At 32.2% G+C, this 72,089-nt stretch overlaps 1 protein-coding gene and 1 pseudogene across 1 annotated transcript; both read right to left on the reverse strand.

Annotated features, from left to right (window-relative positions):
* Positions 1–3,804: 3,804 nt before the first annotated feature.
* LOC124918698 (ferric reduction oxidase 2-like) lies at positions 3,805–7,748 on the reverse strand. The gene is made up of 8 exons (XM_047459095.1): positions 7,351–7,748; positions 6,366–6,465; positions 6,067–6,273; positions 5,750–5,984; positions 5,328–5,655; positions 4,960–5,203; positions 4,187–4,896; positions 3,805–4,115 (listed from the first exon to the last, which is right to left on the reverse strand). Exons 1-8 carry the CDS (start codon positions 7,541–7,543, stop codon positions 3,976–3,978), a joined length of 2,157 nt encoding a protein of 718 aa, XP_047315051.1. The 5' UTR covers positions 7,544–7,748; the 3' UTR covers positions 3,805–3,975.
* A 63,667-nt stretch (positions 7,749–71,415) lies between these two features.
* Positions 71,416–72,089, reverse strand: part of LOC124919553 — a 1,483-nt pseudogene continuing 809 nt past the window's right edge.

The following is a 72,089-nucleotide window of genomic DNA, read 5'->3' on the forward strand; positions in this document are numbered from 1 at the left end:
AACTTTTTCATGGTATACTTCAAAAGGTGTTTTGTTAAGACGTTTATTAATCATAGACCAATTTTGAGTGTAACATACAGTGTTGATAGCCTCTGCACAAAACTTTTGAGCAGCACCTGAATCGGCTATCATGTATCTTGCAGCTTCCTTGAGGGTTCGGTTTCTCCTCTCAGCCAGTCCATTTTGTTGAGGGTTCTAGCACTAGACAACTTTTGTCTAATACCAGATTCTTCAAGAAATGCAGTTAAAGTGCTATTAGTAAATTCGGTACCTCTATCATTTCTAATTTTATTAACACATACAGATTTCTCATTTTGTACTCTTCTAAGCAATTTTTTCAAATTTGGAGTATCTTGATTTTTAGAAACCAAAAATATAACTCAAGTATATCTAGAGTAGTCATCAATAATTACCATAGTATAATGTATTCCTCCAAGACTTGTCACTCTAATTGGTCTGAAAAGATCCATGTGAAGTAATTTTAAGCATCGGTTAGATTGAGTATGCCCTTTACTTTTAAAAGTTGATTTAATTTGTTTTCCCATTTTTCATGCAGAACATAATTTATCTTTTAAAAATTTAATGCTAGGAATTCCCTGAACTAGTTCCTTAGTGCAAATATAATTAATAGTTTTAAAGTTTAAGTGATTTAGTCTTTTGTGCCACAACCAATTTTGACCATTCTTAGCTATCATGCAAACAGGTTATCACATTTAGTTTTCCAATCTATGAAATGAATTGAAATGAATGTTTTCAACAAGTAATACATTGTTTATGGTTAGATTGTCATGGACAATCTTACCCTTTCCCACAATTTTACCTTTGGAGTTGCCACCGAATAATATCATTGAACCGGATTCCTACACAATTTCAGTCAACAACTTGATGTTTCCTGTCATGTTCCTAGAGCAACCGTTGTCCAAGTATCATTCTGAGTTTTCCAGTCGCTTAATCTGTTTAACCTGCAAAATATAACTATTTACACCTTTTTGGTACCCATATTTAATTGGGTCCACAGTTAATTAGTCCCTTGGGAATCCATACTCGAATTAATCGGATGAATTTCCCTATGAATGTCTTAATGGATCTACTTGTGCCAGGCTTGACATCTCTTTGTCAGCCTTTGACTACCTCATTATGTCGTGGTGGTGATCTTTGATGAATCATATTTCACTGTCTATCATATTCTTGTTTAACCGGCATGATGGCTTTCCTTATCTCAGGATGAAGCCATCTTGATGCATCGGTTGGTCCTACATACGTTATTTCCTTTGCCAGTTTTGAATCGTGACTTGCTTCACTGTCGGTTGATGTACTCTTGACAAAGTTTACAAAAAAAAAACTTGTCTTTATAGAGTTTCAACTCTTGGAGGTTGGAAGACTTAGATTTATCTGGATTGCTATTGTCATAGCCTAGACCGAATTTGTAGTTATATGGTCTTTGATGACTCGTCATCTGAATCACAACATCTCCAGATCTCTTCCATGCAGCCATCACGTATTTAGTTCGTTCATTCTCTTCGGTCAACAATTGAACTGTCTCCTTGAGCTTCTCATTCTCAAAGGATAGTTCAATTGGTCCACTAGTCTGAATTTCGCTCGGTTCATCGATCTAGAAATATAGCCGGGTTGGTATGAGATTTGACAGGTTCTTATACTCAATGACCATGTCATTGAGTGCAGTGACCAGATCTTCTCGGGTGAATTCCTCGAAGGAAAACTCAAATACCTCTTCTTCATTTTCCATAAGACAATTGATTCCTTCATCATCGTTGTCCGAATCGGTATATTCCCACTAACTTCCACCGCCATCGGCTATCAAGGCGTTTTGGATCTCTTTTCCTTGACCATTTGACTTGTGTCCTTCCCTTTGATTTTGATCATTCAGTTTTCTATTGTCTCTTAGTGGCTTCCGACACTCCGACCTGTAATGACCTAAAGCATCACAATTATAACAACGAACATTAGCCTTATTACCGTTAGGGTAGTTGTAGTTGTATGAGTTGGTTAGTTGATTCTTCTTCATGAACTTTATGAACTTCTTAGCTAACATGTCCATAACATCTTGACTGAACTGTTCGGCCGATTTGATAGGTACAGGAGATGCTGGTTCCATAGAGGTCACCAGAGCTCTGGTAGAGGTTGATGCTGAGGCTTCATCTTCATTTCTGGATTTCATTTCGAACTCGTATGCTCTCAGATCTTCAAAGATGTCATGCAAATTCATCTTACCAAGACTGTTTGATTCTCTTAATGTCCCACCTGATGGGGAGTGATCTTAGAGCATTAATAATTGTTTATTTATTGTCATATTTCTTTCCAAGAAGTGAGAGTTCATTTACCACACTTGTGAAGCAGTCACCAAATTCCTTCATAGTTTCACCGGGACGCATCTTAATATTTTCAAACTTTTGAGTGGCCACAAGTATTTTGTTTTCTTTGGTTCTCTCGTTCCCTTCGTGGAGTTGAATGATTGTCTCCCACACTTTTTTAGCGGTGGAACATTCTCTGATTTTAGCGAACGTGTTTCTATCCAATGTTTTGTAAATGGCACATCTGTAGATATTATCCAGGTTGTTCCTCCTTCAGTCATCCGCTGTCCATTCGCTTCTTTCCTTGTTAATCTTTATTGGACCGTCGGAGAGGATGGACATCATTTCATCATCCATTGTGGTTAGATGTAGGTGCATGCAAATCTTCCAATCAACGAATTCTTCGCTTTCAAGCATTGGAGGTTTTTCAGTGTAAGACACACATTAATGGTTCATTAATAAACAAATTAATTAAATTTGTCGAAAAGGGTAAGAATTTAAGGAATAACTAACCACACGCTTTTGGAAAATTGCTTTGTACACTAACCGATAGCTGGTGCGGCCTCTCAATACACGAACCACGTAAAATTAGTCGACTAATAAGAGATACATACACACAAGAGAAGAAGCAAATAGACACATACTAAGATTAGATACACTATTGATGTAAATGAGGATGGTAGTCAAGCCAAATACCAATGCAACTAAGAAAGCGAACTATAGGAACCGCATCTGGTGGCTTTTTCGAACAAAGGAAAATCAATTTCGAAGATCAACAAAATGTAAGTGAATTCCTCTGATCCAATGATGCAAACTGAAAGCACATCTTGTAAAGGCTTCCTTGGCGGTGGATTTAACTGTTTTTCTTGTTTGAGAATGAAAGTTCAATCATTCTAGTAAATAGGTTGATGAATCGACATCAGTGAAAAAGGAGTAGTGAAGGCTGGCGAACTGTTGACACTTAAAGAACGGCGAGCGGCGTCAGACGGTAGCGGAGCAAAGGGAGGAAGAAAAAAAGAAAAACTTATTTAATTATAAAATGAGTATCAGTAATGGCTCTATCATAAGTCGTTACAAATGCTCCATTAATGAGTATTAATAACGGTTACATACTCAGTTGTTACAGATATGACATCAACATAAGTAACGGCTAGCAACAACAAGATATCTCAGTAATAGTTCTTCTTAGATACTTAGTTGTTACAGATATGACATCAACATAAGTAACGGCTAGCAACAAAGTAACGGCTAGCAACAAGATATCTCAGTAATAGTTCTTCTTAGAGTCGTTACTGATATCTATTATCTTTAATTATCTTATAAAGTCGTTACTGATATCTATTATCTGTAACGATCTTATAAAACACCACTCGTTGGTTCACGTCTTTCGAAGAACTATCGCTCTGGCGATAAAAACTTTATATGGTCGTTACATATAATAGATATCAATAACGGTATAAGGTCGATATTGATATTCGTTACTGAAGACACATTTTCAACTAGCGCAAGTACTTCTCTTTTATTTTCTTTATGTCGGGTGAAACATTATTTATGTATGAACCTATCTTAAACATACGAAGAGGAATTCTATTTTCCTCTTTTTAAAAGTTGTAAACATAAACACAAAAGTAATTAACAGGATTGATCATCATTTTCATAGAGATCACCAACTGAAGCTAATGGACTCAAAGTGAAGGTTATCTTCCAGGCCGGCTGAACATATTCGAGCCACCTCTCCACGCATTTGCCTCGGCCCAGACGCTAGAACTCCAATGCTCCTCTCTTTCCTCTCGAACAAAATTCCTATCAAAAGGTAATTCAACACATATAAGCAAGATATAACTCAAGAAAATTAATCAATATATTGAACTTACTCTTAAGATCAGGCCTTTCACCATAGTGAACTGTTGTGGACTCGAGAAGTGATTCATGAGGAAGAGACTCCAATTCCCTTTCCGCAGCTCCAACATTGAAGCAGGGTGAAGCCATCGGCGTTGCTCCTTCAACGTTCAGGATTTGATTTGTATCTCGAGCGAGCTGCTTCTTGTTCCAGTAAAACGCTGCACTCGCAGTGACTGAAATTGATGCGCATATGATAACCATGTTGAGAAGAGCCCGGGAAGTATAAGAGTAAATATGATTAGTGTTGTGATCGATCGGGTATATGTAGTATCGGGTCATAATCCCCATGAAGATGAGGAACATTACGAAGGATGAACATATGATGACCGAAAGCCACAGCCAACTGTTGGGCCCGAGAACGGGAGAGATGGGAGCATCCGAGGGGGCTGGTTTGAGATACACGGTTTGAACAGATGCTTTTGTTAGGGTTCCGGGTGGTGGCGGTTGTTTCTGTCGGGTGACATAGGCCTCGATTCTGAGGTTGAAGTTGGAGGGAAATGTAGGAGAACCAGAACATGGAAGCATGAGCTCTAGCATTGTAAGGTCGGAAGAGTTTTTGAATACAGCGATGAGGAGGATTTCGGGTGTTTTTAGGGTTTCGCTAAGGAAAATGAGCTCTCTTATTATGGAGATGAACGGGGTTATGCCACTCCCTCCGCTCACCATTATCAGAGCATTGTGACTGCGAAAGTCAAGAGTTATTATGATTAAAAATAACGTTAATAATTAGATTCAATGCATATACCTTAGAAAGCGGTTTGAAACGGGTCCATAAGGTCCTTCTATGGCAACATCGAGTCGATCAACCATAGACTTATTAGAGAGCGTCTTAAAAAGCTTTCTTGACCAGTTTCCGTCACATTTAATGATAACGCTTAATTTCTCGGGTTCGAGGCTGCTGCTGGAGGCGACGGTGAAAGGATGCCATTGCATCTTGGAGATGCTAGGCACATTCAAGAACATTATGCTTGTAGGATTATAATTTAGACCTAATTATTTTTTTCAAAAAGAGAAAAAGAATAATCATTAAAACTAGAAAACAATCGATTGTATTTGAATTCTTACATCATCCCATATGCGAAAAATGAATTATAGAAATAGGTTAGAACGTACCTCGGGTCTTGGAGAAGTCGAGTTGCACAACATCACATGGAAGGAGTCTAGCGGAAACCAATCTAACGGAACTTCTTGACTGCAAGAAACGAAGAAAACGGTCTACGAGGAAGAGAAAGAACCCCGGAAGCATTATACAAGGAAAGGCAAGGCCAACGTGTAACACAAAGAAGATGACGAAAAGAGCATAAAGTTGGTGTGTGTAGAAGAAGAGCTCAAACGCCTTTCGTCTTATTCGAGGAATCGCGGTCACCCACATTGCCAACCCACACAACAAAGCTATCTCTCCGGCTAGGTTTGATATATCATGCTTTGCCCATTTCAACATCTGCCAAAAATCAATTCATCTTCGAGTTTACTAACTTGTAATTACTTAATCATACTTATACAAACTTCTCTTTTTAAAAATTTAAATGTATCACCTCGGATGATTGGTTTGTGGCGGCCCAATATACTATATAGCAAATTCCATGTGCGGTGTAGAAGATAAGAGTGAGGTGGCCGAGCCATATGTGGTACTTAACGCTGGATTCCGATGTCAGCCCGATTATGGGGAGAATGGATGATCCTCGAGTAACCGGATAGAAGAGAAACGACAATATTATATTCCCAACAAGCCCTAGCCTTAGACCCGCATTCTCCAACTTTGCTTCCCACCTATGTATGAAATTAAATTTGTCAACAAACTAAATCAATAATTAATAGAAAAATAATAAATAAATAAATCTGCGTCGATTACATCTTATGGCCAGACTTTTGAAGCGACTTTGTAGTGATAGTCGCAAAGGAATTGTGCAAATAGGTGGAGAGAGACCAAGTGAGGAGAGCGATGAACATAACAAAGAAAGCAAACTCTATACGAGACACGATTCCGAGCCCTTTCATAACCATGGGCCGCTTCCATGCAGCTCCTAACCGAATTATCGACTTGGTTTTCTCATTCTCACTGTATTATTCATTCATTTACTTATTCATTTATAATTTTTGTAATTAATGTAACGTAAATATATATTTATATATATATATATATATATATACCTTTGGAGATTGTTATTATTTTTGGTCCCCAAGTGGAGATAGACACCACTCATGATAGCAACCAATAGCACTGGAAAAGTGTAAACTAATATGACAGGACCTGAGCAAGCAATAGGTGCACATTAATATATGTTATAAATGTTAAATTAAATATAGGTAACAACTTAAAACCAATTATGAGAATTAACAGAGATTATGTGATTAGCTTAGGTCCAATATGTATTTATTTTAGACTTGTTTTACATAGATGAGTTTTCACCATTTTCTATTTTTTTCCCACTGTTTTTCAGGTACTGTTGTTAATTTTAATGAAATAATATTATAAATAAATGAAAAAGCTAATTAATTGCGTATTGAATTGTTTTATAAAACTCAATCTATGAATTGTATTATAAAATTTTCCTACATATTTTAAAAATAAAGATTTCTATGCATGATTAGTAAATTGAGAGGTTAATCTTAAATTAATGAAAAACATAATATATATGGTTTCTAATTGTAACATATTGAATGTAATATATACATGCATGAGATTGCTAATTAGTTATTAACAAAATTAGGAAGATCCCATTACGAGACACACGGATAAAATTTACAACGTCCCGCGTTTATTAAATTTGGTTTTGAATTAAAAATATAAAGTGTTATTAGCTTAGTTGGTTAAAGAGTTGGTACATGTTTTTGTTAGGTTGCGAGTTCGAAACATACCTATAATATTTTTAATTTTATTTTCAACCGTTTTAAGTTTATGGACGAATCAACCCAGAATCCGACTTAAGTATCCATTGCTCTCGGATATTTATCCAAATTAACGACAGCTCTCGACCCGACAATCCGGACACTTTAAAAATTAAGTATTATTATATATATATATAGATTAATAAAGATTATGAAAACTTTAAGTGAAATATCACAAAATTTGTAATAAAGTATAGATAAGAGTAATTGAGTGTAATAGGGTAAGTATGAAAGAGAAATGAATTACCTTGATTTCCAAAGTAAGTTGAATTAGCTTTGATTCTCATGAGAGGAAGCCATTTTTTTCGGTAGAGATTAGTAGGAGTCATGAACCAGATGAAGATATATCCTATGAAGATTATCACCACCAACGCCATAATCACAGCTCGAATGGCATCGGTGACTAGTCCTTGGTTGGAGTTGGATGATGATTTCTTCATGATGTAGTGAGAGAGAGAGAAGAGAGAGAAGCGGCGGAGAAGGGATGATGAAGAATGATAGATGGATATTTGAGTGTATAATGTGTATATATAGAGATTAGGAGATGATGACAGGTATATGTATGGGAGATAGATCAGCTATAGAGTTGAATCTTAGACATGACTTAAGTGTAGTGGAATTTGAGTGGGATTTGGGATAAGCATGATTCACGTCTCCCAATGTCCTGGCTTTAGAAAAATTAAAAAAAAAAATAAGGTGTGAAAGTCAAGGTGAGAATGGGTCGAAAGATCATATCATGAAGGAGGTAAAATCAAAGTAACAAGCAAATAAACACTAAATAAAATATTTGTCTCTGGAAAATAAGGCAAGAAAGAAATTATGCATCATAAACATATATAAGAATTATATTTGTTTTAGCCGGGCACGAAGAAGATCAAGCACTTTGGATTAAGTTATAGAATGATGATGTGGAACTATGATATATATATATATAATGATGCTTAATTATTAAAGTGTCCGGATTGCTGGGTCGAGAGTTGTGGTTAATTTGGATATATGTGAAAATAAATGGATACTTGGGTCGGATTGTGAGTTGACCCGCTCATAAAAAATTTACCGTAATATTTTTTTTCACGATTTTTTATATCATTACTCGTGCAAATGGACGGGATACATGCTAGTTTCTGGTAAGAATTTTGAAGGAAAGATGATTGGGATCAAAATATATTACTCAATTTATCATAAATTATAGATGATTTATGGAATAATTAAAATTTAATTTTATAAAAAAATATTATTTTTTTATGTTGTAGAAATATAATTAAATAAAATTAAAAATATGTATATGTGAGTAAATAGATATATGAACTAATTTCGACTTTTTTTTATGGAGCAGTATTTTATCGTTATATATACCGTAGGCTCAGGATCATTTGGCTTCTTTGTGGAATAGGATATTTCTTGTTCTTTATTTCATAATAAATTTTTGTACATGTATTAAATTGGAATGTAGATGAAGTATTTATATGTTTAATATTCAACATAAACTTACAATAATTTTAATAGTATACTAGTACACTAAATTGCCATGGTTATAAATAATAATATTTAATTTCATGTGTACATTCGAATGAATGACGCAATATAATCCCTGAAATTTGTTTTATGTTAATAGGAATTATTGCTATCGTAGATGAGAATTTAAGGAATTTAAATATTATTATCTTAAACTTTATCAAAAGTAAACTCCATTAATATATATATATATATATATATTATGAACTCCACTTGATATAACTCATGGCATGGACCATGGCATTGCATATGATCAATCCATATCAATGTGACAATGTCTGAATTTTTAGTGGTCATTAAAAACAAAAGTGGTATTTTAGGCATTTTCAACTTTTTACTAGTTTTTTAAAACTGTATATATATTACAAGTTACTAATAAGGTTTTTCAAAAAAACAAATTTTGTGAGGTGATTTATTTCTAGAAACTAGCACCACTTCACACCATGACCCAATTTAGATTTTTTTTTTTCATTTTATATTAGATTTGTAAATGATTTTGAGTTATTATTAAAATTTAACAATTTTACAAATGACATGAAGTCAGACCAAAATTTTGGATGTCAATAAGCAACTTGTAATGTTTTCTTTTCTAAATTCTTATTTGATAAATTTAAATTATAACTAGCTTATAAGCATGAAAATAAAGAAGTAAGAATAAATAAATTGTATGAAACAACTTAAATCTCCTATGGAAGAGTTGAATTTCCATTAAACAAAGGTAAATCTCACTCCTTTACAAAAAGTGTGATGATTGAGAGATTAGTTTAAGATCAATATAAAAATTGAAATCTAGATTGCCAAAGATTTAAAAGATCATATAATTTGCATTACATGGAGCACTAGTGTCTCTAATTCTTTTAGAATTGTTTAGAATGCTTGGATTTACTTAGAACAATCATTGGTTGCGCCTCTATTTTGTTCGATTAATATAAAATTTGTATGCATCTTTCTTTTTTTTCTTTTTTTTGTGTGGTATCTTCCATTATGTTTTGGGCATAACGTTTGATTAATTTGGATGGGCATATTCACATTATTGAAGAATGAATTTTAGATATTGGATTCACAACATATTTTTTTTTATAGTGATGATAGTTAGATGAGGCGTCTTTCATTTTGAAAAAATAAAAATGATTATATCTTAAAATTTATATTAGTCTTTTGTTAGCTATCAATTTTCATTGGGTTATATTATTATTGAACGATTTTATTATCTATCTTCTATTTTTAATTTCTTTATCAGTTAATTTGTATCATAACGGAATATTCATCTCCAAATATTATCCACAAAAAGTTTTTCTTGATCCAGTTTCAATTTTCTTGGGTATAGTGGAAAGTTTTAATTTTTAAAAATAACTGGTTTGAAATTTTAATTCAAATGTTCATGTTACAATAGTTTATTTTTTTTATAAAAAATTATAATAAAATAATGTATGCATTCCCACATAAATTAGATTCCAGGTGGATCGAACACGTGGAAGGGCTCAATGCATGGTTCATGCAACCATATCTCCACGTCACGTCAATGTTTTTAATGCTTTGCTGAACATTAATATGTTCTGCATCTCTAATTTATATATGTCTTCAAAGTAAATATATATATATATATATATATATTTTTATTATATATATTTATATATATATATATATTTATATTATATATATTTATTACAATGTAAACAAATATTATTCTTTTTTACAAAGGTTTGTTTCAAAAATAGGGGAAAATATATATATGATAATTAACCATGAAAGTTATATATATGGTGGTGTTCGTGTTAGGCCTTGTCAAAGTCATTTCAAACAAACAAAAAAAATGTATGTGTTTCTTGATGCAGTTGATTTTCTTGTTCATTAACTTATGATAATTCTTATATATCGAAATTTGTATTTACATTATTTGTAATATCATATTTTAATAAAAAAAATATATATTCTTTAAGAAGTTTTGATTGATAGTTTTGATGACTTATGGCCAGGTCGTAAATTGAACTTCATTGTTTTTTATGGATTGCATCATATATGTTATTATTTCGAATATATAAATCAATAAAAATTATTTCATCTTTTAAAAAATTAATAGAATTTAAAACAGCAATACGAATGAGACTTTATTAGAGCTGGCGACATTAAAGAAGAGTACTCCCAATTAAATATATTTTTAAATATCACAATCACTTTGGTCAAACCCTAATTAATAAACATCTACGGAATTTATAACAGTCATTAATTGTCAACCGCTAGAATGTCGCACACTACTAATTTATAATCCATGCATCATCCTATATTAAATAGGATAATAATTATAAACCCCTCATCAAGATTGTTTTGATGTTCTTTTGTATTTATTGTATAGCAACAAGGAAAAAAAATGGATGATTGTTTAATTTGTGTAGAAAATAAATAATAACGGATATGTACTTAGTTGGTTAATAATAATAATAATATATATATATATGATACCATATTTTTAGGATCGAATATAAAATTAAAACATACAAAGAAAGTCTGAAGAGGGACAACTTCTGGGTTTAGGATAATAGAAATGCCTATCAACCAATTATAATACTTAACTTCAATTTAAAGTTCCAAAATGTCCAACATGCCTAAAACAGTGGCTCAATAGGACCAAACAGGAACACAAAATTAAAGTACCATTTTATAAAAGGGATCGACATTTCAAATCCATGCCAGATGTCCATTCAAAACTTCTAAGATAAGCTGTAATTTTTTATTAATTACTTTTTTTTTTTTTTTTTTTTTATGAAGGGTAGTTAGCGGTCATGATCAACACCTAATTTGATTAGCCTATTAGGCTTGACATTTAAAGCAAATAATTAAATATGTAGTAAGATTTGGAACGTACCCGGGAATGAAGGTTAAACACACTGTCCTCCAAACTTTTATTGATGATGCTTCAAATTTATTACAACTGGATGATGGTGCTAGAGAGTACAATAGAGAGAGAGAGTACAATACAGATTTCAGGGGTCGTTTTCGCCTCCCCTTACAACCCAACATAAACAACTATTTATAGTAAAACATTTAAATAAAAGTTAAAAACTTGAACAGTGATTCCCAGGATTCCCGGGATAAGTTTCTTCCCGCAAATTACGGATCTTGTCTTCTTCTGCTGCAAACAGTACCTCCCAGGATTCCCGGGATAAGTTTTTTCCGCATCTTTCGGATCTTGTTTCTCTTTAAATTTTGAAGTGGCTGGATGATGATGATCCAACGTCTTTTTTTGAAATTTTTTCAACCAAGGTGTCTTTGATTGCTTCGAAAATGTCTTCAATGGCGACATCACTTTGAGCGTCTTGAAGATAATCGGATGCCATAGTTGAGTCTGATTTGTTTGATTTATTATCATCTTCAAATTTAGACATAAAGTCTTTCTTCATTTCTTCAATATATGCAGATATCATCTGACTTTTTGATAAGTTCTCTGACCTCATTCGAATTTTTTTGGAGATATAATCAAACGGGGACGGTGCTTCCGCTACTTGTCGTTTTTCTTCATACATACTTATTTGCTGGTGTAGGAGGTCCATTGTCTCCTTCCCGAATCGCTCTTTTGTTTCCTGATCTACTCTCATCATCTTATCCCAAAATTTATAAAATGATGACCTAAACAGACAGGGAATGCCTGTTTTGGTATAACTAAATTCAGGAATCCATCTCCAGATCCATGGAATGGAAAATTCAGTAAAAAAGAAACATGAAGCTATTCCGTCAATATATAAATTAGCTTCTTGTTTTTGCAGAAGCTGGGGAGATACATTGCTCCATTTATCGAATAGGACCTTGATTTCTTCTGGTAAAATCTTTGGGCAGGGACCAAAACGGTAAAACCAGTCTATGAACCAGTGGGGAATATCACCTCTATAGACATTTGCACATACCTTGATGAACCATGAATGTTTATATTTATTATTCTCATAATATAGTGCCTTAGTAAAGGCATCACAATAATCCCAATAATTAAATTTGATTGTTGTCGTTTTATTAAACGATAATTCTCTTTCTTTCATTGGGGATATTCCCCAATCTTCCAACGAAATTGTCTTTTTTATTATTATTTTGCTGAAATTATAAATTTCTTTGTTTGCCCCAGAGAAATGTGATATTTCACATGACCCACTTTGAATAAGTATTTGCTCGTAAAATATCCGAGACTTGTAAGTCCTTGACGGAGTGGATGTATTATCCAAATACCTCTGCATTATTGTCCATGGCTCATTCCTCCATTTGACGTCCTTCTCTTCTAGGAGAAATATAATTTCTTTATATTCATTTCTTATAAATCCAATATTATTGGATTCTGATTCTTCATCTCCCAGTATTCTGGCGTACGTTGGATTGTCTTTTTGACTATCCGAACTTTGGGATAGATCCATTGCTATCAGTTTTTGTTTACCATACTGAGATATGATCTCTGGTGCTTTGCCCCGACCTCTTCCTCTGATAGAGGAGGATCCTCTTCCTCTATTAGAGAAAGAATCATAACACCTTCCGCTCATTCCTGTAAATTTAAAAATTCACGGGTTAAGAAATCAGGGAGATTATTATCTATCCCTTTTTTGTATGATATTTCAAAATCAAATGGGGCTAAATGAGCTTGCCATCTGGCGAAGATTTGTTTTGACACATCATGTTTAAAATCTTTCTGGAACATGAATTTAGCTGCGTTGCAATCTGTTCGTATAATAAATTTTTGATTATATAAATCATCTTGGAATTTTAAAACACATTTGACTATTGCCAGAATTTCTTTTGCGACTGTTGCATAATTCTTTTGAGAGTTGTTCCATTTCCCTGAATGGAATCTGACAAGATAGACCTGTTTTGTTTCTGGATCTAATTGAGTTAGAATTCCTCCAAATCCTATGTCAGATGCATCAGTCTCAATTACCTTTTCCCAATTCGGGTTACTTATCATTAAACAAGGGAGTACCTTTACTTTATTTTTAATTCTCTTAATAGCCTCTGTATGATGGTTTGACCATGGTTTAGGGTTCTTCTTCAGTCTTTCATATAAGATTGATGTATCTTCTGTTAGATTTTTATAGTATGGAGCCACATAATTTAAGCTGCCTAAAAATCTTTGTAATTGTGTTTTATCAGTGATCACATTTGGGAACTTTTCCGCAAATTCTATGTTTCTATTAATGGGAGTAATATTTCCCTTTTCAATGATATGACCTAAAAACCTTATTTTTGTTTTGAAAAGATCCATTTTTGGTTTAGAAATTACTAGTCCATTTTGAGTTATTATTGTTTTGAACATATTTAAATGTTTGAAATGAGTTTCAATTGATTTTGAATAAACTAATATGTCATCAATGTAAACAATTATAAATGTGCTATAAGGATTAAAGATATTATTCATAATTTTTTGAAATTCGGATGGAGCATTTTTTAATCCAAATGGCATTACATTCCATTCATAATGTCCTATAGGGACATTGAATGCTGTTTTATACCTGTCAGATTTTTCAATCTGGATTTGCCAATATCCTGATTTTAAGTCAAACTTTGAAAATATTAAACTATCATACAGTCTATCTAACAGATCCTTTTTATTAGGAATTGGGTGCCTAATCCATTTTAATACTTTGTTTAAGGGTTTATAGTTTATTACTAACCTTGACACGCCTCTTTCGACTTCTGAATGTTTATTTACGTAGAAAGCCGTACATGACCAAGGTGATTGTGATGCACTTATTAATCCCTTCTGTAGTAGTGTATCTATCTCTTTTTTGCATAATTCTAGATATTCTGAATTCATTTGGCAAGGTCTTGCCTTTGTAGGAATATTCTTTTCATTAAAAGCTTCCTCATATGGTAGTGAAACTATATGTTTCTTTCTATCTCAAAATGCATTAGGATGTTCATTACAAATATCTATTGAGAGTTGGTCTTTTAGCAGAGCTATTTTTTCTTGTAATTTAGGATTTTCTAGTTGTTCATCTATTGTTATTAGACTTATTTCTTGCTTTAGAAAATATATTTGATCTTGTTTTGCTTTGATATTATCATATATACTATGTAACATTTTAGTAAGCGGTTCCACAATAAATTCTAAAAAAATATCATGTTTCTGGAAGGTTCCTGTAATACCTTTATTATTAATCATCTTAATAGGGTAGATTGTGTTTAAAAATGGGGTTCCAAGTATGACCTGATTTGATATATCTTTAGCAAGTATAAAGCTCTGAGGAATGCATTTATTATCAGTACATATATAAGTTTTTGGAAGTTTATATTGGATTTGGAGTTTATCTCCCCCTGCATGCCACAGGGTATGACTTGTTTTATGAAAATACCTAGTAAGGATTAGTCCTTCCTGAATAACATTTAAATCTGCTCCGCTATCAACAAGAGCAGTAAATGATCTTGTATAATGATTATCTATTAGGAGAGATATTTTTATGTGCCATTTTTGGGATTTAACCATTTCTATTGTGGATAAAAAATTTTCTGAGAAGATATTTTCTTCAATTTCTACTTTGTTGTCATTATAGTGATTTTTTTCGTTATGGTTATCCTCAAGCTTAGTTATTCTAGACTCTTGTATAATATTCTTCTTTTTTAATATCTTAATTTCTTCCTTTAAATTATTAATTTCTTTGTAAAGATTTGTGAGTGTTGTATTCTCTTCTTTGTTTTGAATCTTGTGTCTGAGTTGATTCATTACTTCACTCATAGTGTAAGATTTATTATGATTATTATAATTGAATCTCTTTTCTTCGGGCTCTTCATCTTTAGAGGATGAAGTTCCTTCTTCAGAATTAAACTGATCTATGATCTGCATTCTTAATTCTGGGTCTTTGATGGCTTTTAGTAATTCAAAAGCATGATTTGATGTTAAAACATTAACTTTCATATCTGAAAATTGAGATATGATTCTATATAATTCTGATTTGTCAATATTTTGATCTAGGTTATTTGTTTCCTTTTTAGGACAACTTAATCCTGATCGGCAAGGCTCACATTCACAGTCTTCCGAGCTTGATTCCGAAATATTTTCATTATATAGGTCATCTATTTCAGAATCACTAGGTATTGAATCTGAACCAGATTCTTCAGATTCTGAGTTTTGTAAAGTTTGTATTATTAATCTTTTTGTGTCTTCTGGGATTTCAAGATTATTAATTTTTTTTTTTTGCCCAACAGAATTTTGAGGTGTGTCCTAATTTTCCACAGTTGTAGCATTTCTTACTATTTTTGAAATTTTTTGACTTGTTTTTAACCTTTTCTTCCCTCCTCTCATTTTTTATGTCCGAGTACTTTCGGAATGGTTTTCTATATTTGTGAAATTTATTATATTTCACCCTTTTCTCTTTTCTATATGTAGGACTATCTATTCCAAATTGTTGGCAAAATTGACCTAATTGTTGTTTTTCATTTTGACTCTGTCTTTTAATTTGTTGGTTTAACCTTATTTCATTACATAAGGCTAGTCCTTCCTGTATACAGGTATCTATTAATACACCATATGTATAATTTTCATATGGTATCATTGAATGACTCTTTTTGAGATTTCTTCTAACCCTTTCAGCAAATAAGCTAGGGAGGCCATCTATAAATTTGGATTTCCAATGTACATTATTACATTCTGGTAGTTCCATTACTCTACTTAGAAAGGTATCTTTGTACCATCTAAAATCCGAGAGTGTCTTGCACCTTAGGTTTTGTAATAATGTTCTAATTGTATCACTATTATCACTGAACCTTCCCGTGAAGTGTTCAATGATGTTAATTGCTAATGTATAAACTGCATGTTCAGTTAGGCTATTGTTTTCTTGTTTTACAGTGTTAAGAATAGAATCTCTATTTTCTTGGGAAAAATAATTATCCCACCAGCCTTTTAATTGTCCAGTGAATCCGGCAACAATCATTGTTGCTATAGTTTTATCACTATTTTTACAAACTGTTGAGTACATTAGCATCCTATGTACTGTATTATAAATTTGTTTGTTTGAATATCCATCAATATTCCATTCATAGATTTTGTTTCCTGAATAACTAATATCAATTGTATCTGTGTATTCTTCATGTAAAACATCCATTGGTGTTGGTCTATTGTAGTAAAATTTACTTTGTATAGGTTTATCAGCCCATTTATCTATTTTATTAATATGATCTCTATTTTCCTTGTCTAAGGTTTTAATGCTTAGCTTGCTAAATTTTTCTTCAAGAATTTTTTCAAACTCTTGCATTGGCCTTAGTTTGAAATCAAATATGATTGGAGGTGGTTGGAAAGTTGGTAAAGCTTCTTTTTCTTTTGGAATTATTTTTGACGTTCCTGGTTTGATTTCATTTAAAGATTTTATTAATTTTTCAATCTTATATATATAATATGAGAAAAGATAGAGAGCAAGAAAAATTTCTCTACATATTTCTATGAATTATTTCTCACTTTCTATCCTTTTGCATAATATATATACAAAAACATAAAAATTCTATTGTTTAAATTATAACTGTGATATAAAACAAAGAGATATGAAATAGCAATATTGTAATCAAATCATTCAATTTGAAATAACATTTTACTTTTTTTTTCTCGGATTTACATCATTTATGAGAACTTGATATTTGTTATTAACCAGGTGGAAAGAGTTGAGATATGGATCCCTCTATACTCTTTTAGTCAACCTCAACACAAATTTATTATATATTATATAATAGTTAATGAGAGGTAATATATACTTTGAAAGTTTAAATGATTTTAGTTTTTTTATAAACGGTTTGGTGTCGTTTTATTAAAAATCTAAAAAAGAGAAAACAGGCATAACTAGTTCATATCAAACTAGACAAACTTAGATTTAATTGATTAAACAAAAAATTCAGCATAAGAAGAAAAACATACAAACAACACATTTATAATTTTAGAAAAACGGTTAAAACTATTTCATTAAAACCTCAAAAGTGAGAGGGTCAAAATTAAATTTAGACAAACTCTAGTTTTGATTAAACGATAACAATCAAACGACCCGAAAGAATTTGATTAGTAGTAATCAAACATACAAACAGAGATTACAACAATGATTAAAAACTGTATCAAATTCTAACTATCTCAATTATGATTTTTATTTCTATACCAACATGTTGTATCAACAGGTTGTTTTCCTCTTTCTTTTGACATTCCTCTTCTCCTTCTTTTTTCTCTTGCAATGAAAGAGAGATGAATTGAAGAAGTTGATAAATAATACATATTCTCATTTTGATTTCTTTTTTATATGAATCCGTTCTAATTTGATAAAAATAATTGTTCTTCAAGATTTCCCGGGGCTTTTCACTTTGTTATTCTCAACTTGAATTCTAGATCATTGTCTTCATTTTCTTCAGCTTCAGCTTTAGAATCCTCAACAATTTTGGATTCCTCTATATCAACATTGAATCTCTTCTTCCTCTTGATTAACTTGAGTATCTTCCTCTCTGTTTACATCAACAACCACTTTAACTTAATTTGATTGCGATTCCTCAACTATCTCTTCAACATGATTAGGTTGAGGTTCCACATCCTTCTTCATACTTCTTTCTTTTTGTACATAATTTTCTTTATTTTCTTTTCCATGTTCTTTAACCACATTTTACTCTTTGATTATAGGTACCTCTGTTTCATTTTCTTGCATATTTACTTTCTTGCTTTTATGAATTTTCAAATATTTTCTTTAGCGAAATCAGATTTTGGGCTTGAATGTTAGAAGGTATTACAGAAAGAGCATATGTATGACCTTCACTCATAACTGATTTCCATGACAGTAAGTTTTTCTTTTCTATCTACTACTGTCATATTTTTCGACAGTGTGTTTCTTTGATGCACATCAATGCTAATTCTAACAAATTATAGGTACTCTCCTCTTTCAGTCATTTTATCCATGTATAATGGTCAACTCAATAAACCTACAAAATGACTAAGGATTTCAGAATTTTACATATGCGGATGTATATTACATAGTTTGAACCATATCTCACAACAAAAAAAAGGTTGAATAGCAACCAATTTTTGTGACAAAAATGGGTTTAATGCATATTTTTACAATTTGTAAGTAATTAAGTAATTTATAAGCAAAATATTGGAAATATTGTAATTTATTAATAAACACAAATGTTATAAATCTAAAATTTTGAATTTTTAGTAAAAATGTTGGTAAGAGAGTGAGTAATTTTTAATATTTATTTCAGTGATGTTTCTTTTTTTTAAGATATAAATAAAATATAGCAAAAAAAACAAGCAATATAACGATCAATGCAAATAAGATCGCTAACTAATATGATTTTTTCTAATTTTCAAGTTTTATTTGATCTTATAATTTCCGATTTTGTTTACAACAATCTTTTTTTTAATATGTTCAAGTCTTCAGACCATTTTCCAACTTCATACAATTGGATCTTATATATGTATGTACATTTCCTAGAATTTTCTCAAGATTTGATCCCTTCTTGAATTTAAGGAAATACAGATCATTGACATTTGCTGAAATCTTCTCCAACCCTTTTCTTTTTCATTGCTTTAACAATGCCTCTTTAGTAATTGAGAATGATACTCTATTTTTTCTATGTAGTTTCCCATAACTACATTTTCTCATTCCTTAATACAATTTTCATGCACTTCAATATATAATTTAAATTGAAATGGAGAATTCTATACATCCACTTTTGTCTGTGTATTGAGTAAGTAGATTTTCTTTTTATAGGCATGATCTTCTGTTTTTTTGCATTTTTTTTCTTCCAGACTTCGTTAGTTTTTCATTTCGAGTTGCTTCTGATAATATATGACTTAGATTTGAGAGTCTTCATAAGCTCTTTTATTTTAGCAACTGATCATTGAATAATTTCTTCATATTCTTATTTTTTTTAGCAGATTCAAGTCTTGAAGATAGTGAATGTTTAGTTGAATTGTAATCTCTGTGCTTTGTCTTTATTAATGACAATTTCTCCCATTTTGGAATGCATAAGAAGTTTTGTAATCTGATTCTTGAGCCCAAACAGATTAGCTATTTCATTATAGCGTATCTTCCAAGCTCCTTCATTATCACCATATTTTTCTGCATTATTTTCTATAATAATTTTCTCAACAACAGTTTGAGCAGATTGCTTACTAGTGTTATTATCCTGCTGTTCTTTACTAACTTATTTAGCAATTCTTTCGATTTTTTTAAACTACTTTCTTAATTCCTTCCAACACAAACTTCCTAACTTTTTTAAATTTATTACTTCTGTTATTCTCATTCCCCATTATAGCAGAAACAGACTAAAAAAACAAAGTAATTGTAGAAACTCTAAGAGATGATCATAGATAAACCGCAATCAAGGGCAAATTCCAGTGACGCTTACAAATGCACAAAATACCCTAGACTAACGGCAATTAATGAATGAGGTGCAAAACAATATCGTGCCTCCCGTGCCGATCGTGTCGTGCCGCCTATGCCTATCGTGCCGCACGTGCCCTGCCGATTGCGCTTCATTTGATCAATGGTGATTCAAGTGCGGATTTGATGATTTGCGGTGCAAGACAATTTTGAGCCACCCGTGTCGTTCGTGACGTGTCACATATGCCTATCGTGCCGCCTTGCCGATCGTATCGTGCCGCCTGTGTCTATCGCGCTTCCTTTGATCTATGGTAATTCTAGTGTCCGATCTCTAGAATTTTTCTCTCTTGAGCCTTTCACTTCAGCACGTTAATAATTGATTTTAGCTATACAAGTTTATAAAATGGGTATGTATTATCTATAAATGAATTAAAAGTTATTTATAAAATATATATTCATACTTAAATATAATTTAACAAATTAAAAAATTATTCATATTTCACATTAAAATTTTGAATGTAAGCTGTGCAGAAATTATGGCACAATGTTAATTAGGAAATAATTAAGGATAACAATGAATACTCAAAAACTTAATATTTGAAAATATTACATGGGTCGGGATAGGTAATTCAAATGGAGTTCGAACTCAGGGATAAAGAGTAAAGTTAAAATACTCCTAGGTTTGAAAATAGGTAAGGAACCAAAATGAATATCTAATTCATACATAAAAATAAGTCTATATATTAAAATTACCTTATGCACTATTTAAAACTTTCTTATTAATCTTAAGTTTAGCTTACTTCATTTTTTTTCTGTTATTATTCCAAGTTGATAGGATACATCAAACACAATTTGAAAAGAGAAAGACAAAAACATTGGGTACCCGATGGAAGATAGGAATTGAATATGAGGAACCGTTGGGACGAAATCAGGAATAAATAGCAATATTGAAATCGAGCACAAACGATACATACTATCCGTCGGATAACTATCTGTTTCCATCCCTAAAATTTATAAATATTTAAATCTATGTTGGTATAGAATGAGGTATTCAAAAATATATTCTTTTTCATTTCAAAATCTTTATATTTTATTTACAAATAAATATGATATTTTAAAACTGAAATATAAAAATACAATTCACATAAATGGAACGTTATACAAATAATAAGTTTTTATTTTTTATTTATGAAAATTCAATTTTTTTTTTTGAAGATTTAATTAAGAAAAAGTATATGATACTTTTTTTTTACTTTAAAAGATATTATAAGCGATTCTTGACAATCATGATGTTAGTTTTTTTATCATTTTATTATTTACTTATTTTAACTTTTTATCGTATGTGTATATTTATAATATTATGTAATATTAATTTTTATAATATGAGATTGTCCACAAATATATATGTTCAAATTAGTCAAGTTTCTTTATTTTTAAACGGTTCTTGAAAACATGTTTGACCATTAATTGCAACAATTTTTGTGTCATTAACTCCATATCATTCTATTATTCAAAATGAGTCTAATATTAACTTATTTTTGAACTTTAGAAACTTAATAGTATCTTAATAGTGTATTTTAGCATATATAAATAAATACATCAATTTACTTAAGAAAAAGGTTCAAATTTGTTTTACATAATCAAAATATTCATATCCAATTTTGGAGGATAGATCAATTTTAGCAGCTGTTGAAACATAAAATACTTTATTTGGTATGTAATTTTTCTACTTTTTATCTAAAAAAAATAATAATAATTAAGAAAATATGCTGGTTAAAAATAAAGTAGATCAAATTATTTTTTTTATGTTTTATTTAAAAAATATTTTATATAATTCAATCACATTATATATATATATATATATATATATATATATATATATATATATACATATATATATATATATATATATATATATATATATATATAATTGATACATTTTTTATTTTATCAATTTTCAAAATTGATTGCGGCTATAATTATGAAAATTATTATTTTTAAAATAACTTTAATATTTAACCCCAATTTAATATATTAAGAGTACATTTTGAGTTTTGTTATTAAAATTATGATAATTAGTTTACTGAAGTATATATATATATATAAACATTAAGAAAAGTAACACTTTACTATTCAGAAAATGATAATGAAATAGGATCAAAATAATTCTCAACAAATCACCTAATATTGTTAAAAATTGAATCACACACACACAAAAATCATAATAGTGTCAAACTCTATCTATCCATCATCTTGAATTTCTTACTTCTTCTTCTTCTTCTTTTTTGACTAATCAAACCATAACTTGAATTATTTTAAACTTTGAGTTTTCCAAGATTAAAGTTTCACTTTTTATTTTTCTTTCTAAAATAAACATCTAACATGATAGAGTTGACCAATCATAGGGCTAGCCATAGGTTGTAGATAAAAAGGCAACAAACATGTTCCATTTTGTGGCTCATGGACTTGGGTGTTTATTCTCCCCCCAATTTGGGAGAGAATGTACCTTTTTGACCTTCATTCTTTAAGCAGGACTCATTTATTAAATTAGCTTTGCTTGATTTTGAATTATTTAGAATAAAACAAAATTGACTAAAATATTTTTAAATAATCAAAATATAAAATACTTAGTTTTATAATAGAATTACAGTAAAAACAATTTTCTAAAAATAATTGGTCAGAAAATTATAATCAATTTACTCAGATTCTAACTAGTTAATATGAATGGGATTTCTTTATTTCCTGAGTGGATTTTCTCATGCTTGCCTGAGTCAGCTGCATGCTTGACGTGTGCTTGCATGTGCCTTTTAGCTGATGTGGCAATCCGACTCAGCAACTGCATGTGGGTGTGGTCAATTATGTTCTTTCTGTCACTCCAAAGTTTGAGCATTGTTTTGATGAAGTTAATCCAAATTTTAAATAACCATTTATTTTATTACTAATCAAATCATTACATTTATTTATTAAAATTCAAACATATACTTACTTTATTATTTTTAATTTTTTAGAACATTAAATGAAAACAAGCAGGTTGCATACCCCGTTTGATATGAATTATTTCATTTTAATCAATTTTAAGAAAATAAATTGTTTAAGTATTGACTATATATATAATAGCCTTAGCCATTGTTTAGTTATCACATGTATAATATAAGTTTCCAGTAAAAAAATAGAATATTATTTGAGGGTAAATGATTTTTTTACAAATAATGTTGCTAGGTAATAATTTTGAGCAAGTGTATTTTTTAAAATAAGAATATTTAAAATATTTTAATATATTATAGTAATTTTTTTTAATAGTTTTGATGAATAAATTAAATGATTTGATTGTAAAAGATATTTTAAGAGACCTTATTACCTCAAACAAAAACAATAACCCTCGCCCTCTACCAAAAATTAAGATTAATGGTCGATAACTGTCTAGTTTGACCAGACGAATGTGAGGTCTGCACCACTATTGTAACTAGAATATATCATATCTAAAGATTGAAGATTATATTAGATTCTAACGATCCTGACTTTTGTATATTTAGTTTTCTTTTGTTTTGAACATGATGTATATGATGAGAAACTTTTCTGGTATGGGTATGAGTCCGAATGTTACATGAATAATATTTCCTCGATCTTATTACGACATGGACTCTTTTGAGTTATGATATATGCCGACTAGATCTAAGAAAATTTGAAGAGGTAAAATATCTAAAGAACACATTCCAATTCCCCAACCCTCAACGGACAATTCATCCGTGAAGGAGAAAACATATTATGCTTCGAGTTTCCTAAACCCTTTATAAACTATGATTTGTAGAGATGTTTTTTAAGTCTCAAAATCTTTTTTGATTGTTCTTATAACTGAAGACTAACACGATATTTTGGAAGAAATGTCTAGATTTCCGCCATTGAAGAAGACAAGCCAGGAAGGAAAGCCCATGAAACTAGTCGACTAGACCAACACTTGGTGGACGAAGCTCCACCAAATGACTTTGATACCAATAAAGATGACGATGACCCTTTTGTATATAAGGAAACATCAAGTACCATTAGTACCGGGGAAACCAAAACTGACGACGCAATTTTAGAAGAGAGTATTGCTAAAATATCCTCCCCTCTTTTTGTTAACATTTTATAATCAAAGTAGATGACCCTTTCAAATTAATGTCGAGTAACAATGATTATCATTTAACTCAGGCATGCATTTCAAAATAAAGCGCTTCTTAGAAACGAAAATGAAATTGTTTCTTCTACTAAAGACGATTGAAATAAACTTTAACACACCGAATGACCCTCAAATCATATTGATTGGACAAAGTCTACATGAAAATGAACATCATGACTTAATTAAACTTTAAAAAGTCAATAAAGATGTTTTTGTCTAGTCATACAGAGATATGCTTAGAATTGATCATAAGGTTATCCAACATCATATTCCCCTTTATTTGGATGCCTAGTTGAAAAAGTATAAACTTAAATAGATGAGACCAGATATTGTGGACAAAATAAAAGAAGAGGTCCAAAATAAATTAGATGCTGGATTCTTCAAAGTTATGGAATATCCTATGTGGGTAGCTAATGTCATTTTCATTGCAAAAAAGGATGGAAAAATACGCGTGTGTGTCGACTATTAGGGTTTAAATAAGTCTATCTATAAGGATAATTTCTCGTTACCCCACATCGACATATTAGTTGATCACACGACTGGTCATGAACTCCTACCATTCATGAATGGATACTCAAGATATAATAAAATCTCGATGGCATCGGAAGATAACAAAAAAAGCATGTTTATGAAAAAAGTATGCACGTTTTGTCATCGTGTCATGTCATTTGGTCTAAAGAACGCATGTACAACGTATCAAAGAGCGGCTATGATGATCCTCCAACATGGTGCACAAAGAGGTTGATGTCTACATAGATGACATTATTGTCAAATCTGAAGATCAAAAAAGACATGTCCACAATTTTGAGAAATTCTTATAAATAATCAGGAAATATTGGCTACGACTCAACCTAAAGAAATGCACGTTTGAGGTTGCTACTAGGAAAATGCTAGGTTTCCTTGTCACTCAAAGAGGAATCAAAGTAGATCCCACAAAAATAAAGAAATAACGACTGAAACCTCGAAATGAAAGAGAAGTAAAAAGTTTTTATAGAAAAATCTAGTACATCGGTTAGTTTATCAACAAACTCACCATGATGCGTGATCCGTTATTTAAAATACTTAAAAATGATCATAATTTCATATGGGATGAAGAGTGTTAACATACATTCGACATGATTAAAGACTATCTAAAGTCACCTCCAATACTCATTCCACCAAGACCTAACATCCCTCTAATCCTATACATCGCTATAACATAAAAAATCACGGGTAGTCTATTGCCCAAGAAAACAAAAACAATGTAAAATTGTTGTTTATTATGTAAGTAAGAAAATGAGTGCAAATTTAATTATCTAGCGGCCAAAAAATTATGTTGTGTATTAGCATGGGTCACCAAAAGACCAAGACACTACATGTAGGCCTATCTAATCAAACTAGTATCAAAATTGAGCCCGATCCGTTTTTTTTAACGAACCCTATTATCGTCTAGGCTTGCCAAATGGATGCTAATGATATACGGATATGACATAGCCTACATGATACATAAATCAATAAAAGAAAATATGGTCACAAACTTCCTAACCGATTAACCAATCGATATTGAGTCGGAAGATGAACTCGAATTTCTTGATAATAAAATAATGACCATTATATCAAACTCATTGAGGCTCATGTTAGACGGAGCTTCAAGAAAATAAAGATATGGGATTAGCATTTATATGGTTGACCTAGAAGGCACATACAACCTGATATCCATCCAACTTGAGTTTCCTTACACCAATAATGATGCCGAATATGAGCCAAGTTTCTCAGACCTGAAATTGGCATATGAAAGGAGAGCCATCAAATTGGAAGTAATAAGTGATTCAAATTTGGTCATATCCCAAGTCAATGGTATGTTACAAATAAAAGGAGAAACCTAAAGCACTACCATACATGCTTAACAAAACTAATTGACAAATTTTAATAAGTAACGTTTGTTAAAGCCCCAAAAAGCCAAATCGATTTGTATATGCATTGGCCACCTTCACGGAAATGACCCAAATTCCTGAAGATATTATGGTCAAACCAGTCAAAATCTAACCGAAGAAAATACATATCATTTAGAAAGGAGTGGTCACTTCTTGTGAGACGTATACCAAATCTTGGCATGAAACCCTTTAAAAGTATTGAACACGTGAAAAATGGGGAAGGCCTTTACAATGTCGATCGATGATATGCTAGGAAATCGACTCGAGAGAAAATAGTTCTAGCCTAACCTTTTTCTCGAATCTTGTGGGGGATGAGGGATCAAATAAACTATGCTCGAGCTTCTTTCCAAGACTACCCGTTTAGGCCGACTATTCGAAAGATTAACTCATTATTGAGTTCGTCACGAAAATATTCGAACTAGACCAACTTTCGACTTTTAAGAGTTGTCACCTAATTTACTTTTTGAGAAATTAGGAAAGAAAAATATTTTCAAAAAATCATTTTAGGGTTTAGCTCTTAGTGACGTGTGAGAAAGGAACACGACATTATGCCCACACGCCCGTCCAAAAGGGCTGCCTCTACTCCAAAACAATTAACTTTTTAAAATGTGAGAATTATTATACTTTAGAATGAATTCAAACTTAACCATGCATCTATGGTATACATGGTATTTGACGGGACTAAAAATAAAAGCATTAGATGTACTGTTATTATCGAGAGAGAGCGCAAAAACGAGTTACAATTCTGTAATTGTCCAAAATAGGAAAGTTAATGTATGACAATGTTGCATAAATTATAAGAATAATCTAGGATTTTTCTCATAATTTTTGAAGTTGGAAAACTCATGTTACGAACTTTCAAAATTTGAGAAAATATGTCCAACGAGTACAAAAATTGTGAAATTATTTTTTAATTAAGAAAATTATTCTAAAACGTATTCTATTTTTTTTAGATTTTTAGAAAATCAAACATGCCTTGAAAATATTAGAAACTCCTAAAAACAATTTATAATGAACTAGCCTAAATAAATAGGTCTTAATTGATTTAAAAATAAACCTAAAGAGTTCAACCACGGCGCAAGAGAGAAAGGGCCAGAACATGATATTTGTTTTCTATGTGGATTAAAGAACGAGGAATATGCCATGTTGACAAAAGAATGACACATATATTATATTAATTATCTAACTCAATATATGAATCCACATAGATCAACCAAATTCAAAGAATACAACGGCTCCAGATTCCAATCACGCGTACGATTGCCTATGTCAATCATCTCAGTTGATCGATGATGCTTTCTATTAAGTCGAATGATAACGCTCTCGTTCGCGGATGAAGATTACGATCAAAGAATTTAGGCTGAAACTCCATATAGACCAAACTAAGATCAAATTTATGGGAATTTTGTATGAAACAAATTCCATCTATGACATAAAACTACTACATATTAAGGCTCGATGTGATAATGTACAAACAAACCAAACTAATGTAACACCTGATATCATACTCGCAACACTTTGGAGAAACATAAATCAGTTGGAGAAGACAATTTGTAATCAATTTATTTTAACTTATTGCAAGCGATGAATTTTTATTCATAACCGCTCATAATTGATTAGGAACATTATCATAGCATTATTTAGTCATCGCTCTTTAGCCATAAAGCAAGAATGACGGTTATTAGTCAATCAAGTTTTCGGTCGATAATAAAATAAGCAAATCCATCGATCAAACAAGCAATTAAAGGCAATCAATCACTCAAATAACAACTAGAGAGAAACAATACTCACAATAATTAATGAATTACGTCATTAAGCTTATAAACCTATAAGAGAGATGCTAAACTGTTTTTTTTCATCAAATTGAATTACAAATGGATTAGATCACTTATAAAGGTCTATGATGACTTATGAATGGATTAAATAAGTTTCTAGGTTTCTTGAACAAGTGAAGTTGCTTCTACGGTGAGTATAGAACTCCGATGAAGGCTGCTAGGATCGGTGTTGACAATAGATACGAGGGTTTGACTATTGTTAACAGATTACAAACTTCGATTCGATTTTAACTCTTTTAGAAGTTAAAATCTGTTTCTATTCTTTGCAAATCTTCACAAACTCTTGAACAAGTTCAAGTAAGGAACCGTTTGTTTGGATTTGAAGCTTTAGACAGATGAAAGTAATGGAAGAAAGTAAAGAACACAGAGAGTTTTATGGATGTTCGGAGATAAAATCCTACGTCACCCATTCTTCCTCAACAAGAATGATATTCACTAGAAGGTTTTTATTTGTATAAAATACACTACACAAACTCAGTTAGAAACCTCAAGACTTCACGACTGCCTGCTTCTGAACTTCTAGGTATCTCTCTGTTGAACAGAACACCCTCTATTCAACTTACACCATTGAGATTTTACAAAGAAAATATAGTATACTAATTACAGAGTAATCACACCGTGAATAGTTTGTTCTTGAGCTTGAGAGATTGGATAATCAAGAGAGAGAGCTTAAGCAATGTTTAGTCGAGGTTGTGATATATGTTTCGTCCATTGTCCTTGAGCTTCTATTTATAGTTGAAGTGCACCAACGGTTGAAACTTCTTTGAGGACACATGTCCTCCTTTTGTTGGATGGCCGCAAATAGTACAAGAGTACAACAAACTCTAAGTATTTGGACCGTGGTCGTATTAGACATTAGTGTGCCAAATATCTTCTGATATTGTCTTTTACTGGAGAGATATAACATGGATAATTTAAATATTGGAGTATGTGCCAGTTATTCATTCGTTGTTGGAGCTGAGTTTTCATACTGTTGAAAACGACAACTGAAGATGAGCTAATTTATGTAGTTAGACGCTCCTTCAAACATCTGATCAAGTTAGACGACGTCTAACTACGCTTCCCTTTAAATCACGTCTAAAGGAGTTGGACCGCGTCTAACTGCGCTTTCCTTTAGACCACGTTTAAAGGAGTTAAACTGCATCTAACTGCGCTTCCCATTAGACCACGTCAAAAAGAGTTAGACCGCGTCTAACTGCACTTCCCTTTAGACCACGTTTAAAGGAGTTAGACCACGTCTAACTATGCTTTTCTTTAGACCACGTCTAAATGCGCTTTCCTTTAGACCACGTCTAACTACTCTTTCCTTTATACCACGTCTAATAGAGTTAGACCACGTATAACCGCACTTTTTTTAGACCACGTCTAAAGGAGTTAGACCGCGTCTACTCACGTACTCCAAACTTCGTCTGAAGTAGCCAGATGTCTAACGGCACCTTCTTCAGACCACGTCTGAAGAGGTTAGACGTTGTCTACCGACTAAGACGTCTGCTAATGTTTCCTTGAGATGTACCTGCACAAAGGCAGTTTCACAATTTAGTCTTATTCGTTTGCAGCATTAAATTAAGCTCTTTAACTTTGCTTGTGTATAACTAAGTTTTATTTTAATTAATTTGCACATCATTAAAATAATGTCAGCTCATAATTAGAACAATGTTGATTTAAATAAACTTATTTACTAAGTTTATTTTTAATTGACCCAATAATTTCCCCCTTTTTGATGATGTTAAAACTTAGTTAGAAGATTAGCAAAAATTACAGTCAGTTAGATATTAAGCCAAAGTTTCCCATTAAAGCAAAATTTCTCAAAATGTGTCACTCTTATCATCCTCTTCCCTAGTTGATAGTCTTTTTTTCCTAATTTTCCCCCTTGATTGCAGGTCGAATCTTTTCCCTCTTTTTGACATCATTGGGAAGATGAATGTCCTAATGCCTTTAGAGCCCTTTGGAGCTTAAGACTTCTTCTATTTTCCCTTGCTTTTCCTACCCGGAAGAAGTACTTATAAATACGCACGTCTACAAACGTCTAACATGTGTTTGTTTAGATGACGTCTAATTACCTTCATCTACAGACGTCTAACATTCTTAGATAGCGAGTTGCTTCAGACACAATTCGTCTAAGTACATTGTTTCTTTAGACGACTGATTTAATCAGTCCGATTGAGATCTATGTCTACACCTGTCTGATCAGCCACTTAAATCAACAAACTTCTCCCTCAATTTGTGCATGTTTAATTAAAATAGATTAATTGAGATTTACAAGACCCAAAATATTTCTAAAGTAAGAAAATTTAGTCTTGGAGAGTGGCTTCGTGAACACGTCTACCATTTGTTAATCTATTAGGACATATTCTAAACGAATATGCTTCTAACTAACATGCTCCCGGATGAAATAATGTCGGATTTCAATGTGCTTCGTTTGAGAGTGCAACACTGGGTTATATGTGATTACTATAACACTGGTGTTGTCGTAGAAAATCGGTGACTCGTCCCCCTCAATGTTGTAGTCCCTCAGTTGTTGTTAAACCCACAAGAGTTGAGAGTAACAACTATCTGCAGCAAGGTACCCAGCCTCTGCTGTAGACGTGGAGAAGGACGTCTACTTTTGTTAAACCAAGAAATCAGATGATCACCAAGGAACTGGCACGTCCCACTAGTGCTCTTTCGATCAATCTTGCAACCTGCATAATCTACATCATAATAATTGATTAAATTGAAACTGGAATTCTTCGGATACCACAGTCCCATATTTTAAGTTCTCTTTAAATACTTCAAAATTTGCTTAATAGCAACATAATGAGATTTTTTAGGGTTAACTTGAAATCTTCCATAGATGCCGACATCAAACATGATGTCTGGCCAGCTAGCAATTAGGTAGAGCAGAGAGCTAATGATCCCTCTATAAGAAGTGATATCGACACTCTGGCCATCTTCATCCTTGTCAAGCTTACTGTAGGAGTTCATTGGAGTGGATGTAGTAGAGCAATTCTCCATACCAAATTTTTTTAGAAGCTCCCTGGTGTACTTGGCTTGGTTGATGAAAGTGTCATCTTTAACTTGACGAACTTGAAGACCAAGGAAGAAATTCATTTCTTCCATCATACTCATCTCGAATTTGTCCTGCATTAACTTAGAGAATTTCTCACATAGTTTAGGGTTAGTTGACCCAAATATGATATCGTCAACATATACTTGAACAAGCAAAATGTGCGAATCTTTAACAAATCTAAATAGAGTTTTGTCTACTGTGCCAATAACAAAATCATGATCAAATAAAAACTTAGTTAAAGTATCATACCAATCTCTAGGAGCTTGTTTAAGACCATATAAAACTTTGTCAAGTTTAAAAATATGATTTGGCAAGGAGTGATCTTGAAAGCCAGACGGTTGTTCAACATACACATCCTCATTTAAAATTCCACTTAAAAATGCAATTTTCACATCCGTTTGAAAAACTTTAAAATTCTTAAAAGATGCATAATTCAGAAAGATTCTGATTGATTCAAGTCTAGCAAAAAGAGGAAAATGACTCCTTAAAGTCAATTCCCTCCTCATGTCTGTAGCTTTGAGCAACTAATCGGGCTTCGTTTCTCACAACTAAGTCATCTTCACTAAACTAGTTTCGAAAAACCCATCTAGTTCCAATTACCAACTGATCAGTCGACCTTGGAGTCAGATGCAACACTTTATTTCTTTCAAATTGATTCAATTGTTCTTGCATTGCATTGATCCAATCATCAAGCAATGCTTCATTAATCTTCTCTGGTTCAATTTGAGAAATAAAGGCAATGTTTTCCATTTAATCTAGTAATTGGTGTGTGGTCCTAAGAGGAGCGTTATGATTAATCAATTCAGGTGGATGATTTATGTTCCATTTGAATTTTGGTCCTAGAGGATTAGACGTCTGGTCAGACGGCCCCGCGACATCCGAACTGTCAGTCGTCTGTTGACTTGTCTAGACGTCTAGTTGATTTTCAACCAGTTCAGCCGTCTAATTAGACGAGTGAGTCCAATTACCTAGAGCTTCATCATCACTATAAGATTCAATACTTGTTGCTTCTAATATGTTAGCAATTTTAATGGATTCGTCAGAATTGTTTTCAACAGATTCATCACAAATAACATGATAAGATTCTTCGACAGTTAGTGTTCGATTATTAAACACTCTATAAGTTTTATTAACTGAAGAATATCCTAGAAAGATTCCATCATCTTCTTTAGCATCAAATGCAATCAAATGATTTTTCCCATTGTTGTGAATAAAACACTTACACCTGAAAATTCGAAAGTATGAAACTTTAGGAATTCTTCCATAAAACAATTCATAGGGTGTTTTTCTAAAGCGTTTGTTAATCATTGACCGATTTTGAGTATAGAAAGTTGTGTTTATGGCCTCTTCCCATAGCTTCTAAGAAACACCTGAGTCGACTAGCATAGATCTTGTTGATTCCTTCAGTGTTCTAACTCTCCTCTCAACAACACCATTTTGCTGTAGATTTATAACACTAGACAACTCGTGTTTAATACCAGACTCCTCGAGGTAAGAAGATAGGCGTCTATTGGTGAACTCGGTTCCCTTGTCACTTTTAATTTTAATGATACTCAAAGATTTTTCGTTTTGAAGTTTTCTAAGAATCCTTATTAAATTTTTAGCTGTTTGATCCTTAGAAGGTAAAAAAATGACCTAGGTAAATCTTGAGAATCATCAATTATGACTAGGGTGAATCTCATTCCTCCCAAGCTATTTATTGGAATTGGTCCAAACAGGTCCATGTGCAATATCTCCAGGCATCGATTGGATTGAGATTTCCCTTTACTCTTAAAAGTTGATATGACCTATTTGCTCAACTAACAAGAAGGACATACTTTGTCCTTTGAAAACTTCAATTTAGGTAAGCCATAAACTAAGTCATGTAAACAAATGTTATTAATTGTTTTAAAATTAAGATGATTTAATCTCTTATGCCATAGCCAATTTTGATCATCTTTGACTATCATGCATACGGGATTAGATATCCTATTTTCAGTTCATTTTGTAAGAATTTTTCTACTCTACTTCTAGTCAGTAGGGTGTTGCCCTACTAATCCTTAACTATACATTCATGCATTTGAAAATTAACAGTAAATCCATTGTCACGCAATTGGTTAATGTTAATCAGATTATAACACATGTTTTCAACAAGTAGCACGTCGTTGATGGTGAGGTTACCATGAATAATTTTAACCTTACCCATGGTCTTACCCTTGTTGTTACCACCAAAAGTGATCTTAGGCCCTAAAAATTCCGTCACTTCAGTTAGAAGCCTTCTATCACTAGTCATGTGTCTAGAGTAGCCACTATCTAGATACCATACGGATTCTTCCAAGAAGTTGACCTGTTGTACCTATAAAAATACATATTTATAACTTTTTGGTATCCATATTCACTTGGGTCCTCGGTCAATCAGTCCCTTGAGAATCTATATTTGAGTTATTTTGATGGATTTCCCAAGTTGTGATTAGTGCGTAAGATTTCGTCTTAGAAGACGTCTTCCTGATAGCAGCTGAACCATTAACCTTATATGGTAGTTTTTGTCTAAAACTCCTTGACTTCCTTTCAGGTTTTGGTTTGCCATACTTGCTGGTTGCTCCCTTTCCAGGCTTCAGCCAGTTTTCAGTTGGCTTAACGTAAACTATCTCATCCTTTAAGGTTAGATCTTCACAGCTTAGATTAGTTCTTTTATCAGTTAAACTAGCTCTGACAAAGCTTATTGGCTTAACTTTTCACAAGACTTTTTTGGGCTACCATTGTCAAATCCTAAACTGGATTTGAATCTGGAAGGCCTCAGCATACTTATTTGTTGTCTAACTGCATCTCCAGACCTAGTCCAGGAACTGACCACATAAGCCAAACGTTGGTTTTTAGAAGAAGGTGTTTGAACCTTTTCCTTGAGCTTCTCATTCTTAGATGAAAGCTCAGCCACTTTATTTTCAAAATCTTTTGGTTCATAAGTTTGAGATGAAGGAGAATTATCAGTTTCATATTTCAATCTCATTTCATTACAAGATTGTGACAGCTTCTTATACTCAATGACCGTGTCATTAAGTGCAGCAGTTAATTCATCTTGTGAACTCTTCAAATAAGAAGTTAAATACCTTAGATTTCTTCTCTGCAATGAAGTAGGTAACGTCTTCATCATCGCTGTCGCTGGATGATGAATCATCTCAGTCTCTTTGGGCCCATTTGGCCTTGCTATCAGTAGCCATGAGTGCCTTCGGCTCTTTGTTGTTCTTCTTCTCATCTTTTCTCTTCTCATCTCGCTTTGGCTTCCTGCATTCCGCCTTGATATGTCCTAGTTTATAATGAAACCATTATACATGGACCCAATAATTGAAGGAGGAGAGCACTTGTCCTTTGTTAGAATTATCATTAAAGTGCATCATAGGAGTGTCCTGCCAATGAAAATGGCAATTGTTGATTGAAAAGGAAAACACAATGTCATAGAGATCTCTTATGAATGAAAACTAAAATGTGTGATTTTTGTAACACTTTTCAGCACAATGTCATGGAGATCTCTTATGAATAAAAAATAAAATGTGTGATTTTTGTAACACTTTTCTGCACAATAAATGTGATAAAGCTAAAAAAGAGCATAAAATCCAGGAAACAAAAAAGAAAAAGAAATAAACAGAGGAGGCTAAACTCAAAGATCAAACATTTGTAGAAGAAAGAAAAAATGATTATGAGAAAAAGGAAAGCAGCGAAAGAAAGAAAGTAAAGAGAATCTAGGTGAAATGGAAAAGAAAATTTTATGTAATGCAAAGGATTAGGCCTAAAATGGAAGATGAACCTCAAGTTGTTGTTGAGGAAACTCAAGATGAAAACACCCAGAATTTCAAATCTAAAATAGAGAATTTTAAAGTCGATAAAGAAGATTCTAAAATCGATGTAGAATCTGAACGTGAAGCTGAAGATAAAGAAGACAAGAATACATAAATTCAAGTTTAAGATAACAAAGGTAAAAATCCTGAAATTCTCATAAATAATTCTTTCTATCAAATCAGAACGGGCTCGTACAAAGAGAGAATTCAAAATGAGAAACAACAATACTTATCATCCTCTTCAATACAATCTCCTTTTGTCGTTAGAGGAAGAGGAAGAGGAAGGGGAATAAGGCCTCTTAATGAAGATAGATGACATGTAAAAATCTCATATAATGGTTAGGTTTGAATATAGTATTTTTTGTTTGTAAACTTTGATTTTTTAGAACGTATGAATGTTACTAATCAGTTTTTTTAAGGCTTTTTGATTATCATCTTTAATTATAACTAAGATTTGTCTAACTTTGATTTCTGACCCTTCCATTTTTTAATTTAAAAAAATAATTTTAACTGTTTAAAAAAATAAATTTTTAATTAAATCAATATAATAGACACGTGAGTTTGACCAATATAGCTATCAATTTTTTCATCAGCAAACCAGGTTATTTAAAAAAAGGGTCTATAACATTCATGACAAAAGAAGAGAACTTTAACATAAATAATGACTAAATAAATATTGAATAATAAAAAGTAATATTTTAAACTTTTAACTTAAATTTGTAATTGCAACTCAATCTCAGTATTAAATTAATCGTTTCATGTTTTTCTTTGAATTTAGGGAGTAGCATGAATCCTATAATAATGACCCTTATAATTGTTATATTTTATTAAAAATGTACAATCCAAGCACATGATTATTTTGTGCCCAAGATAAATTTAAATTTTGGGTTTCTAAAATAATAAATAATTTTTTTAACTTTTAATAATATAAAATTAGATATAAATGGTTAATTTATTATAATATGAAAATAAGAGATTATAAAAGTGATAAAAAAATTATATATATTTTATATAATATATATTTATTATTAAAAAATAAAAAATAAAATTAATAATATAATAAATAATTAATAATACTATTAAATATTAAAAAATAAAAGAAAAAGTTAAACCATATACAACTACATAGATTATCTTATCTTAAATCCAAGATCATCACTACTGAAAATTATTAATATATGAGTCACACCGTGAAATCAATCAAAACAAATAATTTTGATAGTAAGAAAAAATGAAGCCCACATTAGGCTCATAAAATATTCAAACCTTAAGAAGGTACCATAGAAAATCCAATAGTCATTGGCCTAGGTTTGCAAATAGCCAATAATGGTTGAGCCTTTGGTAAATTCATGCCCGACAATTCTGACATATCAATCTTCTCTTCATCAACTCTTTTCCATTGAAACACTTGGATTAAGCTTCCAAGACCCAATCCAATTACTCGATGGGCCATTCCAATCCCGGGACATCCCCTTCTCCCAACTCCGAATGGAATCATATTATTGCAAGAACTTTTCTTCTCACCGATTTTATTCTTTATTTCGTGCCTTTCAGGGACGAAATTGTCCGGCCCATCCCATAATTTCGGGTCCCTATGAAGGCCCCATAAATTAACCAATAACATAGTGCCACGTGGCACATCAAAACCCGCTACAGTACAATCAACGTCAGCTGCATGGGGTAGTAAGAAGGGTAACGGGGGATATAATCTAAGGGTTTCGATAACCACATTATTTAGGTAAGGAAGATTGGGCAAATCTTCTTCAGTTAATAATCGGTTTGGTGGGATGTTGGCTTTTATCTCGGATTCGACATTTTTCATTATTATTGGATGATTAAGAAGAAGCGATAAAGCCCACTCTAGAGTTATTGACAATGTATCGGTCACCGCCACCAATAAAACCTACATATTAAACGAAAGAATCAAATAAGCAATTCAAGTGGTTTAAGAATATTGGACATAAATGTTAAACTCATACCAATGAAACCGCCTTAATTTGTTGGTCGGAATATAGTTTTGGTTCTTCTTTTTGAAGGGTAAGCATGTGCTCGATTAATGTAGGGTTAGTGCGAGCATTGTCTACGTCGGATCTCATATTTTGTCGACAATAGTCAACTAAACCTTGTAAGAAATTGTCCATTTGGTCCTTGAATTTAGAAAATTTCTTTTCGAGTCCTTGAAAATCAGCCCACCTCAAGAATGGCAAAAAGTCGGCCATGTTAGTGTTTCCACTTAACCTAAGCATCTCTTTCATTATAAATTGGGCCATTCTCGCCTCCTCGATGTCTGCCACGTCATCCCCGTAATACCTTTTTTTCATACACGAAGAAAAAGTATAAGAAAAGTATTTTTTTTTTCAAACGATTTGTTTGATATGTATAAGTTGAAGGATAATATAGAGATTGAAACAAGTTTAAATTATTAGGGATCTTGTTAAATGCTTTTATTTTATTGTAAATGTAGTGACTTACAAAACATTTTATTTGCTTGCAACAAAACATAATAGAATAAGATATTTTCAGTCCTTTGTTAATTAGACAACATAGGTATAAGTATCTTGAAGAGGATTTGTAGTACACGTTCTCACTTCTAGGAAATATAATTAAACAAAATTTTGCATATTTCAAAATCTTGATTTCACAATATATTTTAAGTTAAAATTGAATTCGTGATTTTTTTAATATTTAAGTAACATCTGTTGTCACCTCAACCCGGGTTAAAAAATAATGTCTTACATAAAAAAAATATATGGTTAATTACAACCTAATCATGTCACCATTTATAATTAAAATTTTAAGAAGTTATCATGTTACACCACATCATTGTCTTCTTTTTATTCAAAGTGTTTAAGTAAAAATTTAATTCGTGACCTTTTTTTTATCAAAATTATTATAACATTTATATTCGATATTCATTTTTCTAATACTATTGTTATCTATCTTAAGGATATAAGAAGTTCGGTTTGATCTATTTATACATAGAAATGTACAAACTAAATTGTTAACGACCAGGTTCGAAAATCAGTTAGGTCGTTTTAATCGATTTTATTCGTTTAAAAAAAGTTATTATGATAAATAATAAAAAGAAAGGTAAAGAAGATTAGCACGAACCTTTTACCGGCAATGGTCATAGAGAGGGTATTAAAACAAAGCTCAATAAACATCTCTTTCATATCCAACGTCGCAGTGCCACCTTCACCGTCACATCTTTTCATAATCCGGTTCATAAGCAGCCGGATTTCATTTCGCCGGATGTCGGAAAACGCCGCAACTCTACCCGGCGAGGATACATCGAGTGCAGTCAATCGGCGTAATATACGCCAAAGTTCACCGTAAGGAGCAGTAACCGGGGTAGTATAATTATAAGTCAAATAATCTCCGGAGATCATACGCGGCCGATTCACAAACACGATGTCGTTTTTAGTGAAGCATTCTTCGATTACCGTCGGTGATGAGATAACTAGAGCTTTGCGAGATCCGAGGCGGAGGAGCAATACATCGCCGTATTGGGAGGTTAATTTGCAGAGATTTCTGTGTAGAGGATCTTTTAGGAGATGGAGATGACCTATGATTGGAAGAGAAGGTGGGCTAGGTGGGAAATTCTTGTGTGTTTTTTCTTCTCTTTTGTTTATTAATGATTGGAAGAAGAAGATTGAGAAGATTGCAAGAATTGATGATGCAAAGTAGAACCAGAAATCTTCCATTTTTCTCTATTGATTGATGATCTTGCTTAAATTTATAGTCTTTTATAGAGCTTATTTGATGTTCTTTTTATTAAAAAAAAAAATTATAGTTTGTTGGGTAATGGTTTATTTAAAAATGTTGATGTGTTGTGATTTAAATAAGTGAGTTTTTTCTTAAAAAACTTGAGATGTATTAATATATAATAATAATAAGACAAATACTAAGTTATATGATTCAAGAGGGAATAAATGAATTGATATTTGATTAAGGTTAAATTATTTTTAAAAAAATAATCAAGGCTCTAATATGATATAAAAGTGAGTTTTGGATTTTTTATGTCTGAATTATTAATTTTATTTTATATAAACTACATTTTAATATAATAAAAATATTTTTGTTTTGAATTAAATAATTAAACTAATTAAATTCAATCCGATAATGATATGAGTTTGTTTTTAAATAACCTAACCAAAATAAGTGAAATAATAGAATGCAAAACAAGGGAACCATTAATTTCAAAATAAAATTTAGTAAAAAAAATAGACTCTTCCAATTATATACAATAGAAAAAATAATAAATAATGATAGAAAATGGTATTAGACTATATTTAGGAATAATTTTGTTTTGAAACAGATTACAAACTGATTTTGAATTCCAACAATTTTTTTTTTTATAAATGTATTTAAAAATATATTTGTGATAATATTATAAAATATATATACTAATTATGCATTTTCATAAATTTAATTAAAAAAATTCACTAAACCCTAATTTTGTATATTTTCAATCAAAGACAATTATTTTGTTTTCATTATGGATTATGTATTTTCTCAGAATTTTTTTTCATTTTATAACTTATGACAACTCCATATAGTTATTTATAATTTTAACTTAAAACGCTGTTTGTTTTTAGTTTTTATTTATTATTTTAGTGTATTTTAAATGTCCTAACAATTCAACTTGCAGTATTTTATTGTATTTTTAGGGGGTGGAAATGAGATTTGATACTCTCACCTAACCTAATCAGAACATTTAAATTTTTTATTAAATCATGTGTTTCTTAAGGGGTGCCAGCTAGGAGAAAATAATCTTAATAATGTTTTATTATCTTAAACAAATTAGCAAAATCTCGTGGAGATATTTGTTTGATGTTGGTTATTTCATATTTGAATTTTTGATTGATTTTCTTTTTTATATATATAAAAGAAGTTGAAAAAAAAAAAAGTGTGTAATTGAATTTTTAATGGGTTGAATTATTATAATATTTTTATATATTTAAAATTGTAAATATTATAATATAAAATAAAAATATTTTAATATTTTAGTTAATAAATTAATTGAAAAATTATATAATTAAAAAAAATTATGATAAAAACTTAAAATACTCTTAAATGGAAGTGAACATTATTTGTATGGTGGGCATCATGTCTAAATTGTAGTGTACTTCTCGTCCAATTCGTGCTAGACTTTTAATCGTTTTGTGTCGTGTCGAAACCGTTCTCATGTGTGTCGTGTCATGTCGTGTGCATTGATCCTATCAAAATATAATTACCCATAGTCCATTTGTGTTGTGTTAACTCATGTCTACGAGCTTATTCGTAACGTGTTAACTCGTGCACAAATTTGTGTGTCGTGTTATACCGACTAGAACGGGTCATCGTATCGGTTAAATCTTATTCATTTGTATATCATCGTATATAATGAGAAATAATATTGTCCCACCTGGAAATCTCTTGTCCTGAAAAATCTCGAGTTTCGAAAAATTTGAACATCGATTTTTGTGTTGAAAATCTTTTAATAAAACATTATTTAAAAGAGGTGTACACAAATGTATTTTGATATTTAAAATTAATTAAAATAATAATTAATTTATGATCAATTCTAAAAAAAAAACTTTTGGATTTTAAATTAATCAAATAACAATTTGATTATAAGAGATGTATTTTAATTAATTAACTAAAACAATTATTTATTTGATGAAAAGAGTCGCCAATTGATTTTAATTTAATATCAATAAAATATTTTGTATACATATATAAACGTATATTTGATAAGATATTTTTTTTAAGTACGATGTTTGGTAATATTTAGAAAAGGGCTTTCACACCATATCATTTACATCAGTTAAAGAATGGTCTATAATTCATTTAAAATAATTGTTATTTGTTGAAAGTTTGGTCTACTTTTTATTTAATCAATTATTTTTTTAATTTCTAGACATATATGGGTTTTTCTTGCATTTAAAGTTATGAAATAATATTTAAATAGTGGTATCTGCAATTGATATCGAGAATTATTGAGGAAAACACCTAAAAAAAATAAGTTTAAGGCATTAGAATTTATTTTTTTTTCGATTAGGGCATCATTGCCCCTATGATAGTAAGTAAAATGATCACCATGTTATGGCGATCATTTTAGCTTTTGAATCATTGGATTTTGTTGAGTATCAACCGAGTTCCATTTTTTAAAAATAAAAAATTTCGACCGATGTTCATCATGTTCTTCATTAGGTAGACGATTCAAGGATGAAACGTCATCGTATCGAGCCAAAATGTGAACGCGCATCTGGGCGCAACGTTCCGTTAGTGGTCCTTTGTGTTTGGGCATTTCGTCTGCGTTCTGGCAAACAACGTTGAGGCGTGCGTTAGTTGTTCATGTGTTGCGCGGAAGCATCTTCCTTATGTTGTAGCCGGAGACGCAACTTGCTAATGTGCGTTGGATGAGACTCAAGCGCTCATCTGACAGCCAACGGTTTGCTATAGTCGTTTCTCTTTTGTTCGGTTTACTTGATCGTAGGGAGACGTGGATTGATGTTGTGCGTCGGATGAAACTCAAGAGCTCATTCGACGGCCATGCGGTCTACTGCAGTCGTTTCTCTTATTTTCAGTTGTACTGGAACGCAACCTTTTTTCTAACCTTAGAGCTTGTTTGAAATTAATTTTTCTTAACTCCTTTTTGACTTTATTTTCAACCTACAAAATACACAAAATAATTAAATAGACACAAATATTTATTTTACTTATTTTTATTTTTTTTATATATTTTTAGGGCTTTATAAATAATTAATTTAGGATTTAAATGGGTGCAACATTTATCTCAAATTATTTATTTAACCTCTTTAAAATTAATTTGAGATAAAATGAGTACAACATTTATCTTAAATTATTTTATTTTATTTTTCTTGACCTTTGTTTTAATTAATTGGGATTTAATTAATATACGTTAATTTAATTAATTTTTTAATCTAACTTTGGACATGATCTTGATTATTTGAATTTGTTAATTCAAAATTATTATTTTAATATTCATAAATTGGGTAGGTAAAATTCTAGTGCTTACAGAACTTCTCTCTCGAACTGAGTTTGAATACGACAAACTAGTTTTTGAAAACGTGAGTTCGAGTCTGACATATTAACACTATATTTTCCTATTTAATTTATAGTATTGTATAAGAGTGATAAAAAGATAGAACCTAGCAGTAGTGAATGTCGATGTGATCTTCACATTGTTGTGTGTAGCATTTTTTAGAAAAAAAATTGGAAATTAAAGGAGAACTAGCATAACACCCCACAATCATGGTCCCCCACTTAAACTTAAAATGTTTCTAGATGTAATTGAATCCGTGACATTTTGGTCCTTTAAGCCGACTCTTATCACTGGTCTACCTTGTGGCCAGCATTTCTTTGAATTTTTTCGAGCATTTATCTATAAATTTTAATCTTTCTTTTGGTAATTATCATATCAATGATAAATTTTAACCAAGGGTCGTTTTTCTTTTGACTTTGTTTACAGATCTTAACAGAGTATTCACGGGAGTTAATAATGAGTAACATTTAGAGCAATCATGTATAAATGATCAAAGTATTATTAACAAATATGTTTAATTTTGATATGAATGTTAATAAACTATTCATAGGAGTTACTAACAAGTAACATTTATAGCACTCATGTATAAATGATCGAAATATTATCAATAGATAGGTGTAATTTTGACGTGAATGTTAATAAATTGTTAATGGAATTACTAAAATATAATATTTATATCGATCTTGTATAAATGATTGAAGTACTATTAATAGATATGTTTAATCTAACCATATTTCAATAGTCTTTGGTATCTATTAACAAATAGGATTTTAGTTTGATCATATAGAAATGACATTATGTACCTATGAACAGATATGATTTCAGTCGGATCATACACAAATGATCTCGTGTATCTATCAACATATTTAGTTTCGGTTTGATCATATACAAATTATATTGGATACCTATCAACATATAGGATTTGGTTGGATCATACATAAATGATCTTGGATACCTATCAATAGATAAAGTATTAGTTGGATCATACACAAATGATCTTGAATATCTATCAACATATAGGGTTTCGGTTGGATCATACACAAAGGATCTCAGATACCTATCAACAAATAGGGTTTTGGTTGGATCATACACAAATGATCTTAGATACCTATCAACAGATAGGGTTTTGGTTAGATCATACACAAATGATCTCAGATACCTATCAACATATAGGGTTTTGGTTGGATCATACACACATGATCTCGGATACCTATCAACATATAGGGTTTCGATTGAATCATACACAAATGATATCGGATACCTATAAACAAATAGGAGTTTGGTTAGATCATACACAAATAATCTCAGATAACTATCAACAGATAGGGTATTAGTTGGATCATGCACAAATGATCTCGGATACCTATCAACAGATAGGGTTTTAGTTGGATCATAAATAAACAATCTTGGATAGCTATCAACATATTGGGTTTCGGTTAGATCATACACAAATAATCTTGAATACATATCAACATATATGGTTTTGATTGGATCATAATAAAATGATCTCGAATACCTATCAACAGATAGAGTTTTGGTTGGATCATACACAAATGATCTAGAATACCTATCAACACATAGGGTTTTTGCTTATTCAGTTTTGTAGTACTAGTCTTGGCTTCTTTTGCCTTTAAGGAATTATTTCAACATAATCTCCTTCCTCTTTTTTTCCAAAGTGACCTTCACAATTGGTTGAAATTCGTCAATCAACTATTTTCAAGTTTTCTTTTGTGAATACGTTTCATGCCCTTAGCTGTCTCTTTTTTTAGAAAACTTATTTTAAAGGAAAGTACCTAGGGGTTTTCAACAAAAGTTGAATTATTCTGCTTTCCTTTTTTTTTGGATTAGAATAAACCTTGATCCCTTTCAATAATCATGATATTTTTGATTAAAAAGTGTTCGGGGCTTAGTTATAAACATCATTTCATGACCTCTTGTGTTTTTCTTATAAGGAAATCGAATTTCTTTTTTTTTCCGATTTTTGAGATATTTGTTATAAATTCGATCTTGTACCTAAACGATTATCCAGAATCTTAATCGCTATTGTGCGTTAGTTGATCACGTGTTGCGCGTAAGTGCATTCCTTCTATTGCAATGCGAGACGCGGCTTGCTGTTGTGCGTAGGATGAGACTCGAGCGCTCATCCGACGGTCATGCGATTTGCTGCAATCATTTCTCTTATTTTTTTGTTGTACTTGATCGTAGTCCTTTTCCAGCCTTTGATCTTACTTGAAATTTATTTTTCTTAACTCCTTATTGGCATTATTTTTTACCTACAAAATACAAAAAAAAATATTTAAATAGACACAAATATTTATTTTGCCTATTTTTATATTTTTGTGACTTTATACATAATTTATTTTGGATTTAAATAGGTGCAACATTTATCTCAAATTATTTTTTTAATTTATTTATCGCTTTTAAAATTAATTTGGGGATAAAATGAGTACAACATTTATCTCAAATTATTTTATTTTATTTTTCTTGGCCTTTGTTTTAATTAATTAAGATTTAATTAATATAATAATTAATCCAATTAATTATTTAATCTTGGTTTGGCTTGATCTTGATTATTTTAAATTTATTTTTTCAAAATAATTATTTTATAATTTATAAATTGGGTAAGTAAAATTTCAGTGCTTACAAAAATTAAGAATTTTGAATTAAACAAAGTCACGTCCATATTATTACAACTAGCAGTTAAATGAGTGTATTGTCGTTAACTTCTTTCACATTCAACAGTTCGTCGTCTTCAACGACATTTTTCACCAACTCCATTGCATCCCATGTTCATAAGTAGATGCAAAACCGACTCCCTGATCCACATGAACCTGGCAGTGTGAGGACATTTCCTCATAGGTGTCAAAACCTCAATTTACCCTCCCATCGCCACGAGATGGAGAGGATTATGTTTGTTGAAATCACGTGACAGGAAAAACTCCAGACTTAATGAAACTTTAATTTATGAAGGAGTATTCTCTGATTTTCGACTCAGGAATCCGATAAGTTTCTCGGACAAACGACATGGTGACAAATGGAGAGAACGATTCCTATGTGACAGACGGTGCTCGTCTTTTGTCAAAGATTCACTAAGAGGCCTCGGGAAACAGCGATGAAGATGGAGGCGGAAGACGACGAAGGTCGCTCGGCCTTTTCGGTTTCTTTTTTTTGGAATTTCCGAATTCCCGAAGTTCTAGGGTGCATCCATTTTGGCCCCTATACTTCTCAAACATTTAAATTTTCTTTTGAGGCCTATTTGAAAAATGGCTTTTTTGGAACTCTCATTTTGGGAGCTCCATAGCCCGGAAAATTATGAAATTTTCGTAGTAGGTTAATAAAAATATGTTTGACCTCTTTGAAAATTTTTAGAATTTTTGGAAACTTTCCGAAAAATCTCATTTTATCGAAGTCATATCGGGTGTTTCATAACCCCCAAAAGTTTCATAATCAAGAGCAAAGTGTTTTTAGAAATATCTTCGACATGCACAAAAACTCTCAGGATTTTCAACTCTTTTAGGAAAATTCTCGATTTCAGTTGTTGCATACTTCAGGTCTCCAATTCCCCTTTTCGTTTATTTAATCTACACTCCAATGAACTGGTGGAATCCTTCATGTCAAGGATTCACAGTTTATCAAAAAACAAATATTCAAGCAAATCAGAAAATGTGATAGTTCACATTGTGGTTTATATGTGTGCCCAAGGAGCGCATTCGAAGATCCATTTCATCTTCTTTAAGTCTAAGAATATCTAACAAGAGTCGAGAATCACCTTTGGACTAATTATAGGATATCATGTTAAATAAATTTAAGACACGATAAATGGACATTCAATAATTTTAATGGTTTGGTGCCAACCTTCATTGGAATCTAATCAAGAGCTATGATTACTCCTTCTAGATTAGAGATAAGGTTATGGCACTCACAAACAAAAGAATTTTGAACTCATAATGCAATTGTGTAACGTACCTTGACAAACAATGAACAACTACATAGGAGTAGAGACTATCCCATGGGATAGGCACATAAGACATAGTTGTTGCGGTCTTTCCACACGTGTAACCAAGCACCGGACCCTTAATCCGTGAATACTCTATTTTCTTTTTTTAGATTCTTTGTGAAGTAAACTAAAATAGCGACTCTTAAAGTCAGTCGGATTATTACGTTATTGAACACATATTAATCTGGAACTTGTACGGGCCAAGCATGAAAAGATCTATGATATATAACTCCACTTTAGTTCCTCATCTCAAATAGGATAACATCATATATAGATAAACTCTCCTATCTACTTTTTGTTAATTTCGAGAGGAAAGTAAGTCATGGGGATCTATAGCATAGCTTTCATAGAACAAACATTTTTCTAAAAAGTGCACGAGTCGTTACCATTTAAGTTTTTCGATGCGTCCTCTCCATGGGCGGAGCACTCGAAAGGATAGGTAAGTCATGGGACCGACCAACTTCGGATCACACAAAATGTTGTTAAAGACTATTTGAATAAATAAATCTATATTAGGATTAGATCCTTCATGCCCTAAAAATACAAGACGTTAGGTGGACTCCTAAAATTGGTAGACGCTTAGGATGAGAAAGGGAGAGAATATCTTGCGTACAAGAAAACAATTTCTTGGGTACGTGGGGTGGAGAGAATTAAATGCATACAGAAAACTTCTTAGCTCAAAACATGTAGTTGTCCAAACTACCCTGACAAAGAAGAAATTTACACAACTCTTTTCACAAGAATCTTTTCTTGATGGAACAAAGCCCATGAACACAATATGAATCTCGCATTTCTATTTGCTTGATTGCGTGTTTGCATGTGGATTAAAACTCGACAAGGCCATCGCTTTTTAATCGGAGATGTGTGAAAATAGAAATGTTTTGGTAAACACTGTTTACACATGAACATGCTTAAACGCCTCATAAATGTTGTTGTGTGTTGTCAAAGGATATCTTGAGAGATACTAACTACACCAACGAACTTGTGAGCCCTATGATGTATCTTCTGGAAACAGATACATCCCACAATGGGTGGCATTATTATTAACCTAAGCTTTCATCTAATTTTTATTGATTACGACAACTCCTTTGTCGTAAGCCAACCAACCTGCTTTTCAATCTACGTGTTTGCATATGCAAACTACGTTTAGACCTAATTCTCTATTCATAGGGATACGTAGGCAACCTCCCAACATGTTCAGTCCATCTCATTTGTTTCTTCTACGGTTAAAAATCGAAGTCATTGAAGTCTCGAAGTCAAAGGATATCTTGAAACTGATTCTAAAGAAACTTATACTTGAAAGTCGCATCTTCTTGCCCAATCTTTGAGATGTCTTGAATTCGTTCTTCAAGAATATTTTCCCTTAAGAAAATCGCATCTTAATGCGCAATCTTTGTGTTGGGTCAAATTATTTTGACTAAGTGTTGAAATAATTTAACCATTGAGATTTTGATGATGAAATGACTTATGAGTTTTGATGCAGGTGTATCGAAATCATACTTCATAAGACTTGGCTCTAATGAGAGTCATTAGACCGATTTTGGCATTAGATATATAGAATTAGACGTGCAGTCTAACTCAACGGAGTTAGACGTGCAGTCTAATATATTTGTAATTAGACGTGCAGTCTAATAGATTGTGAAAGTTAGACGTGAGTCTAACTCCTTCAGACAAGTCTGAGGTAGAACAGGAATTAGACGTGCAGTCTAACTCAGTGGAGTTAGACGTGCAGTCTAATGGTTATTGAATAATTAGACGTGCAGTCTAATAGTTATTGTAATTATTAGACGGGTAGTCTAATGCATTGTGAAAGTTAGACGTAAGTCTAACTCCTTCAGACAAGTCTGGGGTAGAACCGGAATTAGACGTGCAGTCTAACTCGGTGGAATTAGACGTGTAGACTAATGGTTATTGTAATTAGACGTAAGTCTAATTCTATTAGACCAGGCGGTCTAATAGACTCTGTTATTAGAAGGGGATGTTTGATTTCATTAAATTGATTTTCACAATCCGTCTAACTAAAATACGTATAATGCTCAGCTTAAGCAGTATGCTTGAAGCTAGCACCCGTCTACCCACGTGTTATAGTTGTACCCTACTCCTGCTCCACTTTCTAGTGAAGATCAGTACAACAGCTATATGCAACCAACCAACGAATGCCACATAAGAGAATTTTACTCATATTACTTGTTTTGCAGGTACATCTCTGATGGAATATTCGGTGCACTACCAGTGGTGTACGGCCACGATCCTTGTGCTCAGAACCTGTTGTGTACAATGGAGGTTTTCTAATGGAAGAGTACCATGTATCATTCTAAAAGATTTGACCGTTAACTCTCAGTATTTAACAAATCTCAAGGACAACGGACAAGAAGTCTCACGAATTGCCTCTCGATCATCTTACTTACTGAAATTACAGAGAATTCAAGCCTTTGAATATTCATACTATGAAGTTTCTTTCTAATTGTACTGTGTGTGAATCAAGAGAGAGCTTAAATAAAAAAACACCTTTAGTTGAGTGATATTCTTCATCTTGTAATTGAACAGAAAGTGTTCTGTTCAATAGTGAGCTAAGTGTGTATAAACTGTATTTGATTCGAATCATATTATAGTGAATCCTTCCGGTGGTTGGAAGAAGGGGTGACGTAGGAGAGTTTCTCCGAACATCCATAAACAAACTGATGTGTTCTTTCATTTCTGTCATCTTTTCATATTTCATCTTGAGCTTCAAACCCAAGTAAACAATTTCGCCTTGAATTTATTTCAAGTGTTTACAAGTGTTTGCGTAGAATAGAATGTGAATTAAATCTCTAACAAGATTTCTTTCAAACTGTTTTTCATAAGCCTTCATCCATAGTCAGACCCCCGTTTCTATCGATAAAGTCGATCCCATCAATTGGTATTAGAGCCCTGTTTCTATTCTCAAGCCTTTCCTGAAATATGTCGACCATAACCAAAGATGCCAATGCTACAGCCGTTCCAACTTTCTCTCGAGAAAACTACATGTTTTGGAAGAAAAGAGTTCGTGCTCATCTCTCTTCTCTTCATGATGACATGTGGAGCGTTGTCACAGAAGGTCCTATCAAGATTGATAAGGAGAAAGCTGACTGGAATGCTGATGAAAAGAGGCAGAACAACATCAACAACATTGCTCTTGATATTCTGTACAGATCTCTCGATGACAGCATGTTCAACTACATTATCGAATGCGATACTGCCAAAGAGGTCTGGGACAGACTCACCCAACAGTATGAGGGCAACGAGCAAACCAAGGAAAACAAGATTATGGTTGTCACTCAACAGTTCGACGGCTTCAAGATGCGTCCTGGTGAAACAATGAACGATTTCGACACCAGATTCAGCAAAATCGTCTCATCTCTATCTATCCTAGGCAAGACCTATAGCAACCGGGAGCTTGCTATCAAGGTCATGCGTGCTCTTCCAAGGGAATGGGACATAAAGACTATGGCGATGAGAGAATCCAAAGATCTTAACAAGATCTCTCTCTTTGATCTCTTTGTTGATCTCAAAGCCTATGAGTTCGAGCTGAACTATATGATGGAAGAAGATCAACCCACATCTGTTATTATTGACAAGGCGTTGGTGACTGCTGAAGAGCCACCAAACGCTCCGGATGTGAAGATGGCAGCTCAGTATCTGAGCAGCGATGCCATGTCTCTCTTTGTGAAGAAGTTTGGAGACTTCGTGAAGAAGAGCAACTTTAACTCAAACTCTTCAAATTCTAATGACAATAAAAAATCTAAAGCTAATGTTACTTGTTTTAACTGTGGTATTAAAGGTCATTATGCATCGGAATGCCGAAAGCCGAAACGTGAAGATGCCAATGATGATGGAAAAGAGTTGAAGGCTCTTATGGCAGGTGACGGGAAGAACAGAGGAAGCAGCCGCGGTTCCTACTTTTCATCCAGTGAAAGTGATGAAGAAGAGGTGGCCTGCTTCATTGCAAGAGGAGATGAAGAAAGAACTCAGGAGACTGAGGTGATGTAGGAGGATTGCAGGAAGGAAGCAAGAAGAATACTCTTTTGAGTACAAAGCCTTGAAGATCAACAATGGCCTTTTCCATTCTAGTAGAATAAATGTTTTTATTTGTTAAAAATGTTTTTGGTCTTTGGACCACAAAAATTATTTATTACATTTTTATGTCCATATACATAATGAGAGGGAAAATTACTTTGGAAGTAAAGATACTCTATAGACGAATATTCTTAATCGGTCTAATTAGACAAGTGTGTCTAAAAGAAACGGTTTGTACTTAGACGTATTTTTGCTCAAAATCTATTCATCTAAGTCTATATGTTGAGGTGTTATACCTACGCAATTAGACGGACACGTCTAATAGACGTTAGACATTTTTACGTCATGAGCAAGTGGATGTTCACGTCTAATCAAACACACGTCTAACACGTGGTGTTCATGCGAATTAGACGTACACGTCTAATAGAAATTAGACAGATTATTATAACACAGAATTAGACGTATGCGTCTAATAGAACCATCCGTCTAATAGACGTTTAGTCATACGGATTTGTGGAGTAAGAAAAACGTCTAACTATGTGCCGATTAAACTAATCAAGGACAGTTGTCCCACGTTGAGAGCTATTTATTTTTCTCGCTCAAAATATCAAACAGTCATCTCTTATCAACATGAAGACACGTGTTTTTCAAGTTTAGAGAAAATGACTGATATACCCTCATTTTTAATGATGACTCCTTGAAAAAGGACGTCTAACATTTATTGATGGGCCATACCCTTAAGAAGAGACGGTTATTCTGTATTTTTGTTCTCTATCTATATAAGGACATTAGTGCATGAGTTTGAAAGTTTTTCATCTCTCGAAATCTTTAAGAACCCTAGTTCTCTTTGCATTTCTCTCTCCAAAACTCTCTGAAATCTTGTGTCGATTCATATTCTTTCGAAAATGGTGAACAAGAAAATCACTTTGGGTCACTGTACTTTACAGGTGGATTTTCCATCAGTGTACACTTTCGATCAACCGGAAGTAGTGGATATGTTCAGAACCCTAGAATATTCTGGGTTGAGGAAGTATCTCGGCGGTCCGTTCATATTCTATGAGAAAGAAGTTCGCGAGTTCTTCAAATCTGCAACTATGGTGGGTGAATCCATCGTAGCAACCGTCGACGACATGGAGTTCTCTTTCGATGAAACCGTATATGCGGAGTTCTTTGAACTTCCAACGGAAGGGCACACGTTCGACTAGATCCTTTCACCAGAAGTCATGGAAGAAATGAAGAAAACCTTTTCTGCCGATGGTTCAATGATCCATGTTAATGGAAATAAGAAGGTTCTCAAACCCCACTTCATTTTGCTGAACGACGTGGTAGCAAAGGCACTACAAGGGAAATCTAGCTCCTTCCATCTCTATAGTCAAGACCGTTTTGACTATATGTGCGCTATTTCAAAGGGAATCCAGATAAACTAGGCATCTACCCTTTTCCAGAACCTCTGCTTTTCGATTTGTTATGCGAACAAGGAAAGCATAACGTATGCGGCTCAACTGAGTCATTTGATGAAGCATTTGGAGGTTGTTGTTGGTGAACTTGAGCAGATCAACTCTCCGAGATTATTCACTGCCCTTACAGTCGCAAACACTCTGATAAGAACAACATTGAATGTACCTCTGGTGCATCTAGTTATCAAACTGGTGGAAAGCCCTCTACCCGATCCAAACAACCGTCTGCTTCTTTTATGTCAACAGGGGCAAAGAGATCGAAAACAGTGAATGAATCGGAGGCCAGCTCCTCTAGTCTGAAAAGTTCAACCAAGAAGGACTCTTAATCAGTTGATTCAAGGTTAAGGCAAGGTCTAGGCGTACTTGTTGCAACTCCAATGTCCTCTCTATCTACTCCAGCAACTATTCTAAGAAAGCCTTCGAGATCCAATGTCTCAAAGGAGAAGAAGACGAAGGCGCCCCGCGCGTCTAAATCATTAAAGGTAACCTCTTCTAAGTCGTTGGCCGTTGTGCCTAAGTTTGATGTTCCCATAGTGGAACAAGATGAATCTGTATTTTCTCCCTTAAGAGAAACTGCTAAAGGGCCCGTTGTTGAGTCAGCCAGTCCAAATGATGAAAATGCTAACAGGAACGTGTCTTCTGTTGTTCAACCTGATCTAGTAGCCGCCGGTGCTATAGAAAGTGCTGAACCAGAACAAGGTTCAGTTCTTACCCTTGTTGTTGATAAATCTACCGAACAAGAATCTTCTGTTCCCGCTCCTAAAGATTCTATGGTAGCCGGGAAAGTTATTCGTGTAGAGCTCCCTGCTGAGCTGTGTAAGAAACCCCAATTAGCGTTCGAACTGATGCGTTCCGCAAGACAGACAGGTGGAATTGTGATCAGTGAACCCAGACCTGCTCCAAAACCCGTAGAGGTTGTTGGAAAAGGTAAGAAGATTGCAACTCCAGTTTCTGAAGAAGTATCGGAGGTAACAGGCATTGTTAACCTCATTTTAGATCAAGTTAAAGTCATTACAGCTGAAAAATTGGAGATTTTTGAATCATGGTCCCTGGAGAGATTGTCTTCCAAGTACAATGATACTCTGTCGAATTCTGTGATAACCCGAGAGTGGAAGAAGCGGGTAGCCAATGAAAAGAAAGTTCTTAAATGGGCTAGAACTTCAGAGGTAGCTGAGGCTCTAAAGAGAAAAGATCTCGTTGAAGCTTGCCTGTATGGAAAAGCCCTTTTTCCAATTCTTGAAGCCAGAAAGGCTAATTTCAATCCTATTGAGAAAGGATCTGAGGTGGAAATGAAAGTTTTGAAAAGGCTGAATGACATCATGGATGGCTACGTGTCAGTGGCTACTCGATACGTTCATGGCGCCAATTGCTCTGGCGCAAAACCTTTCGATGATGATGAAGTTATGGATATTCTTGATGCTGATAACGATGCCAATGAGCTAGATGTTGCTCTCTTGATCGAATTCGGGAATCTTTCTACTGAAGAGATACGCATTCTGGATCAACTAATTCAAGAGAATCCAAATGAAGAAGAAGAAGTAATTATTCAAGAGCCTGAACGAGCCCTTGAAACAAATGAAGAAGAAATTCCTAAAAAAGATGTGATTGAGGAGGCTGATCAAGCTCCTCTAGAAGAAGATGTTGTAATACCCTCTGTTGTGAGAACAGAGGAATCCCAAAAGAAAGTGGTCGAGGTAACTCAGCCAGAAATTATCAGATCTGAAGGTGAACCCTCCAAAGATAAGATTGTTGAAGAAGAAAGTTCCTCATCTGAGGAGGAACAGGATCAAAACGCAACATATAAAAAAACTCGTCTATTTCCCGACACCATTGTGGGAAATGTTCATGAAAATATCAACATTCCTCTTCATTACTCTGGAAATTTATATGAGAGATTTCAGAGAGCTGAAGAAGAACTGTTAGAAGAAGAGAAGAATGAAGCTGCTAAGAAAGCCGAGAAGAATCAACTGGAGCAATCCTTGCAGATTCATACAAACTTTGAGCCAATTCAGAGCATGGCAGCAGAGTCTGAAGAAATTTCATCAAATGAAGAATCCTCTGCCGAAAGAAACAAGATGTTAAAGTCTATGAAGTCTGTGCTCTCATCTCTTCAGAAGAGCATGATAAAGGACATGAACACAAAGGAAAGAAGAAAGAAAGGGTTTTGGCGAGATTATCAAGGTCCTTACTGAATTGGATAACACTCTGAAGAAGATCACGTATGAGACTCATGTCTCAAATATAAACTTCTCCAAGTTTGAAAAGCAACTCTTCAACCGTCAAACTGAATTGCTGGACATCGAAAGGCAAATCAATGATGAACGTCATAAGGAGACTTTGGAAGAATTCAGTCTGGTGAAGAATCAGATGGTGTAAATTCAGGGTTGTTTGAGTAGAAATGATAGTGAACGACAGGAATTTGCTGACTCCATTGCAAGGAAGTTTCAAGCAAAGGAGAACGCAAAGGTTAATGCTGAAAGAGTTCAACCTCGAATCACCCAAGGAGAATCAAGTAGAAGAAGTGACGGTGTGTCAACCGGCACTAGATCCAGATGAGCCCCAAGCAACGATGATAATCCAAGGCCAACCAAGAGAGGTGGAGGTCGAAGCGATGGTGATCGTGGAGGCAGAAACAGTGGTGGTGGTCGTAGTAGGCTATCCAATGTTGATCAAGGAGGTCGTGCCAGTGGTGGTGATCGTGGTGGTAGATCAAGCGGAAGCGGTCGTGGTGGTCGCGGCTATCCTCCTTTTCTCAACATGCTAATTGGCCAAGACATGAGCCCAACCGATCCTCGAGTTAAAAAGGAAGAACAATAATTTCTTTTCTTCTACTCTATTTAAGTCTTTCAAACAATGTTTCTTTGATGATTTTCTGAATATTGGTTTTGGAAGTGTTATGTAAGTGAACAAGGGTTTGTTTTATTTATATGATGAATGCATATTTTGGTATATGTATGCAGGTTTCCAATTTTTTCATCAAAAAGGGGGAAATTGTTGGGTCAAATTATTTTGACTAAGTGTTGAAATAATTTAACCATTGAGATTTTGATTATAAAATGACTTATGAGTTTTGATGCAAGTGTATCGAAATCATACTTCATAAGACTTGGCTCTAATGAGAGTCATTAAACCGATTTTGGCATTAGATATAAAGAATTAGACGTGCAGTCTAACTCAACGGAGTTAGACGTACAGTCTAATGAATGCATAGAATTAGACGTGCAGTCTAACTCAGCGGAGTTAGACGTGCAGTCTAATGAATGTATAGAATTAGACGTGTAGTCTAACTCAACGGAGTTAGACGTGCAGTCTAATGAATGCATCGAATTAGACGTATGGTCTAATAGATATTCGGAATTAGATGTGCAGTCTAACTCAGCAGAGTTAGATGTGCAGTCTAATATATTTGTAATTAGATGTGTAGTCTAATAGATTGTGAAACTTAGACGTGAGTCTAACTCCTTCAGACAAGTCTGAGGTAGAACCGGAATTAGACGTGCAGTCTAACATAGTGGAGTTAGACGTGCAGTCTAATGGTTATTGGATAATTAGACATGCAGTCTAATGGTTATTGTAATTATTAGACGGGTAGTCTAATGCATTGTGAAAGTTAGACGTAAGTCTAACTCCTTCAGACAAGTTTGAGGTAGAACCGGAATTAGACGTGCAGTCTAACTCAATGGAGTTAGACGTGCAGTCTAATGGTTATTGTAATTAGACGTAAGTCTAATTCTATTAGATCAGGCGGTCTAATAGACTCTGTTATTAGAAGGGGATGTTTGATTTCATTAGACTGATTTTCACAATCCGTCTAACTGAAATACATCTAATGTTCAGCTTAAGTAGTATGCTTGAAGCTAGCACCCGTCTACCCACGTGCTATAACTGTACCCTACTCCTGCTCCACTTTCTAGTGAAGATCAGTACAACAACTATATGCAACCAACCAACGAATGCCACGTAAGAGAATTTTCCTCATATTACTTGTTTTGCAGGTACATCTCTGATGGAATATTCGGCGCACTACCAGTGGTGTACGGCCACGATCCTTGTGCTCAGAACCTGCTGTGTACAATGGAGGCTTTTCAATGGAAGAGTGTCACGTATCATTCTAAAAGATTTGACCGTTAGCTCCTGCTCAGTATTTAACAAATCTCAAGGACAACGGACAAGAAGTCACACGAATTTCCTCTCGATCATCTTGCTTACTAAAATTACAGAGAATTCAAGTCTTTGAATATTCATACTGTGAAGCTGCTTTCTGATTGTACTGTATGTGAATCAAGAGAGAGCTATAATCAAAAAACACATTTAGCTGAGTGATATTCTTCATCTTGTAATTGAACAGAAAGTGTTCTGTTCAATAGTGAGCTAAGTGTGTATAAACTGTATTTGATTTGAATCATATTATAGTGAATCCTTCTGGTGGTTGGAAGAAGGGGTGACGTAGGAGAGTTTCTCCGAACATCCATAAACAAACTACTGTGTTCTTTCATTTCTGTCATATTTTCATATTTCATCTTGAGCTTTAAACCCAAGTAAACAATTCCGTCTTGAATCTGTTTCAAGTATTTACAAGTGTTTGCGTAGAATAGAAAGCGAATTAAATCCCTAACAGGATTTCTTTCAAACCGTTTTTCATAAGCCTTCATCCATAGCCAGACCCCCGTCTCTATCGATAAAGCCGATCCTATCACTTTGAGATGTCTTAAAACCGATGTCAAGAATCTATCCTCACTATAATCCACATTGTTATGCGAAATTTTTGAGATGTCTTGAATTCGATAGTAAATAATCTCTCCTTGTTGCAAGCCACGTCGTCATACGCGCTCCTTGTGACTTCTTGAATCATGATCAAGAATCATTCGCTGAAAGCCGCATCATTATGAGTACCTCTTCAGATCTCTTGAAATCGATTGTAAAGAATCTTCTTTGATGTAAGTCGCATCGTCATGTTCACTTTGCGAGATGTCTTGAACTCGATTTTCAAAAGTCTTCAATGCTGAAAGTCGCATCTTTATTCTTAAACGTTCAGATCTCTTGAAATTGTTTTTCAAAAATCTTCATCATTGAAATTCGCAATATGCGCACTTCTATCTGATTTCTTGAAATCGACTATCAAGAATCTTCCTTAATATAATCCGCATTGTCATGCACAATTTTTGAGATGTTTTGAATTCGATCTTCAAGAATCTTTTCTCTATTGAAAGTCGAATCTTCATGAGCAATCTTTAAGATGTCTTGAATTCGATCTTCAAAAATCTTTTTCCTATTGAAAGTCGCATCTTCATGCGCAATCTTTGAGATGTCTTGAATTTGTTCTTCAATAATATTTTCCTTTTTTAAATTTGCATTGTAATGCGCACTTTTTTAGATGTCTCAAATCGATTGTCAAGAATCCATCGTTGCAAGACGCATCATCATACGCACTTTTTCAGATGTCGAGAATCATTTATCGAGAATCTATCGTTGCAAACAGCATCGTCATGCACATTTTCCAAATATATAGAATCGATTGTCGAGAATATGTCGATGTAAGCTGCATCATCATGCGCATTTTTCAGATATCTTGAATCAATTGTCAAGAATCTGTCGTTGCAAGTTGTGTCATCATGCGCACATTCCAAGTGTCTCGAATCGATTGACAAGAATCCATCAATGCAAGTCGCATCGTCATGCACATCTTTCAAAAGGTCTTAGAATTGATTGTCGAGAATTCATTTTAAAGCTACATCTTCATGCTTACTCTCTTCCGATGCCGAGAATTGATTGTCGAAATTCTCTTCTTTTGCAAGTCGCATCGTCATGCACATTTACCAAATATCTCAAATCGATCGTCGAGAATCTGTCACTACAAGTCACATCGTCATGCGCATTTACCAAATATCTCGAATTGATTGTCGAAAATATGTCGCTGAAAACCACATTTTCATGTGACTTAACCAAATGTCGAGAATCGACTGTCGAGAATTTATCGTCGTTAAAAGCAAATCTTTATGCACACTTTTTTCAGATGTCTCGAATCGATTGTCGATAATCTCTTCTTTTGAAAGTCTTATTGTCATGCGCACTCTTTTCAGATGTATCGAATCGATTGTCGAGAATTCCTCGATGAAAGTTGCATCGCCATGTGCACTTCCTTGAGATGTCTTGAATTTGATTGTCGAGAGTCTTCACTACTACAAGCCGCATCGTCATGCGCATCCCTCAAGATGTCTTAGAATCAATTGTCAAGAATTTTGTCCTCGTTAAAAGTCTCATGGTGATGTGCCTTCCTAAAAATCTCTTAAATTTAATTGCTAAGAAGATTTTCCCCAGCTAGTTAGACTCAAGCGGTAATCCTTAATTCATTTAAAGATTTCTAGAGTGAGAGTACTAAGATTTTTTGAATTCTCATTGTCAAGAATTTTCTCCCCAGCATGAAGGGTTCAAATAATATTTCCTAATTTAATCTAGGAATTTCTGGAATTTTAAAATTCCTTGAGATTTCTTGAACCTGCTTGTCAAGAATCTTCTTGCTTCAAAAAGTTGCATCTTCATGCACATCGTTCCTTATGAATTCTTGAAAACCCAATTGTCAAGAATCCTATTCTCCTAGAAAGCAACATTTTCATGCGCATTGATCATATGATCTTTTATTCTTTGCGCTAAAGACAAATATCCTTGATCATTTGACAGAACTCTAGTTTAGACTAGGGGCATTTTTTCCGAAAATGCATCAAAACATTCTTAAGTGTTAATATTCCGGTCGGTAGCTAAGAATGTTAGTGTACCCTCGTGGTGTCTAAACTCTTGATTTGTTTTTGATTAAAAAAATTAAATTCTTGTGAAATCCACTAGCTTTGGACACTAAGGTAATCTTGTACTCGAACTATTTGTTCCTCCATCTCTGATAGGAAAGAAGTCTTGAAGTCTATGGTGTTTGAACTATCTGTTTCCTTCATCTTTGATAAATAGAAGTCTCAAAACCTCATCTTGTATGAACTATTCGTATTTGCATCCCTGGCATAATAGAAATCCCCATCAAGTCATTTTTCATGTCCAAATTATCCATTTTGCATCTTTGGTAGAATAGAAATCCCCAACAAGTCGTTTCCCTTGTCTGAATTATCAATTTATGCATCCTTGGTAGAATGGAAATCCCTAGAAAGTCATATTCCTTGTTTTAATTGTCCTTTCCTACATCTTTAGTAGAATTGAAATCTCTATCCATCTATTTTGTTTGAATTATTCATTTTTATATCCTTGGCAGAATAGAGAGTCCCCAGTTAGTCCCTTGTCTGAATTGTCATTTTCTACATTCTTGGTAGAATAAAAATATTCAGAAAGACATCTCATCTGAAATTGTTCATTTCTACTTGTTTTGGTAAAGTGAAAATCTACCGCGAGCTAGTTTGTTTAACCTATCTTATTTCTACATCTTTTGGTAAAATAAGAATTTACAATGTATTTTTTTTAGAATTCTCTAGTTTGGAATTGTTAGGGTATTTCCCTTCGTTTGAACTCCCCCTTCTTCGTGTTCAGTAGGATGGAAGTTTTGGGGTCTTAGAAAATCTTTTAACTTTCAGAAGCTAAGATACTTTCACTCTCCCAAATCATTCATTCCTATGTCATCATCATGATGGATATTCTTAGTTTGTTTTTTAAGAAATCATCTAGCTTTCTAATGCTAAGGAATTTTGTTCATTCAAGTTGTCCATTCCTACGTCATTGTCAAGATGGACATTCTTAACATGTGTTTTTGGGAAATCCGATAACTTTTGGATGCTAAGGTATTTTGTTCATTCAATTTGTCCATTCCCACGTCATCGTCAAGATGGACATTCTCAATATGTTTCTTTTGAAGTCCTCTAGCTTGGAATTCCTATGGTATTTCTTTCGTCTGAAATTTCCTTTCTTTGTCTTTGAAAGGATGGAAGTCTTAGAGTCTTAATAAATCCACTAGCTTTCGGATGCTAAGGTAATTTTGTTCGTTCAATTTGTCCATTTATGTGTCATCGTTAAGAGGGACATTCTCAATATGCTTCTTTGGAAGTCCTTTAGCTTGGATTTGATAAAATATTTCCTTCGTCTAAACTTTCTTTTTTTGTCTTCGAAAGTATGGAAGTCTCAAAGTCTAAGGAAATTCGTTAGCTTTCGGATGTTAATGTATTTTTGTTCGTTCAATATGTCCATTCATGCGTCATCATCAGGATGGACATTCTCAATATATTTCTTTAGAAGTCCTTTAGCTTGGAATTTTTAAGGTATTTCCCTCATCTGAACTTTCCTTTCTTTGTCTTTGGAAGAATGGAAGTCTTAGAATAGGAAATCCTCTAGCTTACATATGCTTTCCATATTAATAGGGATACGTAGGTAACCTCCTAGAAGGTTCGGTCCTTCTCATTCATTTATTCCTTCTTAGGGAATGGAAGATTGAGATCCTAGTTCATACTAGGAGAATTTTTCTAAAAGGGAAAATGAGAAAAACAATTTGCATCACATGCATCATTTTCATGATCAAGAGTGCATTGCATTATTCCATGAGTCACATTTAATGGTCTGTGATCATGTGAAGTTTGCATTATCATTCGATAATCATGTCGAGGTCGGGATTTTCAAAGCATTACTTTTGGTTTTGAAAAAAGAAAATAAAACTACCTGTGGACCTGATTCCTCTCTCATGAGGATAGGCATGAAACCTATCAAATAGGTTCGGTCACACTTTCATTCATGTTTGCAAAAAGTGAATCATGTCCTTCTAAAGTAAAAGAAGACAAAGATCTCTCCCGTCGAAATATACCATTGACTCAACAAAACGAGTAGTCTTTAGGACCAAATCCTAAACTAGAGATTGTTTCAATGCAAAGTGAGTTTGAATATCTCTAAAAATAATTCATACGAAGATTATCTATCTTAGTTACTTCTCGCGTCTCGTGTTTTGTTAAAAACAATTAGACTCCACGAAGAGGTGCTAACGATCAAACTTTAATCTCAAGGTTAAGTAGATTAGGGAAATCGTCTTACTTCTTAAAAAGTGATGAATAGAAAATTGATTTTAAACGCTAAGGAATCGAGCAAAAAGAAATCAATGAGCAAAGTATTCATCACAAGGTTGAGACAATGAAAATATGATTGGGAAATCTCGATAGGTATGTTGATTTGTCAGATATACCAATGTTACTTCAAAAAAAACAGGAAAACGATGGTCACTTTTGTGAAGGTTGAGGCTTTGAAATCACAACTGGGCAATAGCGTGAGGTGTGCCAAATCGGCCAGATATACCCCAGTTGTAGAAAAATAGACCTTGTACTTAGAGTAGTTAAGGTTTTAAAATCACCTCTAAGCAATTTTTCTATGAGTATTGATTCAACTTAACACCACAAGTAAGGCTCACTCAAGCTCATAGTTTTGAAAAAAAAATCTCTAAAACATGTGCGAAAGTAGATGAAATTCTGAAACTTTCAGGCCTGAGATTGAACGGCCTGAAGAAATCAAAGGCAAGGAATCCACTCAAAAGCCCTCAACCAATCCCGAATGAAATTCGCCATTAAAATTTTCAAGATTTTCTTGAAAATTTCGAATCTTCGCGAAAGGCTGTAAAGCTCGGATCTGGGCATTCATAAACTTTTAAAAGAGTTTGGGAGTGTTCTCCAACTCACAGTAAGCTTCCAATCATATTGTAATTCGATTTATAAGTTTAAATTGAAACTTTTATATTTTAGTTTGATCGATCTTATATATTGTCTGATTGTTCAGTTTTTATTGAAAAATCATCCTAAGATCATTTATGAACTTTCTATCGAAACAAATTTGAATCAATCGATCAAAATCAAAAGTACCCAAATTTTATTTTGAAATTTTTCAAAATTGTGTTTATATTTCAACGACAGAAACCCATAAACTTTTTTCTAATATATTTCTAAGGATGTTAAGAACATATTCAAGCCAGTTCCAAGCAATCTCAATCATGTTTGATCAAAAAATAAATTATTTATAAAAATAAGAATTTAAGTTTTTGAATTGGTCAAAATGAACGACTAGTGTTCATGTTTTGGTTTTATTAATTATATGAAGTATAAGGAAGTTATTGACAAGCTTCTTACGCTTCATCAAACCCTAAAAATCAAAAACTCGTATTTTTTAAATAGTTTTATTTGAATGGAACATTATCCCGATCGAATGATGCATCGGGATAATGTTATAAATGATCTATTGGACTATGCGAAGCTCCCCATGCCTTCGGATCAACGGATTATGGCCCCATTCAAAAGCATCAAACATGTATTTTGATGTTCTTGATGACCGACCAAGGGTCTAACCTAGGTTCAATTTCTGACCGTGAAAATTGAACCCTTCCATGCACCGGACCGATAATTTTATTTCCCGACCGAGGAATATCACATTCGATCGAGAATTCCTAGCCTAGGATTGGGAGCTCCTCGCACCCCGACTAAGGAATCTCGCATCCGACCGAGAATTCCTAGCCTAGGATCGAGTGCTCCTCGCACTCCGACTGATAAATCTCGCACCTGCACAAGAATTCTTAGCCTAAGACCGAGAGCTCCCAACACCTCAACTGAGGACCTTCCGCATTGGATCGAGGACCTTCCGCACCCAACCGAGGATCTTTAACCTAGGATTGAGAGTCTCCCACACCTCGACCAAGAGCTCTTGCACCTCGACCGAGAGACCTCGACCCAAGACCGAGGGGTTTTTAGCCCGTGACTGAGAGATCGGCACCCTAGACCGAGGGGCCCATTTGGTTGGGATTTTAAATTTTCAAAAATTATTAATTTTAATTTGAAACCCCAAACTATTTTCTAAAAAATTGGAAAAAATAAAAAAACTATTTCAAAATATTTTTAGAATATTTTCATAAAAAATATTTTGATAAGGCTCTGTTTGAGATTTATTTTTAGATCTTAATACCTTAATCTGATATTTTTCAAGTACATTCCTCAACAACCATCGGCATTAATCACAGGTAGTAGCATTTAAATATTATTCTATAATTTTAAATGCAAGAAAATATGTGCATGTCTAAGACCTGGAGAATAATTTGTTATATACAACGTAATGAAACCAATTTTTCAAAAGTCAAGATTTTATAAAGTAGAGATCGTTCTTTAACGCGTACGGAGGATATAGCACGAAAACTTTTTTCCGAATATCATCAAACATCGAATTCAAAAGAATCTTTAGTTAAATATATATTTGTAAAAGTATATAAAACAATTTTATTGATTTTAAATATAAAAAAAAATCAAATTGGCGACTCTTTAATCAAATAAATAATCTTATGATTTGATTATCTTAAATCTAAAAGATTATTTAAAATTTGATCAAAAATTAATTATTTTTATAATTAATTTCAAAATGTTGAGACATATTTTTATAAATCTTTTTAAATAATGTATTATTCTCGACACGTAAACCGATGTTGAAATTTATTGAACCTCAAATTTTTTTCTGAAAAAAGATTTTTGGGGATTACAACTTTAATTCTTTTACCAAGCTTATTTTCTACTTCAACTTTGTATACCTTAAAAACGTTGAGTACTTGAATTGATGAGATATACATAGTCATATCTTGAGTAATCATTTATTAACGATATAAAATATCGTTGACCATTCTAAAAAGTTGTAGGGAATGGCCCACAAATATTAGTATGTATAAGTTCTAAGATGTTTGTAGTTTTATTGGCACTAAATTTTCTCATGTTTGTCTGTTTTCCCTTAATACAACCAACAAAACCTCAAAGTTTGAAAAATCAAGGGAATCAAGAATTTCATCACTTACAAGCCTTGTAATCATGTGTATAGATATATGACATAAACGCTGGTGCAAAATTGATACAGAATTTTCATTTGTTAATTAATTTTCTTTTAGTACCTCGTATACTTGTATGCAAAGTTTCATTAAATGAACAGTAATAACCAAATTTGTCCAAAATAGAAATAGAAACCAAATTCCTTCTAAAAGACTATACAACAATAGTGTCTTTTAAATTCAAATAAGAATCAGTTCTTAATAATAATCTAAAATGTCCGATTACCTCAACTTCAACTGATTTGCATCGCTTACAAAAATGAATATTTCATCCTTTTTTGACTTTCGACAACTTAGACAACCTTACATAGTAACAATAATATGAGTAGTAGCATCAGAATTTACTCATCAAGTGTTACTCAGTACTAAAGTTAAATTAATCTCAAAGCAGACTAAGTAAGAATCACATATTTTTTTGCACGTCACACGCGATATTTGATGCAGTCCCTTTTCATGTGTGTGTTTAAATCAACAACTAAATCTCTCATTTTCTTTAGTTTATTATTTCTTTTGTGTAGGACCACCCCTAACTTCTTTAGTGTTTCTTTTATTTTTTATCCCTATAAAGACTAAAGTTACTTATAAATGAACACTTTCAATCCGGTTTTCCTTCTATCTCCCTTTCTCTTGTACACCATATAAAATGAGCTTATTAAAAGTCAATTTTTTAGACCTTAAATTGATTAAATTGTGGGAAATAAAATCAAAACTAAATAAAAGCAATTACTTAGAAATCTCTAACTTTAGTGTTTTTAGTATTGATGCAAGGTGGGACATCTCCAAAATGTACTCCCTTAAGTTTATGTTTTTCTTAATTTTCAATGAAATCAAGTATGCAAGAAGTGTGTTCCAGCCTTATTATTTTTTTGCAAAACTTTTCTTAATTTTTTCAATAAACTTAAAAGTAGCAACATCATATTCATTACTCCAGTTTTAGATATGCCATCTTTTTTCACTTTTTCAGAAAACATAAAATCTATACTTTATTCAAATTAATCAAACTAGTAAAATACCCTACGTTGTACGGGAAAAAATATAAATGACGTTTTTATATGATATTTAATTCAATATGTTTATATATAATAAAAAATATATTTATATAAAATTAATATATATTTATATTAAAAGAAAATATATATACATATATGAACTTACAATATTTTAATTTTTTATAAACGAATTTATATGAACTAAATATTCTTATATAAATATAAACATGAACTTACACTATTTTAATTTTTTTATTAATTTTATAAGTTTTGTTCTTTTTAATGTTAAAGAATGAAATTTTTTAATGTAAATTTAGTGGTGTTCTGCAAAATGTGTTCATAACAATCATTAAGAAATACTAAATCTATGGAATAAGCTAAATATAACCTCTTCAACAAAAACGGTGTCACCCTCCATTACACCAAGTTTAGACAAAGACTTCTATACCAACTTGCTTCTAAGATGTGCTGAAATCTTTTTTTTAAATCTATGTGATTGTAATGAAAAATGATCAGTTATATTTACATGTTGTGTAGATGAAAGTTAAGATTTTAATTTCATTTAGGCCATCTGATCCATTAGAGTCATTCCATGTCATCTCCATCTGCAAAATGTGTTTTCATAACTCAATCATTAAGAAGATACAAAATCGTTGGAAGAAGAAAAACCTAAATTTAACCTCTCCAACAAAAACGGTGTCACCTCCTTTACACAAAAATTTAGACAAAGACTTGTATACTCCGCATACTTCCAATACGTGCTGAAATCTGATACAACTAAAATCATTTCATAACACACTCTTCACAATTAACTACATTATAACTGTCACTTTATTCTCGTCACTATATTTAACCATAATATTTTTCTCTCTTGTATCAAAATCTTCTTTCTGAATCTATGCAACTGTAATGAAAAGTGGTTAGTTATACAATTATCAATTCAAGTTTAGTAATAAAAAGAGAATCCAACATAAAAAATAAAGGGTTTATGTTTTGTATCATCATCACAACCAAAAATATGTTTATAGGTTCATTCATAAACACTTTTGCATTATATTTCTGAAAAAACGTTAATAAATTTATGGATACAAAAAGATGTATTTGGCTGAGATACAATGAAAATAGAAACCTCCCACTCTGAAAGAGAGTAATATTTGAAAACAAATTTGTATTTAAACATTAATATGATACTTCAAATATTCTAGAGACATTAAGATTTCTTTTAAAAAAAGGTAAGACCTTGATTTATATTGTTTCTCTTTGAGCCAATATGAGTTTATAAGCTGCATATATCTCTTCTAGTGTACCATTTCTCGTGACAACACTCATACAAAAACATTTAATACCACGTCCTTCAAAATTTCCTTAAATGATACCCATTTTTCATGTGCTTCTGGATGATCCATTTTGTTATAAACTACCAAACATCTTTCTGAATCTATGTAACTGAAATAAAAAGTTGTCAGTTATATAATTATCAGTTCATGTTTAGTAATGAAAAGAGAATCTAACATAAAAAATAAAGAGTTTATACTTTGTATCATCATCACAAACAAAAATATGTTTATAGGTTCATTCATAAACACGTGTGTAATATACTTCTGAAAAACTGTTAATAAATTTATAGATAGAGAAAGATGTCCATAGTTGAGATACAATGAAAATTGAGACATCCCACTCTAAAAGAGAGCAATATTTGGAAATAATTTTGTATCTATACATTAATATAAGATTTTAAATATTTTAGAGATATTAAGATTTCTTTTAAATAAAGGGTAAGAACTTTATTTATACTGTCTTCTCTTTGAGCCAATATGAGTTCATAAGCTACAAGTATCACTTTGTGGGTACCCTTTCCAGTGGCAGCACTAATACAAAAAACATATAATGTCACGTCCTTTAATATTTTCCTTGAATGATGCCCATTTCTCATATGCTTCGGGAAGATCAATTTATTTATAATCTACCCAACATGGTTTTTCAGAAAGCTCTAGAATAAATAATTATATTTTAAGCCGAACTGAATCATATTCGTATTCTGGTTGTTCAGATGAACCATCAATAACTTGTACCTGGTTTTCATAATGGTTATAAACAAGCAATAGCACCGTATGATGACATTAATGAATATATTGTTTCATTTTACCAAAACAAAACATCTTTCTATGTGACTAAGAAATTCATGGATTAAACCAAAACCTTGCTGAGCTCCCTCGAGTAAACCAGGCAAATCTGTGACAACAATTGTTATGTCATAATCGAATTAAACAATGCCTAGAGTTCGAAGTAAAGTGATGAATTTTTATATAATCTCATAATTAACCCTAGATTCAATTATAAAAAGGTTTAAAATTGGCTCAAACTTTAAGCAATTAGGAAAAATAAAATTTATTTAGACAACTTTTAGAAATTAAAAGTTGAGAAAATGGTGGAAGGTGCACTCTCCTCTGAAAATTATATAAAAGTTTTATTTATTAAAGGAGATGAGAAAGTAAGAATCTCTCTTTGTCATTTCGTCGAACACTTGGTATCCTATAACTATCACGTCACTCCTCCGATTCTTCTCATCTCTCCTCTTCCTCGTCGTCTTCATCGCCATCGTCGTCTCATTAGAGGAAGAAGACGATGCACTCACCATCTACGATGTCCTGCAACAAAATAATTTTCTGGTATGTCGTCTACCAAAAAGTGTAACAGAATACAAGATCAATCGAAACTCAGAAAAATCAATGTGTACCTTAAGGATATATGTAGTTACAGCGTGGAAGGTTAGTAGAAGACGACGCGATGAACGTCACATCATCTTGTGCATCAATCTCATATGGATTGAATTAAACATTAAAAATAATTGGAGCCCCGAGAAATCTATCCAATAATATAAAGAGAAAATAAAATATAAATTAATTATTAAAGTTATAAAAAAAATAAACAAATATTAATTAGAAAGAAAAAATTAATATATATATAAATTATGATAATAATAATAATTCTCAAATTTTCTCTTATATAATTACTAATTTAATATATATATATATATATATATATATATATATATATATATATATATATATATATATATATAAATAAAAATGAGAGAGAAAAAAAATTAGGAAAGTAAATTAATATATATAAATTATAGGTGAGAGAAATGTTATTTGTTTTTAAAATATTTAATTTTTAAATAAATAAAAAATACATATAATTTTTTATTTTATTAAAAAAATATAAAATTTATTTGTGTGAAAATATAAAAAAATTAAGGTTTTTTTGGATAACAGGTAGTTTTGAATTTCAGGATTTATTCGAAATATTCAATATTTTGAATAATGAGGTTGATGTTTTATTGGTTATTTTGTGTGTTGTTCTATTATTTGCCGGCGCAGTTGCTAAATCTGCACAATTCCCTCTTCATGTGTGGTTACCCGATGCTATGGAGGGATCTACTCCTATTTCAGCGCTTATCCATGCTGCTAGCAGCGGGCATTTTCTTGTAACTCGTATTCTTCCTCTTTTCATAACCATGCCTTATATAATGAATTTAATCTCGTTAATTGGTATAATAACATTATTTTTAGGAGTCACTTTAGCTCTGGCTCAAAAAGACATTAAGAGGGGTTTAGCCTATTCTACAATGTCTCAATTGGGTTATATGATGTTTACTTTAGGTATGAGATCCTATCGAATTGCTTTATTTCATTTAATTACTCATGCTTATTCGAAAGCATTATTGTTTTTAGCATCTGGTTCGGTTATTCATTCAATGGAAGCTATTGTTGGATATTCGTCAGATAAAAGTCAGAATATGATTCTTATTGGGGGTTTAACAAAACACGTGCCAATTATAAAAAAAACGCTTTTTTTTAGGTACACTCTCTCTTTGTGGTATTCCACCCCTTGCTTGTTTTTGGTCTAAAGATGAAATTCTTAATAATAGTTGGTTGTATTCACATATTTTTGCAATAATAGCTCTGTTCACAACAGGAGTAACTGCTCATTTTTCTACTTCTTCTTCCAAGTGTAGGATAACTCCAAGGGGTTGTGGGTTTTTTTTCTACCAATTGGGGCTCTCCCTTCCCACCCCCATGGGGATGGTCTACAGGGTTCATATCTACTCCTCTTACTACGGGACGCTTCCCTAGCCAACGCTTAGATTCGACTCTACCCAAATGTAGGTGTTTTACGAAGTTATTATATATATATCCCAAATTTTTAAAAATAATAATAATAATAATATAGTTGTTTGGGTTCAATTCTTTCTAATACATATTCATATAAAATAAATTAGACCAACTTAAGTCCCTTAACAATAATTTGATTTTTTTTTACATTAAATACAAGCTCCATAATTTTAATTATTTATTTTATACCCAACAAATAATTATATGAAAATCAAAATACCATTAATTAATCACTCCACATAATCCAAAATCAATAGGATAATAAAAGCATTATTGACTTTTTTTTTTTAACGGATAAAGATTGTTGTTAATTTTTCATTAAAACAATTATGTTAAAAGTTATGGTTATTGATTTGTACTTTATAATCTCAATAAAAATTATCCATATTAATATGTTTTAAGAAATATATAATTTTTCTTGATAAGACTATCATAAAATAAAAAGTGAATTTTATTAATAAAAATATATTTCATCATAATTATCGTTAATTACATTTAAGAATTATTGAAAATATGATTGAAATGTAAATTTTTTTTTACATTTAAAAAGTAGATTGTTGTTAATTTTCCATTAAAACAATTATGTTAAAAGTTATGGTTATTGATTTGTACTTTATAATCCCAATAAAAATTATCCATATTAATCTGTTTTAAGAAATATATAATTTTTCTTGATAAGACTGTCATAAAATAAAAAGTGAATTTTATTAATAAAAATATATTTCATCATAATTATCGTTAATTACATTTAAGAATTATTGAAAATATGATTGAAATGTTAAAAAAAACAATTTTTTTTTTTACATTTAAAAAGTAATCCTTCAATTTTTATTTCTTAAAAATCATTTTAGAAATAGTCTTAATGACTGTTTAAAATAATACTAATTTCTTTAAAATTAATACACAAAATAACTATATATCACCAAAAACAACTTTGCATAACCATGATAGCACCATTATCGCCAAAACCTAATAAAAAAATCAAAGTTGTTTAATCTTGAATCCAATGAACCCATCATCTCCATCAAAACATCAATTGAAATATTAAAAATCAACATATTAAAGTGACGACTAAAAGGACTTGAAACCAACCAAACAAATCGGAAATTATTATATATATATATAGTCTCTAGATAACTTTGCTCTTATTTGTATTTGAATAACAAAATAAGACTTAAAAGAGACGAAACATAATAGAGAAGAAAAGTTATATTTCAAGAACTAATAAAAATATATGATAAGAAGTTTAGACTTATCATATGTGGTAACTCAAGAGTTTATACCATATTACACTGTAATATGGATCTTCTTAAGGTTATAATAATATTTATTATCAGTTAAAATGTTAATTTTATTTATAATAATTAGTTATAAATTAGAATAAAACTGAATTAATTAGAGGTTATAATAATATTTATTATCCATTAGTGTGAACATATTCAATGTAATGCAAGTATATTTTTGTACAATTTAAATCTCCTAAATAGTTTTCATAATTAATATTAATATTTAATACAAATCTCAAATGACTTTTTAGATGATAAGGTTTATTATATTTGAATTTTTTTTATAAATAATCAAATTATTTAGATGAAATATTTAATAAAAAATATTAATATATATAGATGGTAGGTTATATTTATTGAGTTTATTTTTATTAACATTTTTTTAATAAAAATAGGAGTATCAAAAACTAAAATATACCATAAAATTAGTAGATAAAAATAGTAGTTGCACAATAAAATTAAATTCATAAAACACATTATTATTTCATTAAAATTATGAGTATTAAAAAAATTATTCCAAGTTAGTGTATACATAAGAAATCTAAAGCTAAACACAATTATCTCAAAATTAAAATATTTTAAGTAAACAAACATTTAAACAATAGTTTGCATCTAGAAGTATAATGGCATATAATGGCTGAAAGTACCTGAAATAAACCAAATAAAATCAAGAATTAATGTAATAGAAAAATTAAAAAATCTTTTTACAAATGAATTTTATGATAAAATGATCTAAATTTCACTGACTTACCAATGCTCACACCTTCAGGCATGATAACACGATTATCACCAAAAACAACTTTGCATAACCATGATAGCACCATTATCGCCAAAACCTAATAAAAAAATCAAATTTGTTTAATCTTGAATCCAATGAACTCATCATCTCCATCAAAACATCAATTGAAATATTAAAAATTAACATATTAAAGTGATGACTAAAAGTACTTGAAACCAACCAAACAAATCGGGAATTATTATATATATATATATATATATATATATATATATATATATATAGTCTCTAGATAACTTTGATCTCATCTGTCTTTGAATAACAAAATAAGACATAAGGAGAGACGAAACATATATAATAGAGAAGAAAAGTTATATTTCAAGAACTAATGAAAATATATGATAAGAAGTTTAGACTTGAGCTCAAGAGTTCATACCACATTACACAAATATGGATCTTCTTTGAAATAACTGAAAGCCTCGTTCTCCCTATGAAAATGACAACATTACGTCTACAAAAACTCAAGAAAAAAATAGCCATTGCATCAATAACAAATAAAGACCTTTTCAGAATATGTATAATCAACCACTTTCTATAACAAATAAAGATCTAAGGGGAAGACGATTTCTGATTTCCTGAGAATGAAAGAAGAGAGAGAAATATATATATTTAAGAAAGAGAAAATACATATGATGATGATGATGTTGATCATTTTGGAGAGAGCGTGATTAATATATATAATATTTTAGACGAGAATCATTAGGTTTATTTTTAAAATAATTAATAAAAAAATATTAATATATATATATATATATATAAAAAGAGTAACAGATATAGAATAATTAATGATGAAAGTTAATAGAATTGATGAAAAAATATATATTTTATATATTATTAGTGTGAATATATATATGGTAAGGGATAGAAAAACAATTAATTGATAAAGATAAATGAAGAGAGAGAAATATATATATATATATCTAAGAAAGAGAAAATACTATGATGATGTGAATAATTTTGGAGAGAGCGTGATGTACACCTCCAACCTTTTAAATTAAGCGTTATTAGATATATATAGATTTCTGAACAGTCGAGTTAAAATTAAGAATAAATATAATGAATACCTTAATACTTTATATTTTAAAATAGTCTTTAATACAATATTTATTACACAACTTTACAACAACAAATAGGCATACATCATTAGTGGGATTATCCAACCATCTCATCAGTAACTTAACCTTTTGGATATGGGTCTCAATTAGAAACACTTTGAACAAGAAATAAATTGATAGATGAGATACTTTGACATAAAAAAGGTGTTCCCGTTACTAACTTAGAAGAAACATCTAAATCACAACCTCACTCAACAACACAAACTAACAACAACAAGTGCTATTAGTATTATTACTGACGACGATCTGCATTGAACCTCAAGGTTTCCCTCCATATGAGCTCCTTAATATTCTCTTCTGTAAACGAAGGCTGCTCAAAATCGAAAACAAATGGTTGACTGCAAACAGGCTCTTCATTTATATCATGAAGAGGAGCCAAGTATGGATGACAAAGTGCCTCGTCAACTATTAACCACAACAACAAAAGATCAATAGCAAATTGATCAGAATCATATCAATGTGGAATAGAGAATTAGGCTTTTCGATCCCAACCTGTTATACGTTTGTTTGGGTCGAAAACCAACATCTTCTCGAGCAAATTCACCGCACCTGGGGACATATTAGGGAATTTAACAGAGAATTGCTGCCTCGGGTACTGAGGAAGCTGTCTAACTTGCATTATCACTTCGGAGGAAACCGAGGCTATCATCATCGGGTGTACCTATAAGCTATTAC

The sequence above is a fragment of the Impatiens glandulifera genome, chromosome 1 (assembly GCF_907164915.1).
Source record: "Impatiens glandulifera chromosome 1, dImpGla2.1, whole genome shotgun sequence".
Taxonomy (NCBI): Eukaryota; Viridiplantae; Streptophyta; class Magnoliopsida; order Ericales; family Balsaminaceae; genus Impatiens; species Impatiens glandulifera.

Bases quoted from the DNA above. Each gene is read 5' to 3' on its own strand.
- LOC124918698 (XM_047459095.1), bottom strand. From the start codon at position 7,543: ATGAAGAAATCATCATCCAACTCCAACCAAGGACTAGTCACCGATGCC. The intron at 6,274-6,365 runs GTATATATATAT...TGAATAATACAG, and splicing joins AATAATAACAATCTCCAAAG to TGAGAATGAGAAAACCAAGT. The intron at 4,116-4,186 runs GTAAGTTCAATA...ACCTTTTGATAG, and splicing joins TGAAAGGCCTGATCTTAAGA to GAATTTTGTTCGAGAGGAAA.